At 40.2% G+C, this 72,089-nt stretch overlaps 3 protein-coding genes across 3 annotated transcripts; 1 reads left to right on the plus strand and 2 right to left on the minus strand.

Moving 5' to 3' along the window:
• Positions 1-25,015: 25,015 nt before the first annotated feature.
• LOC139777619 (uncharacterized) lies at positions 25,016-25,921 on the minus strand. Its single transcript, XM_071715173.1, has one exon. It carries the CDS (start codon positions 25,919-25,921, stop codon positions 25,016-25,018), a length of 906 nt encoding a protein of 301 aa, XP_071571274.1.
• An 8,451-nt stretch (positions 25,922-34,372) lies between these two features.
• LOC139777620 (uncharacterized) lies at positions 34,373-35,440 on the plus strand. The gene has a single exon (XM_071715174.1). The coding sequence runs from the start codon at positions 34,373-34,375 to the stop codon at positions 35,438-35,440; it is 1,068 nt and encodes a 355-aa protein (XP_071571275.1).
• Positions 35,441-69,858: 34,418 nt separating this feature from the next.
• On the minus strand, positions 69,859-70,634 carry LOC139777621 (uncharacterized). The gene is made up of 2 exons (XM_071715176.1): positions 70,531-70,634; positions 69,859-70,438 (listed from the first exon to the last, which is right to left on the minus strand). Exons 1-2 carry the CDS (start codon positions 70,632-70,634, stop codon positions 69,859-69,861), a joined length of 684 nt encoding a protein of 227 aa, XP_071571277.1.
• Positions 70,635-72,089: the final 1,455 nt, after the last annotated feature.

Below are 72,089 nucleotides of genomic sequence, written 5' to 3' on the forward strand. Positions count from 1 at the left end.
TGTTGCATTTGTTCGAAAATCAAGCGCGCTTGACAAGCAAATTCAGCTAACGTTTCACCCTTTTCAAGTTTTAAATCACGTACTTCTAAGAAAAGAACACCGTCTTCTTTTTTTACCCCCCCCCCCCCCCATTGGAAAAGGAAAGCTCGTGTGAAATCTTTCCATGTCTTCCAACGCTGTTTATTCAGTAAATACCAAGCTTTATAGGGGCCTTCCAAAATATTTGATAAGCAAGGAACGAACAAATCTCTACTTATACTGCTCGCACTCAGCTGATCTTTCAAAATAAGCAAGAATTGTTCAGGATCTTTCTCGATTTTAGAGAATGTAATTTTCCAATTACTGACTATTCGTCCGATTTTCATAATGGAGTCGAGTCCTCGCTCATGTATTACCGTGGATGAATTGAGCGTTCTTTCGCGGTACCTAGCTGTCGAGGGGAAGTCGCGTCCCATCGGCGAGTCATAACGCTCGACGTAACGCGGCGTACCATCTTCGCTATCTCTCGACTCATCACTCCGTCACGATAAAACCTCCCTTCTAGGTGATATGGAACGGTTCTCGCGCCGGTGACGATAAGCAGAATTAAAATTTTCCGAATAGGGTGACTCGTCCCTGTTCCTAGTCATTCGTTGATATTTCTCTTTAGTTAGGAAGTTTTCTTCTGTTATTAATTCGCCTTCGGGCGTTAAAGAGATTGTAGTGTATTTCGGCTAGCATATTTGAAGAGAACGATGTAAGCGAAATGGCTAGTACACTCGATACGTGAGCGTGCCGGCAAGCGAGCTGCGTGGCCCTGGCTGATCGGCCCGGACGGCAGCCGACAATATAGGTGCTCCGACTACACAGCCGACCAGACGTGTCGAATGTATTAAGTTACTAAGTTACTGAATAAACCTTCAAGTTGTTAATTTTACATTCTGTGTTCCACGGTTTATTTCTACTTCCACTGTGTCACCTCAATACACCACAACTGGCGACGAGGAGAAAACAAAAAGAACGAAGCAGTTTCCGCAGGTAAAAGGAAGTGCCGGAAAGCAAAACGTGTTCGCTGCGGGACGACGCTACTACGTAAGCGGCAGTTCGCACGCTCGGACGAGACGCGCTTAAGCTTTGACACATTCGTCAGCTATACAGTGCACGCGAATTACACTCGCATCGCCGAAAAGAGCATGCAATACAGTTTTATTGCACCGTCGTAAGGGACGTGCAGTACAGCTCTTTGTTACGAATATGTGCAGTAACAAGTGCGCGAAGTTATTCTGCCACGTCACCCGTGCGAAATAAGTTGGTCGGACTAATAACCAACGTCCTCGTATACGCGAAGCTAATTATACAAGTTAAATGGATTTGACGAGAATAACAGTGCAAAGTTTATCAAAAGTCGAACTAATCGAATTACTGTGCAACTTTGAAGTGACTGAAACAATTCCTTTACTCGGAATCGACAAACTTAGGGAAATTGTACGTAAACTACGCAGTTTACAACTAACACAGATACAAAAGGAGCAAAACGCAAAAGCTCAAAAATCGAAGGAAAATCTAACGAAAGTGCCGGATAAAAAAGATGAGAACACAGACGGGCAAGACCACTACGAAGACACAAGGTCATCAGAAGACGAGACGGCGAAAAGCGAAGATACCGGAGCAGTACTACATCAAAACAACAACACAGAATTCGATATGAACGAGAAGTTCGAATTCTACAAGAATAAAGACAGCTGGGAGGAATACATCGAACGGCTGGAACTGTTCTTCATCGCCAACAGAGCCAAAGAAAGTGGCAATACTGTTGACCAAGTGTGGTGCCGAAACATATAAATTGATTCGCGAATTGAGCGCACCGGCTAAACCAAAGGACAGAAAGTTTGACGAGTTAGTAAAAATGATGACAGAACATTTGTGCCTGAAGAAAAGTCTTGCAATAGAAAGATGCAAGTTTTAACAAACCAGGCAGCTTCACACGGAGTCAATAATTTGTCGCGAGACTCAAAGAACTGTCTATCAACTGTAATTTCACGGAGCTTAACGATGCACTTCGTGATCAGCTGGTTTGCAGAGTTACGGATCACGGTACAAGAATGGCACTATTCAGCGAAACAAACCTAACATATGAGAAGGCAGTGCAGATTGCCGCAACAAGAGAAGCAGCGTTGAAAAATGCAGCCAGTACGCAGAAGGCGAGTCCTTCGAATTCCTCAGAAGTCAAGCTGATGCAACAGCAGACAGAACCAGGGGTAACCGCAAGGTAAACAGCGTCAACCAAATAAAGGTAATCAAGCAAATTCACAAGGTACGAAGACAACGAAGGGCGCGAATAATAATAATAACTAAAATAAAACTAAAAACTGTATATGTTATTGTTGCGGAATGCGAAATAGTCATATGACTTACGATTGTAAATTTAGAGACAAAGTTTGTAACTTTTGCAAAAAACAGGATCACTTGGAAAAAGCCTGCATTTCTAAAAATGGCAAAAATATTTTTTCAAAAAATAACAAGCAAAACGAAAGTAACAAAAACAAATTTCACTTAATAAAAAGTAGCGATAATAATGATTCTTCCAATTCCGACGAGGAATCAGATAGCACATTTGATTTTTATCCTAACTTCAATGACAAATTTACAAAGCAATGTTTGAAAATCGTCGCAGAACCAATGTTTGCGGACGTACAAATCAATAAAAAAAACTTCAGATTGGAAGTTGATACAGGCTCATACGTAGCAGCAATGCCAAACGATGTTAAAGAAAAACATTTTCCAAATACACCCTTACAGAAAAGCGACGTAGACCTTACAAGTTATGGTAACATTTTATTAAGGGCCGGTTGTTCCAACCTGTTGGTAATCTAACTAATAGTTAAATCATATGTCTATCTTTGTTTAATGTAAAGGATAAACAAAGACATATATATGATTTAACTATTAGTTAGTTTACCAAAAGGTTGGAACAACCGACCCTAAATCCAATTGGGATGCTGAAAAATTTAGAAGTAAAATTCTTAGGTAAAGAAAAAATACTTGACATTTACATTATGAAAGGTCCAGGTCCTTTACTTATGGGCAGACAGTGGCTTAAGGCATTTGATTTATGGCTATTAAAATTTAATCTAAACTCTGCCGAGTATTAAATATCACAAGTAATGATGTTAAAAATCAAATGAAAAGTTTCCTACTTTGTTTTCTAATACACAAGGGTGTTACAAAGGTAGAAAAATTCACCTATATTTTAAAGACAATTCATTTAAAGCCTTATCATGCGCCATTCGCAGAGGCAAAAATATCAGCAGAAATCAAATGATTAATAAAAGCAGGAAACCTGGAACCAGTATCAGTAAGCAAATGGGCAACTCCCATTTTTCCGGTATTAAAGAAAAACGGTGAAGTAAGAAATTGTGGAAATTTCAAGTTGACAGTTAATCCACAATTAATTATTAAAAGACATCCAATTCTACTTAAAGAAAAAAAGACCCCGCAGAATTCTTATGGGAAATGGCTTTCGGCTAATTTTTCTGAAAATTTGATATGTGGTATTCTCAACACGTAGAACAAAAGTGTCAATAGCCCCAAGGTCCGATCACGGGTAGTTTTCGAGATACAGTACCTCAAAGTTGGACTTTTCGTACCTTATTGCAGCGTAGTGCGGGTGCAGTCGATGTCGATGTACGATGCTGCTTACGATTAAGGTGGGTGTACAGGTGCTTGTGTGTGTGTGTGTGTATGCGCGTGCGCGTGCGTGCGTGCGTTCGTGCGTGCGCGCGCGCGCATTATTCATCGTAATCTCAACATTCGATGATCATCTAAAGGTTCTTGGTCTGCGGCATGCAATGTGATGAGCAATGACGTGTTAAGGTATTTGATGTTCCCTTGATGTCATGTAAAACCTAGATACCATAAGACGCTGGCAACGTGTACACATGTACCTAGAGTAGGGTAGACCGGGGCACGTTGTCACACATTTTTTTCAATATTTTTTGTATTTTTTACATTCAATATTTGAGAGTATTGTGATATGCCAAAATTTCGAGTGAACCCTCAGCTTTAATTGGACACTATCGAATTTTGTGTGATTGTTACTCTACAGTTGTTACATAACAATAAATAACGACAGGTCGCTTGTGACAATGTGCCCCGTGACCGGGGCACGTTGTCACATCAAATGTAATTGCATGCAAAATGTTATCCGAACTGTATTCAACGTAAATATCAATATATTATAGTGCGCTGCAATGTAAAAAAGTAAAATTCTTCACAGAAACATTTATTTTATTTCAAAAAAGTACAAAAAGCACGAAGTTTTCGTCTTAATCTAAATACAAGAATTCCACTCGAATGCGCAACTTATTGATCGTTAACAGCAAGACGAATTACTTCTAGATCGACTACTGCGGCTCTCGCAGTTTTCCGTTTGTAGGAGCGCACCATATCCCAATTGCACCTATGACATTAAAATTCGTGACAACGTGCCCCGAGGGCATTTTTTTACTCCAAACAGCCTCATGGCCGACACGTTTGAGATATTCATAAGGTTAGGTATTGCACGCGGTAGGTAAAAGTACATACTTTAAGATAATATAAAGGTTTATTCTAAAAAAACATAAGCTTCATGTCCAGTACGTTGAATATTAGACAATAAAATTTTACTTACGGTCGCAAAAAACTTTCAAGTTGATTTTACGTCAACACGGCTGGAGCAATCTCAACACTGTAAACACACCAAAGATGGGCATACACTAACACGTTTTGGGAATGACGGGTGCTGCCCTCTGGTTATTAGTTTTTTAAATAAAGCCGATGTGACAACGTGCCCCGTGTGACAACGTGCCTCGGTCTATCCTACGACTCCAGACTGACATGTACAGTAATACCCATTAATTGGATCATTAGTATTGTCTCGTAAGTATACGGTCATCGGACCGGTCGTCGACCGGTTTGCCATACGGCGCCACGGCCCGTGGTCGGAATCTCACCGCTACGACGGCACGGCGTTTAACGGTCGAACATGAGTTTTGTGAGGTCCAGACTCGGAATCGTCTGTAGACGACTTAGGGCCTCAATAACATCGGTTTGAAAACGTATACTTACGAGTTTATATACCCGCGATTCCTTATTTCAGTATTAATACATTGTTATACTGTCAATTGTTTATCCCTTCTGCTCACAGTCAAGATATTTTTCTTGAGAAAAGAAACATTTTCTTTCTCCGTATCATACGTCACTTTTAGGTAATATCCCTACAAGTACGAAGTGGGGTCCTTATCTCTGCTGAGACACACACACACACACACACAGTAGAGAGGGTTTGGAGTCATAAAATACTGCGGGAGTGACGAACCGTGGGGTCCTTATCTCTGCTGACACACACACACACACACACACACACACACACACACACACACACACACACACACACACACACACACACACACACACACACACACACACACACACACACACACACACACACACACACACACACACACACACACACACACACACACACACACACACACACACACACACACACACACACACAAGCACCTGTACACCCACCTTAATCGTAAGCAGCATCGTACATCAACATCGACTGCACCCGCACTACGCTGCAATAAGGTATGAAAAGTCCAACTTTGGGGTGCTGTATCTCGAAAACTACCCGTGATCGGACCTTGGGGGTATTGACACTTTTGTTCTACGTGTAAGGTAACACCCTGTCCGTAGCTCAGGTTATCCCGACGACAGGGACAAGGGCGTCGATTCAGGATGGATGGTAGAGGGTGTAGAAAGGGTGAAACTCGATAAAACGCGTAACAGACTTTATTCGTAATATACACGCGGTGTACGTCCGCATGGCTCGGTCGCCAGACAACGACTCTCTCGAGTCACAGTTCGAACAGGGTGTGTCTACTGCGCGCGCCTCTCTCAGCCAATCACGGCGCGCTTACTCCAACCAATCATCGTGCGCCATTACAACCAATCACCGCTCGTGGGGTCGCTAGGCGCGAAGTGTATGTGCACGAGCGCCTCGTAGGTGAACGCGGGAAATTCAAATACGGCCTATGTCCTTAGTCGACGTGTACAGCTTCGGCCATTCCTGACAATGCGTTCGACCTCGAAGGTTTCTTACATAAATCTCAATGACTTGAAAATAAAAATTATATAATGCAAAATGATTAACGTATAAAATAAATTTGGGTACTTGGTACGAATTATAAGCGATTATCCGCAAAACTTAAATTAAAAATTGGAACAACTTAAGAAAAGAAAATTAAACGAAAAATGCTTAAGTTTGCATAAAATAGTGATAAATTGTTTAATAAGGTTTAATAATAAGTTTATTTTATGGTTTCATCTTATCTGGAATTAAAATCGAGTTGTAAGGTTTCTGTGAAACATTGAAACCTGGAATGTCCGTGATTACATATCTGTTTTTATTGGGAGTTTTATCTATTAAATATGGGCCCTTGTATAAAGGTTTAAATTTCTTTTCTTCGCCTGGTTTAACTGCTGTGTATCTAATGAGAACATAATCTCCTTGTTTAATATATAGGCCCGAGAAAAAATGATTAGATATAATCACATATGATTATATAAAATCGACATTAGATATAATTAGATATAAAAAATGGCCCGATATAATTGTATATAATTGTATATAATTATATATAACCACATATAATTATATAACCATATATGGTTATATATAATTGTATGTGATTATATGTAATTATATACAATTATATCGGGCCATTTTTTATAGATAAGAATTAGATAAGATTCTTATCTAATTATATCTAATGTCGATTTTATATATAATTATATGTGATTATATCTAACATAATAAATATTTTATATATATATAAAGGAATAAAGCATTAATAAATTAAGTGTATATTTTTTTCAAAAGCTAGAATCAAAAGTGAAATGATTTACATATAACTTGGCGCTGCTTGGCGTGAGATACTGCCGTGTCTCTTGATACCATTCTTATACCACTGTTTGTCAAATTTTAAATACGAGAAATAAATCCTATCGGATGCCATCTAACGGATAATCCGAATTTAAGTTTATATATGATTATATATAATCATATATAATCTACATGGATAAATGCTTAATTCTTATATATATACTTTATATATATAAATTATATGAACTTATATATAATCATGTCAAAATGTATGTGAAACTTTATATATATATATACATAGGGGAGACCGGGGCTAAGCCGACAACGGGGCAAACTTGACACTAGGCTTTTTGCCAATTTAAATCTATCGTAGAAACTTGCCTTTCCTACTGTAAATGCGTCTTTATGTGCCAGTATTATCAACGGAATTTGGTAACATTCTGAGTTATAGTGTAATTTTTAACGCGACATAAGCGTTTTTGATAGTGAAAAGTAATTTTTCTGATCTCTCGAAAATGTCTACTCTTTCATCGAGCTTTACTCTTGCGAATCTACCGGTAAGTGATTTTGATGGGAAATTTGATGCTCTATATGAATCCGATAATCGTTTTTGCATATTTTCAAAATTTTCATGTTTTTGAAGTGACAAAAGTGAAAAACGACGTCCGGGGCAAAGTCAACACCACGCCGTTTCGTCGGCTCCCAGTAACAAACGATGCTTGTCATGCAGCCGTATGGCTCATGACAAATGTATGCGCACGTCCGATCGCGAGTTTACCTGCATTAATTGTTTTTCAGACATGAGTTTAGATGAAGATAATTAAAAGTTCAACAATTTTTGTTCTCATTATTTTAAATTATTGTTCTAGCTACTTTATTCCGAATTTTTGTACTTTTTAAATACACAATAAACAATGTATTTTCATTTTCAGACAGTAAAAAATAAGTTCCAGATCAAATTGTGTCGATCAGACAAAGTGTTGAGTTTGCCCCGGCGGGGTGTCGAGTTTGCCCCGACATTTTTCAATTCGAAAATTTGTCTTTGCGTCACTTTTCCTTTCCTGGCGGCAAAACAAAGCGACGTACAGCAAAACTTCCTGAATCAATTTTGTACCTGAAGAAACACTCTTTAAATATGTACCATTGAATTTGCCTAAAAATTTTAATTAAATATTAAAAATTGCCTTTGAAAAAATAGTGTCGGCTTAGCCCCGGTCTCCCCTATATATTAGGGTGGCTCTTATTTCTCAAGGTTTGAATTTTCTTCGCGCTACCTCCCAGTTTGGTTCCATTTTATGAAAAAATAATCTGTGTAAAATTTCAGCTTAATCGGATAAAGGGAAAGGGTGCCCCCACTGCCCCCAGAACCTTAAAAATCATAAAATCACAGAAAAAATTAATTTTATTTGTTTATCTTGCAAAATATTAATTATATGCAAAAAGTATTATACAAAAGTTGTAGATCTATTAAAAATGCACATATTATCATCTACCACTTTTTCTCGTACGACTAACGATTTCCGAGAAAAATGTGAAAATCACTTCTTTTTACTACAAATCTTGACGCTGAGCGGCTGAGATAAAGTCTCTTTTTTATAACCTGGAAACTTTCGGCGATAATCACTTACAATCTGAAGCACATACTGTTTCTGTTGCTCATTTTTCGTAAATAATTTATTATAATCTTCCATAAGCTTGACCCCTCTCTCAGCCGAATCATTTACAACTTTCAATTTATTTACTAATTCCAGACCTTTTACAAAACTTTCATTTTTATGCCACGTCAACGGTTCTGTCTTAAGGAATTCATCATTCAAGTCAAATCTTTTGAAAAATTTTCTAGTTTCGGTGGAAACGAATTGTTCAATTCCGTTGTTAACAATTTCTGGGATTTTATCGATTTGTACTTTTATTCGCTTCTTATTTTTGTTTGATGATTCTGTTTCGCGATTCAAAGCATTGACCATTTTTATTTTCGATTCAAATGATAAATTTGTATCAAAGAAAGCTAATGCGACAACTTCAGGGCTCAAATACCATAAATGATTGCTTAGTTTTTGTAAAGCAACACGAGAGATACCACGATCAATAGCTTGATGTTCAAAAAGTTTCGAAAGAACCCTGAAATCCAGATACGGTGCTTTGATTGCAGAAGGCGCACAAAACCATGCTTCGACATACACACTGACAAGAAAGATACAAATATCACAGATCGCATTTTCTTCTTGTAGTGATAATATAAATTCACCACGAAACAGAAAGATTTTCAAGCAATAAATCGCTTTGGCCATCCACCTCGCATGATGGATGGCCCCCGGAACACGGAAAGATATTCCACGAGGTGGTGCTTCGCCAAGGAAAATTGCTGTTAATTCTAAGAATTCCCTATAATCAACTCTAGGTTGCTGTTCCCTCAAAGTATTTCTAACAAAATCAAGAATTCGAGTTATATCGCCCTGATTCAAGTGTCCCTTGACCTTTTCGTTTTCAATCCCGGATCGGAAATTATGAACATTGATTCCAGACCAAGCGTTTTGAAATTTTTTAAAGATTAATACATTCGGACCTGTAGTTTTACCCATCTTTTCCTCGAAAACGCTTCTAAGAATGATTTCATATATATGATGTCTACAAGGTAAATACAAAAGATCTTTTTCTAAAAAATTTTCTATTAAAACGCACGCACCGTTAAATCTTCCAGTATTCGTTGCTGTCGTATCGAAAACTAATGCTTTAACATAATTCTGAAGACCCCATTCAGCAAGAGTTTCACAAACAGCAGATGCCTGCTGTTTTCCAGTTCCAGATTGCAATCCGGGCACTCCAAGAAGTTGCTCAGTATCATTATTCGAAAGAATCACAGGAAGTCTGTCCACAGTCTCTTTACCTGTTAACGCTGGAAGTAATTTACCATCCCAATGCACGACAGCAGCTTGCAATTTGGCGTCCTTAAAGTGCTTCTTAATTTCAGCTGCCTTTTCTTCGCGTATTTTTTCTCTATAAATGTGAATGGATTACCTGTTGATAACAAAATCCTGAACATCATGACCCAATGCCTCGGTAGTAGCAGAGAGAAGGATGAGAGGCGCAATGACGGCGATTTTCTTGGGACGCTTTTGCTAGGCCGTACAGTAGCGTCACACATCCACTTTCAGGAATTGGAACTACGAGTCACATCCACTTTTCGATACTGTCGATGAATTTGGTTCATGTCCGTGCTATGTATACATCCACTTTTCGATATTGTCGGTCTTTGGTGGTTCGTGTCCGAACTACCCAGCTGGAGGGGATATGCTGCCGCCGCGGCGGCACGCGCCGGCTATATGCGACGTTGCCACGATATGCCACGCATTTCGGGTATCGTGTCTCGTGCCTCGCCGACTGCCAAGTCGACGATGCGCTACGTCATATTTATAAATATTTATTTAATCATATTTACAATTTTTATATTTATAACTTTTAAATATGCATATATATATATATATATATATATATATATATATTTATATATAATCTTTTTTTCCCGGGACTACATATCTCCGACCCGCTGATATTTCGCCTCTTGTGACACCCACATCTTAATTTCGTGGCACTTCGATCCTTGCGTGACGCGACCAAAATTCGGAATTAAACGATCGTAGTATTTAACGATGATGACAGACCACGGTGTTACGCGCGAACGCGATATGTATTTCTAGGTTATAACTGACTGTTATTGTATTGTATTGGCAGACATGGAAAATTATATTGTATTGGCAGACATGGATAATGTAAATATTTTATGATTCGAGCATTATAATAATTGCGTTACAATATTAATTTTTTTAGGCTTCCATTTCCATTAAATAGTTACTTTATAACTGTAAAAGTCACAACAAAATTCCTGTTTGTAATTTGACAATTTTGAAAATTAAAATATTATATAATAGGTATTGTACATTTTCAGTACTACATCCGCTCATTTATTAAACAAGAAGTTAAATTAAGCAACTAATTAAATTATTAATATTAAATATTAATACAATAAGGTATTTGTATTTACATTTATCAAAATAAAAAATAAGTTCAATTATGAAAATAAATATTAATAATTGGACTTATTAAAAATTGAATAATTTGTTCAGATATTGCGCTCGAATTCTTTTCGCGTTTTACAGCGCCCGATCGTTTCACATTAGATGGCGCGACACGCAAGTCGCCACTCTCAAAGAGCCCCCGCCTCCTTCCTCACTCGTTAGGTGTCATGGCCGCACTTGCTTGCGTTTCTTCGAACGTGTCGAGTCCGTTACCTCCTTCTTGGCGGATTGATCGTTGCGGCGCGTGTTCTGGAGACCAACCGAGCGAGAGTCGGATCACCAGGGAGAGCTCACCGCCAGGAAAGGGAGAGCTGCGGCAGCTAGCTTCCGAGAGGGAGGATCGAGGCGAGGAGTCCGGTCCAGCGAGCGGGGCCCTTAAGAGATTCTCAGTCCCAGCTAGAAATGATTGGTCGAATCGACGTCGATTCGACGTCGATGATACTGGTCGATCGACGGTCGAAATTTGTAGTCGATTCGACCTAAAAATGGGCTTAAATTTCGACTAGTCATCGACAAGTCGATTTGACGTCGATTTGATGTCGATTTGATATTAATACTTGTTATTAATTAAGGGCCACTATTTCCAACGTCTGTTAACTCTAATCGACCGTTAACTTTTCAGAATAGCCAATTGGAGTTCAGAATAGCCAACTTCGATTGCTGGCTATTCTGAAAAGTTAACGATCGGTTATTTAGAGTTAACAGACGTTGAAGTGGTTCTATTATATGCTGTTTATGCAATTTTAGCAAAGGTCTGTTAGAGGGATGAACAAGAATATCGGATTAATAGTTGTTAATTAAAGTAAACTTGAGTACAGATCGAAACTAATTAATGCTGTTTATTACTGCGAATATCACAAATTAATATATATATATACATATGAACAAAACTATATGAATATATTTCTTGCCAAATAAACGAAATAAAAGCATTTATGAGGATGGGTTCTCATTAGACTTCTTAGACTTCTTCTCTTTAGACGTCTCCTTAGACTTCTTAATATCGCGTTTCCCATAACTTCCATCCTCTTGTTTTCTATATGGAGCATTTTTTAACCATTGTCCTGCATATGTTGACAAATCCGCCACAGTTACATTAGGTCTCTTGTTATGAATTGCACCTAAAAACGAAATAATATTTTAGGTAAGATTGCTGAACACAAGCAAGAAATGTTTAAGTATCTTACTCCTGTAAAACACATATATACGAATATTCAATATGTACTCACCTATAATCACTTCCCATAATAATAATTTGCAAAAGGGTTTCTTTTGGTTGCCATCGCCTCGAAAATTATATTTACACGCAAGAGAATTAGTAATAGCTGCAGCCATAACTGCATATAATACTTCATTATCTTTTACTTTACACTCCTCTTTGGCTTTAACTTTCAGTTGTACAAAATAATGTACCTTAAAGATGAAAGAAAGACATCACTAGCTGAGTTCAGTAGAAAAGGCAGCTTAACACATTTTATGCCACGTGGGTCACCAGTGACCCTAAACTTTCGATCTTTCAGGCCGTTATGTAATTATTATAGAACAACTATAATAAACATACTGAGTGGGTCGATCACCGGTGACCCATGCGGCATAGAAGACAAATGACATAAAATTAATTCGGCATGGTGTAAATAAGAGTTTTGTGCTGTTTGGATTATATTTTTAGATTTGAATTGACTACAATTCATAGAATTAATTATTCTTGTAGAGCTAAAAATATAATCCAATCAGCACATAACTCTTATTAAATTGCTTTATCTACTAAAATCAGCTACTGTTGAAGTCAAAATTAAAACAAAAAAGCAAAACAAGATAGAAAAATACTTACTAAAATACGGAAATTTTCATTAGTCTTGAGGTATTCCTCAGAAAGTTTCATTTCTTCATCACTTTTTATAGGATATGATGGCATGTTATCAGGATGGGTATGCCTTTCTTCATTCGGAAGGAGAAAACTTGAAAGCTCACACTGAAAGGTTATAATTTTGTCTACTTTCAAATTTATTTCCTGTCTCTCTTCTGCTGCCTTCTTCTTTATTTTTTTGATTTCTTTCAATAAGAGGTGTAGAAGATCTGTAATATTTGATGAAGAAAAAGAATCTGAAGAAAAAGAAAATAGTAAATAATAAACTAAAGTGATAATTGTTGATCTGTTTGCTGTGTTGTTAGTAAAAATATGTTTGAATATTTTGTTCGATCACAAAGTGGGTTTTTTTCAAAGGGTTCTACTTAAATAATAAAGCATAAATAATTACAAATTCTAAATAGATAAAATTAAGAATAAGTTTATATCAAGTATATAAAAATTTTAATAAAATCACTAACAAGGAACATGTCACAATTGTTTGGAACAGATTTAATTCTCCTATAAATATATTAACATAAAAATTCAAAACACGTTTTTTATGTCTCTTAGATTTTTATGTTTAACTACATATTTCTAGGAAAATCAAATCAATTTTAAACAGTTGAGACATGTCTTTCCCTTGTAAAATGATGAAAAATAATATACATGTACATATCCTACAAAATAATATAAAAGCTTAAAGATTGTCTTTTTAAACCTAAGTTTAATAATGACATATAGAAAAATTTAAACAATAAGATTTAAGCAGCAAGCATATCAATCAATCGTGACCAAACATTATTAGAAATTCTTGATTGCAAAATGTTTAAATTCGCTTAATGTTTAAGTTTTACTATTTGAATAACTTTTATATGTGCCACGTTTATTATTATTTGAAAAAAAAAGGATATAGCCAAATTTTCAGGAAAAAGGAAAATATTAAAAATATTATTTATGTAACAGTAAATCTATTTACAACTAACATGTAACTATCATGTCATTATGATTTAAAGTGAAATTTATTTATTAAAGTAAAATAAAAATTAACTTATTTATTAAATTAAAATAAAATAAAAAATTTTATAACAGCACATACTAATCTAGAAAAAGTAGGAAAAACTAATTCTTAACAACTCACCATTGTCACTAGCAGATTTCGTTGGAGACAAAAATAATTCACGTCTATGAAACTTCTTGGAACTTTTATGATTGTTGAACTGTGACAATTGAGATTTAATAGATTTTGTTGAATTTGTAAGCTGATTATTAGACACTGATGATAGCTTAGAGCTACAGGACTTCATAGAACTTTCAGACTGATAGTTAGACATTGATACTTGAGAGTAAGACTTTCCAGGATTTTTCAGTTGACTGTTATTAGAAAATGATATATGAGAGCTAAAAGATTTTCCATAATTTTTCTGTGGAACTATGACAGATCCAGCATTATTATCATCTTGCCTCTCAAATGTGACAGTTTCAGAAGATTTGGATAATTGTGATTCAGCATCATTAGCTTGCCTCTCAATGACAGTTTCAGAAGATTCGGATAATTGTGATTCAGCATCATTATCTTGCCTCTCAATGACAGTTTCAGAAGATTCGGATAATTGTAATTCAGCATCATTATCTTGCCTCTCAATGACAGTTTCAGAATAAGATTTGGATAATTGTGATTCATGATCTTCATCAAGGTTTGTTGATATTTTCTTAGAATTTTTATCAGATAATTGTATTTTAGTTACAGGAGAATCTTGTTGTTTAGACTTCTTTAAGTTGAGCTTCTCTAGAGTTTTTTTATTTAAATATTCCCTCTGTTTTAAGTCCAGTGCCATCTTCGATTTAACTTTTTCCGAAAGTTTCTCATCTTCATTAGCTCTACATTTGGTTGAGTTTGATGACATCTCTGACTGAGGTGAACTGAATGGGACTAGAGGTGGAGATTCAACAGTTCTTTCCTTCAAGTTAGAAGATGAACAATCATCTTCATCTTCTGTACTTGAGTTTAGAATAGGCTGTATTTTACGATATTTCTTCTGAGATTCGTTATTAAATGAGAAATTCTCTTTTCTTTTCTTATTCCGACAACCTCTACCCAACGCACGGTCAGATTCATAGGTAGACGTTGCCTCATATCCTTTGGCTGCATTGTGGGCAGATAAAACATCACCTGTGAGATAAATATGTTTCACTAAGATATAATTTATTAACAATAATAAGACAAGAAAAAATGAAATAAAAGAAATTCAAACATACTATATAATTTCTTAACTTGCACGTGCTCTATTTTCCATAATGAATCTGGATTTTTGTCCATTTTTACAGCATTACTAACCATGGATGATTTCGGAGGCCACAATATCATTGACTTTTTATTTATATAATGATTACTGCTATCGAATCCAACTAACCATTTAGTACGTCCTACTCCATATTCAACGTCATCATTTTCATTGTCTTCATTATTCCTCGTGAAGAATTTCACAACAACAAACTAGAAATACATTATATTAGTTTTAGAGTTGTAACTGATAAGTGTAAATATTGTACAAAAACCAAGAAAAATGCAAATATAAAACAAGTTATTACAAAAGAAAGAAAAAGAACCAACTATTTATTAAATGCGTTTTAAAACTTAGATATGATTAGTTTGGCTCATAGAATGTTAAAACTAAATTAACTGCATGTCACGGAGAAATTAATCACCTAATAATACAGTATATGGATTAAATTATGACGCAGACAGCATGATATTTCTTAAGTGACAAATAAGTACTACTTATAAAAAGGAATAGTGTGCAGTAATGGTATACACAAAAAAGCTTTGTTATCCCTTTCAATTGGGATTAACCAACACTTTGCTGCAATAGACCTAATATTGATCACAGTTTTATTTTGTTCTAGTTCGGACACTTTAAATATTCCCAATTCTGATGAATTAACAGGATAAGTGTAAAAATCTTCCTTGTTGTTAAACATATTTCCCACAATGTACACTTCATTATGTCTATTAATGATATTTTTCAATAAAATTATTTGATTTCTGGTAGTTTTGACACAGTTGTTTGGGCCATTGACGGTTAAAAGAACATCATTTACTATAATGCGACGATATTGTAATCCTTCTAAAGCCTCATCTGGATCAACATGACTCTTCAAAAGTGAAATTTTATTGCTTGCAGATTGCAAATACACCGCTTTCTTTCCTTTCTGCATCTCACGCTTTGCTATTTGTTCCAAAGGTCTATAACCAGATCGCAGTGCTTTTTTGATAGATTTCAATTTATTCTCAAATTGGAAAGCACTAAAGGAATCTAAAGTACCATGAGTAGCGCATTTATCCGCAAGATGACACAGAGAGTGGACATTATATACAACAAACTTGTCTCCAAATACTGTTGCAGCATATTCAATAAATGTTCTTAGCACTTTGTTGGCAAAATTATTTATAGTCTGATGAAGAGGACTGGCTAAAATATAAATGCCACAATGGAGAAGCAAGTAATGTTTGTATAGATTGTTAGGAATTTCTTTAAACACCCATATACCATCATACATGCATAAGCGTCTGAATTCTGTAGCCTTGAAGAAGTTTAATTCTTCTAAACTTCTGGGGGGACGATTGAAATCTTGTGGACATGAACTTTTAATCTGCTTAAGAGTAGTACAAATTTTTTGGAAAACAGTTAAATGAAGTTTCCAAGGTCCTGGCCAATAAATCCAAGCTTCCAATAACCTTTTAAAAACTCCTTCGTGTACTAGGTGCATAGAATCTAATCGAAACTGGGACACAAGTCCAGCTTGTAATCTCAACAATGGTGAAACTCCTCTATGATGATATGGTTGCTCCTGATTTTTAAATGATTCATCAATGCGCAAAGGTGCATTAAGATCAAGGTAAACAGTTCTGTTATTTGCTCTAATTCCCCATACAGTACATTTTTTGCAGGATGCATAACCACAGTGTCCTATGCAACGTTTAACAAGAGACCTGGCGGGTGCATCGAAAATATAATGCCTGATGGAAAAAGGATATGTTCTATCATCCCGTAGATAACCATTATTAAGAAGTCCATCTGCTTCATTGATAAAATCAAATAAAAACTTCTCAACATCGTCTGGATCGTGTTTTCCAAAATAAATACCAATAATAAATGGCTCATTTTTAGTACCTACAAGTTTGCCAAGTATAGGCCAAAACTTCTTTTTAGACTTTCTAAATAAAGGCAAACCATCAACATTGATGTCAATTTGAATTTCATTATTTACTCTCAAATACTCATCTAGTAAATAACAGTCTAGATTTTCCTTGATACCCCTGTACCAAAAATAATTTTCATCAAAGTTATCAATAGTAACGTTGGGATTACCCAATAGAGTTTTATAACTTCTTGGCAAACTAGGAAATCCACGAGACAGCCTCTGAAGTAAATCATCTAATTTTGACATTGAAAGAACACCAGGTGCTCTTGCCCATTCTTTAAGTGTTCTAAGAATAAATTTTTCTTTTGTAACATCATTACCAAACTGTAGCGCTCTCTCATTTTCTCCACCTGTACTTTCGCTATCATTTTCATTTCCAGATTCCCTACCAAGTCTTTCATCCTCAGTTTCAAAATGAGCTTCTCCTTCACTATTACTAATGCTGTCATCCTCTATTTCAAAATGAGCTTCTCCTTCACTATCACTATTGCTGTCTACTTCGTTTAAATAAAACTGTGGAACATCCACTTGAGCAACAAGCTCATTACTGTTATTTGCTCCATTTAGTTGAGCATGTAGACTGTTCCTCAAATCAAAAGAATCATCATCCTCATCAGAGGATAGAATAGGAATATTGATATCAGCAAGTGAAGACGAGCTACTACTATTGTCATTGTTGCTATTTCTTCTTGACATAACTTTGGACATAATTTTAGATCTCATTAATTGTTCTTCTTCTTCCTGTCTAAATCTTTTGGTTATTAATCGCTCCGCTCTTCTTTTAAAATTCCGTTTACCTGACAAAGCAATCTAAACCAAACAACAAACAAAAAGAAATGTATATATATAATCATTTCATTACTACAATAATGAAATATTCATAACAAAACATGTGATAACGCAAAGAAATGTATCACAGAATTGAAATAAATCAAACATAATAAAACATAATAAAAGTAAACCACAAATCACTGTGGCTATATCAAATAATATGCCTTCATTCAGAGATAATAATAAACAGTCTGTCACAATGAAAAATCAATCAAGCATTTACGAAAAATGATCAAAATTGTATTGTACATCTCAAAAGCATCAAACTATTAAAAAACTTCAGCACTTATGATCTTTATAACGAACAAATAAACAAGTCCTTGCGTATATGGATTTCTGATCTTAACCCTCAATTAGCACACCTCAGCTCGGTTGGGCCACCTCAAATGCCACACTAGTGCGATTCGAGATTTTGACAACTTTTAACTGTCGTATCTCAGTCATTTTTAACCCTTAAATGCCACCCGGGGTCCAGCGGACCCCAGACCCTTTAGAATGATATATTTTCAAATGTTTCCGCCAAATATGGAGCTCATATTTATTTATTTATTATTTTTTATTTTTTTGATTTTGGAGCCAACATTTTAACTGTTGGCGATCTTAATTTTTTATACTATGTTGAAATTGAAATTTTAGCAATATAAGCATTTTATTCCCTTTTCTAAGCCTTGAACAACATTGAAAATAATTTTCATAACTAAATATCAAAAAATCAATAAGTAAGGAGACATTTTTCATGCTGGGGTCTTTTAGACCCCATGTGTCATTTACGAGATTCTTGAGAGGTGTGGCATTTAAGGGTTAATAAAAATTTATGTAAAATTTCCCTGGCAATCGAGTAGTGCACTTTATTTTAGGAAAAAGAAATGATTTTTATATGAAAAATTGAAATATATAAAGTACTAAACGAAAAAAAAGTGGTGCGAATTAGCACATGTATGCTAATTGAGGGTTAACGAATATATTGTAAATACAATAATATAACTACAATATAGCAATTTAAATAAGAATAATCAAAACGTTCATTATCAAAACGCAAATGAAAAAAGCTAAAAGAGAAAAATCCAACACAAACAATTAAGATTTATATATCTGAAATAAAAACCATCATATAATGAATTTCGTCTCAATTACAATATAATCATACATATGGTTATATAATCATATAGATACAGATAAAATTTATATATAACTGCTTCATATATATCATCATTTTATATAATTATAACTTATTCTTCTCGGATAAACAAACCTAACCTTTAATTTATCCATTTTATATAATAATTTTAATAGCCTTCCTATTTTACATAAATCGTAAACTTATGGAAAAATATATTTAAAATCTATGTGCGATACATGAAATAATAGAAAAAAATTTAGAATATCTTTTCAAGTATAACAATTTAGCATTTTTAACTTGAATCATATATAAACACACATTGTTAACAGTAATTAAGAATTCAGATCCATTAATTTGGATATTGCAATCAAATCTCAAAGCACATTAAAAAAAGTATTGCAATGGATGAAAGTTGAGAGAGAGAGAGGGAGGGAGGGAGAGGGAGGGAGAGGGAGAGAGAGAGAGAGAGAGAGAGAGAGAGAGAGAGAAAGAGAGAGAGAGAGAGAGAGAGAGAGAGAGAGAGAGAGAGAGAGAGAGAGGGAGGAGAGAGAGGAGAGAGGGAGAGAGAGGGAGAGAGGGAGAGAGAGAGAGAGGAGAGAGAGGAGAGAGAGAGAGAGAGAGAGAGAGAGAGAGAGAGAGAGAGAGAGAGAGAGAGAGAGAGAGAGAGAGAGAGAGAGAGAGAGAGAGAGAGAGAGAGAGAGAGAGAGAGAGAGAGAGAGAGAGAGAGAGAGAGAGAGAGAGAGAGAGAGAGAGAGAGAGAGAGAGAGAGGAGATATTTACGGATTTCTGATTACTATTCGCCATGATTATATTATATAATAATACATCTGATGTATATTAATCTTCTCCCTTCTTCAGCCCGCATAAGGGCCGGGAACGTCTCGGTCACAAAACACAAGACCTCTCAGCCCCACAAACTTCCACAAGCAGATTATTAGGGATATATGCTGAGTAAACAATAACTGGACCGTTTTCCTCCTTTATGATCCACAGAATTTTGTAATAAGTATATTGTGGAGAGTCAATTAGAGACGGAATATTGTTAACACAAACCTGTATTGCACTACACCGTTACAAGCGCGACCTTGCTTCTTCTTCCGCCATATTCTCTACTCTCCTCCTTCCGCTCGTCGCTCGCTGCGACTTTCGATATATCGATACGATACTTCTCGCTCGACTCTCTTTCGACTTACAACAATATATAGTTCCTTAATTATAATGAGTCACAAGTCTTTCGAATTAATCGAAAGACAATAGAAATTTTATAAAAATATTAGCAATTGCTCAATTAACATAAAAACAATTTTTATAATAAGGTCGAAAATGACAAAAATATCGACCAGTCATCGACATCGACCAGTCATCGATCAGTCATCGACATTATACTGCATATGACACATCCGCCACAGTTACGTACATTATATGTCTTTTATAACAATATTTGCAATTTGCAATTAACATAAAAACAATCTTTATAATAAGGTCGAAAATGACAAAAATATCGACTAGTCATCGACATCGACCATTCATCGACGCATCGACGTCGAATCGACGTCGATTCGACCAATCATTTCTGGCTGGGATTGGGACGCCATATTTGAAGACAGACATTAGTCAAAAAAGTACAAGGGCCTCCGCTAGAGTTTATATTCGTCTTGAGATCTAAGAATTACTTTCATTCTTATGGCTCTGGCTTGAAATTCTAGCCCAAGAACCGATCTTATAGACATTAATGCAGAGGCCCCCCTCTCTTTTCATTTTTCTTTCTTCTTTTTTTTCATAATCGGTATTACGTTTCAGTAAACATTCGGACTCACATTTTCAATTAGTAATCCAGACATCTTAATTTTGTCCTGTAAGATCTGGTTTTTTATTTCAGTTCATTTATTTTCTATTCTATCTTCACAGGACAGATTACTGATTTCGTTTACTTTTATTTCAACTAATGTAAAAACTTTTTAGTTACTCTCAATTTCTTTCACGTTAACATATTTTATTTTTTGTAAAGATAACTACACATAATAAAGACAAAATTGACTTCAAAGGAACTCTTTTTCTGTCGCTCACCTATCTAAGAATTCTAGATAAACCTGCCGTGTTTGCCATTACTTTTTAAACATAATTAAATTAAATAAAAAAATTAAATAATTAAAAATAAATATTAAAGACAGAAAGTAAAAAAGTTTTTATATATAGGCACCTATATACAGGCATTATACTAATTATAATTGTATTCAGCAGAAAGCTGCTTTGCAACTGCAGTTGTAAAATTCGTGAATTTGATTGGTGTATTACTCTTAGTTTCGGCGAAAATTAAAAGCATACACCAATCATATTCACAAATTTTACAACAATTGCAAAGTAGTTTTCTTTGCTAAACACAGCTTTTTATTACTTGCGTTATATGTATGAAACGCCATTTGCTGCGCGTGCGCAAACAACCCGCCAACCGAGCAACGACTTGAATATTTCGTTGAGCACCGACGGCGCCAAACAGCAGTGCTGCAATTGGATATAAGTCCGTGATCGGAACTTCGGAAGGCTGTTAATAGACTAAAATAAGGTAGAGAACAACGTAAGTCGCGAAAGGCTATATATTTTACAGTCTTTTACGTCTTACGTTTTTCTATGTATGCTTTACTTTATGTCCACGCTACGACAGACGTCTCGTTCTTAGCCGAACGCTGCCCTTGCGGCAACCCAACGCAAAATATTAACCATAATTATGGTAATATTTAATTGCAGATTGTACTGTAGTAAAGCCTCTTATTTAGTCAAATACATTGAGGAAACCGTTCCTCAATTTCCAAGAGATATTCTCCCATTTTTAAATAATCCCCCTCATCAATTCATCCGTCTTCTCCTCGCAACTTGCAAGTCTATGGATCTCCCCCCCTTAGAAAGAGCCGAAGAGTTTAATCGGATGATCATGTTAATCGGAGACGGTGAATCGGCCCATATCTGCAGTGAGGAAATAATAATCAATATCGAGTCGAAATCGATTTATTCTGAGTCGAAAAGTCATCGAAAGTTGTGCCATAAATCAATCGAAATCGATGAATATTTCAATTACTTTTCGATATACGTTTTCGACGTCAATTAGATTCGTCAATTCGATGGGTCATTTCTCGCTGGGATATTGGGCTCAAGTAGTTATAGTAGGCCGATTCCACCCCGGGAGCTCCGAGGGGGGTGAGGGAGAGGGGGTATCGGAATGCGCGGGGGGGTAAGCGGGGGAAGGGGGCGGGGGAGGGGTATCGGGTTACACAAGGATATCAGATTACAAGGAGATAACGCGGGAGTGAGCGGGGGGGAATGGCGGGGTATCGGATTACAAGGATATCGGATTACAAGGATATCGGATTTCAAGGATATCGGATTTCAAGGATATCGGATTTCAAGGATATCGGATTTCAAGGATATCGGATTTCAAAGATATCGGATTTCAAGGATATCGGATTTCAAGGATATCGGATTACGCGGTGAAGGGGGGCGGGCGGGATGACTTACGTCCGGTATGACTCACCGGGATAACTCACCTGCGCAAAATATGGTGCGGGGGGTCCGCGTTCGCGTTCGCGGTCGCGCCGCGGGTCCGCGTGTGGGTCCGCGTGGGGGTGCGCGTCGCGCCGCGAGGTCCGCGTGGGGGTCCGCGTGGAAGTCCGCGGGGTCGGCGGTCGCGCCGCGGGGTACGTTCGCAACGACGCCGCTAGGCGGCGCATAATAGTAAGACTAACTCGATAGCGCACTGCGTAGGAGCGTGTTTTGTCGATGACGCATCGAACCTGTCGGGACATGTTTCGCGGGCGCCGTAAACAAATTTTTTCTAGGAAAAGGGAGTGGTTATCGCGTAGACTAAACAATCTATCTACGCAGTACGCGAGACAAAGGAAGAAATGACGTCATCGGGACGATGATCGACCCGATAACGTATCGAACCTGTCGGAACATGTTCGTCGTAAACAACATTTTTCTAGGAAAAGGGGGTGTTATCGCGTAGACAAAACAATTTCGCACTTTTTTTTACGACGCAGTACGCTAAACAAAGGAAAAAATGACGGATCGACGATGATCGACCGCATCGAAGCGATGATAAAATTTAGGTAGAGATGGGTATGCACGCAAAGAAATTACATCGTTCATTTAGTTGTAAAAAAGCCTGTTTATTTAACTCTTTTTTTACATAATATATCTTACGTACTAAAAAACTAAAGCTGTGAGCTCACAATCAATAAGCTGATTTGTATTGAACGCATCGCTAGCGTATATTACATTCGACGCTTCCTTAGGATCCGTTACAGTGGACGCGATATCGGAGAACTGCGCAAACTTTGCATCGACTGCCACAAGTATTCTGATCAATCGATCGAATCTTGCAACGATGCACCAATCGAGATCGAACATACGGTGTAACGTCGATTCGGTCATCATCAAGCGTACGTTTACAGATTTGAGACGTATGAGTTTGACGTTATTAACCGACGTACAAACTCTCACCGTTAGCGGTCCAACGTTTATAAAACTATGGATATCTTTGTAGTCATTGCAAAAGAAATTCTGAATGTTTCGTCGTTGCTCATAGAGTGCCTTCCACGTTTCGAGAGATCACAGCAGTTCTTTTCCTCGATGATCTCCCACGGCGATCTCCACGTAACTCGGTGGGCCCACGTTGATACCAATTTCGAGGAATTTGTATCCCGTAGCTGTCAACGCGTATCGTCTGCCGAGTATACGAACCGCGAGACGCTCCAATGAAATGCTGTATAAAAGAAATGAAATTAGTTTTTTTTTTTCGTAAGTATTACAATTTGCAAAAATATAAAAACTGGGGGAGGCTCTATATGTTTTTTTTCTTAAAAGAAACTTACCTATTACATCTGTTTTCACACGACTGAGTTTCAACATTGTGAATCGGCACGTAATAATTCACGGCATTCACGCGTTTTCCACCATTGTTGCTGTTGCTGCTGCTGCTGCATCCTTCAAAGGAGAACATTTTTCCTCTTGGCTCTGAGAAGTTGACCGTCAGTACAAGCGATCGCGACAAGACTGATCATATAAAATTAATCGAGTATACGCGACAATTCCAAAAGTAATAATGTGGTGGGGGAAAAAAGAGGGGATTAATGTTTATAGAACTGCGCAGTGGATTTTTTTAGAAGAGGGGGAAGTAAAGCCTACTCTAACGGTGATGATGGGGGAGGGGTGGGGGAGTAAGAAATAAAACATTATAAAAAGTTATATATAATTTATTTTTTAATTCTGGCGATCATCATTATACGTTAACAATGTATTTCATTGGAAATGGACGTTGGCGTCGCGCGCGACCACCAGTTAAATAGTTTTATTACATTTTGTAATGCGCAATTCTTGACATGATTTCCGCATCGCATAGTATTGGTGTCATCCAGTTTATTCAAAGATTCGATATTTTCGTAATGCGCATCCAGAGTCTCGACGATTAGGTTTTTTCTCGCATAATTCTCCAGCAGATCCACCAGCCATTCTCGTTTCTGACATCCCTTGACGTACACGAAAGTCGGCATCTCGTCGTCATCATCTTCTTCTTCATTATCTTCTTCTTCTACACCAAGCACGGCCGATGTAATCAGGTGTTTCACCGTGCTATACAGCACGTTTCCGTCTTCCCATCGTAATCCATGGTGATTCGCAATCAACCAGGTAGCGCAGGATTTTGTGAGGAGATTCCACGGCATGGGGTACGTAAAGATGTGATGCGTCAGAACGCAGCCTTTTCTCAGCACCGCCACCTCCTTCACGACAAATTTCATCCCGACGAGGAATCCTTGCAGGTCCACGAACGTTGGTACGGGCATGACGAGATTTCTTTATCTCTCTCTCTCGTCGATGCGTCAATTGAGAGGAATGACGCGCAACTCTGCAAACCGTCTCGCGACACTCTGATTTATACTTCCCCCTCCTTCCCTTGCCCCTCTAAATAATTGTATCGGAGAGTGATGGAAAGAGAGAGAAAAAAATATTCACGTCGACGTTGCCGCGAACACTCAGACTATTTTGCGCACCACGTTCGTCAACGGGTTGTACTCAATCACGCGGTCGTGTATGATGAGACAGTACGCGGAGGTATTCGGCGGTACGTTCTCCATGCAATCGAATTCTATTCTGACATCCACGGTGGCGTTTTTTACGGATTCGTTTTGTCGAGAGCAATCGATGATCACAAACGGGCCGTTACGTAGAAAAATCGAAACGGTGAGACTCGGCTCGAGATATTCATATCCGTAGTAGCCCTTGCAGAAACGCGCGTACATATCGTACAGAATCGCCCATCTGTGTTTATCAAAGTCCAAATTCAAATCGTTGTACGGATAAACTTCCGAGTTGAGGTAGAGTTTTACGTTGGTCAAGTTGCTGTCGTCGAATCGGCTTGTGTCGGCGGACATAACGTTCTTCCGACCCGTCTGCAGAGCGAAGACGTATCGCGGTTTTTCGAGCTGAGTCGCGGTCTTAATGGCCCACGAGTGCTTGGTCGTGTTCTGCAACAGGGGATACTCGTACAGATCCCACGAACGGAAACCCATACTTAGATATCGTCCGTTTTCCAGCATCGACAGCTTGTTGATCTTGTTCAATACCACGTGAGGCATTCGCCATTGTATCTTGAGTATTTTGATAGTAGGCTCCAACGCGAGACTTCCCACCAGGGAATTGTTGTCGTTGCGCGATCGTATCAAGATCAATTCGTGACGAGCATTGATCACCACGCGTTTGTAATACTCGCAAAATCCCAGTAACAAGTTGAGCGGTACGCAAAAATTGAAATATCCGTTCGCGTTATTCTGTGGATCCCAGTCAGCGTTTCTCAGGATCACGCTTCTGTCGGACGATACCGTAACGTAGTTCTTGAGCGTGCTGGATATTCCTACGTTTCTGCAGCAATCAATCTCCATACCGTCAAGCTCGTATCGAATCTAATCGAACATGAACGCGACGCAATTAGTCCCCAGTACCACGTTATCGACTTGGCCGGCTGCTCTGGTCACCGTCAATGTTATTTCGACGTAGAGAAAACTTTCGCACGGCAACGTATACAGATATTGCTGTTGTATGGGTATTCGTATCTCGTCGTCAAACGTTGTGTTGGCGTGCGGGTTGTACGTGTGAGTCTCGATCTTGACGATGCGATCGTCAAAGACCGGCTCGCCTCCGATGTTGAGAATTTCAGTCATCGTTCAGATGTTTCGCACAGCGAATCCCAGAGATTATAAAAATTTAACGTTGGACGCGTTGAGCCTCTTTCTCGTCTCTTGTTTAACGCCACCGAATGTCGACTTGACGATATCGTCGATCGGTACAGCCGTAAAGATATTACTGTTATCTGTCGCGTGCTCCGAGTCGTTCAACACTAGCATCTCATATGTCGCGCGTACACTCACGCACACGGCTGCCGCGTTATCGCTCTCGCCGTCGTACGTGCAATCTGACGATGATCTCTTCTCCGCAAAAATCGAGCAATCGTCCGTCTTGATCAGCGACGCGTATCGTTAGATTCGTAACGCTCCGCGCGATGATCGGCAGGTAAATGATCTGCGCTGGCGTTTCCAATATCTTATATCCCGGTGGTTCGGTGAAAATTCGTGTACCGTATGAACGCGTTTGCCGTTGCTGTACGCACCCGCGGTTACGTTACACTCCACGCGGATAATTTTTACGTTGATAATATTAATCGGTGCGTCCGATTCGTTACCACTGTCCCGGCTGTAATATACGCGTCGACGAGAATCCCAGCAGCGATCCGACGTTGTTCGGTTGGTTAAAGTTCACTCTGAAAGCGCACTTGATCTCGCTCTTCATCGTATTGTAATTTGCGCGGAGCACTATCGGGTATTCCGCGGGCTCGTCTTCATAGCCGTTCGCGCGAACGGTCTCCTCTCGCGCGATATCCGCGACCGACGTACGATAGTCGTTGGAACGAACCACGCGTCGCGGACGTTTCCGTGAAATTTCACGTTTCAAAAACTCGTATATGGCCCGTATCTCGTACGATCCCTCGGAAATCGTAATTTCCGTGTCATCCTCGTCGAAATAAAATTTATTATTTGAAGAATTCATGTTTTGAATTGTATGATAAGTCTCAAATCACGTTAGACCGAGCTCGTAGTCACCGTCGCTCAGATCCACGGCAGGGAAAATAGTGCTCCGCGAGGATGCTGCTCTTCCCGGTCAGCGTGAACGTTATAGACATGTCAACGGAAGCTGTTCGACGAACACTGAGTTTCCACACGGTGCGTCGTCAGGTTTTAAATTAGCGCCTATCGTTGTCGATCGTCCGGAGAAATTGCAAGCACAATTGTCCACAGATGCTCTGATCGTATCGCTGATAAGACGTGCGATTGTACTCAATCTTCGTCACGCTCTATCCGAAATATCGCACCAGTTCTTTCGGTGGTCGAAGATGCCGAAACTGTCGAAATATACGACTTGATCTCCCCTCTTGGCGTACGCTACCCAATGAGTACCGGGGCCCGCTGCATCGTCCAAATTCACGATACCGCTCTCGTTTCGACGTACGCCTTCGAAGATCGGTAACGAATTACGCATGAAAACACCTCTGAAGAACGGTACGCGCATTCGCCTTGCCAGTCGACTCAATTGTACGTTAGTCGTAATACCCGTGGGCATATTTAACGACTTCTTTGATGTTTTTTTTTAATCTTTAACGCTACTCCTCGCCCGCGTTTGTGCGGGCCGAGATACAATCCTTGTCCATATTTGTACGGAGCGAGATAAAGTCCGCGACCTTCCATGGCGCGATTGTGACGTTGCGTCTCTTCCAGCTGACGTCGCGCGGCTTTGCTAGCGTTCACCGCCGTTGTAATTCCGGCCGCTCCGCCGGCCAGAGAACCGAGAACTCCCAATAACGGTAGAATCGGCATTACGCCACCTCGTTTCGCTGTCGGAAGTATTCATTTCTTTGTCGACCTTTTCCTCGTTCGTGTTTTCGTGTTCTGATAAGTTTGCTGGAAAGTCCGCACGGTGTACGTTTCGAGAACGTGTACGTGTACTCGAAATCGCTGCAACAGCTGAAATATCGATATTTGGAGAATTTGTTGACATCGATCGACGAAATCGGCTACTTTACGTTCTCCAATAACAGTGACGTCATTCCACCGAGCGACGCGTGTCCAAACTCGATCTTCGTCTTCGACGACGTGGCGTGCGATAAGCAAGACACTGCCCACAAAACATTAAGATATACTCAGTATATACATTGTATATACATCCATGTATATTACATGTATCATGTATATACTTTTGTGATGCACTGTACATATCTGGGATGTGTACTGCATGTGCAAATGTTTCCACTATGATGTACATTAAAGGTCCTTTGTATATACACATGTACATCAAACGTATATGATTTACACTACCTATGTATGTACCCATAAAACATTAGGATATATGTTATGTACATACACTGTACGTACATCCATGTATATACTTTTGTACTGCAATATACATACAGAGGATGTGAAATGAATATGCAAATGTTACCGAAATTATGTGCATTAAGGGTTCTTTGCATATACACGTGTATATAAAATGTACGTGATTTACACTATCTATGTATATATTTGGGGATTTATTCGTATATCACATGTATATACATACGATATACACTGTATATACATATGTATATACAGGGTATATCGTATACCCTGTATATGAAATTCGAAATTTTCGACCGTATCTGCCTCTTCTGTACATGTAATAAAGCAATGTATGCATAATTAAATATGTTATGCGATGTAAATATTACTATAGAACTTTTTTATAATGTAATATAATCTTTTTCAATTATCTTTTAATATGTTCAATAAACACGGGCTATTAATTTTTGCAAATAATACACGTAAATGTAATATTATATGATTACCATATTCTTTACTTACTATTCCTTAATTGAGGATATATTGAATCATCTGATGAAGATTTTTCAGCTTCAGAAGACAATTCATATTCACTTTCATATTCAACTCTTTTACGGCCTTTCTTTTTATTTTTCTTATTACTACTACGTTTCTGTTTTAAATTTTCGTTGTTGGAAGAAAGATTATCTGTGTTCTTCTTTATAGCTTTCCTTTGTGCTTCTTTATAATCGTCTGTAAAAATATAAGTCATATAAATAATTTATAATACAATTTATAATACATGTATAATTTATAATACAATTAAAGTAACATTATATTAAAATAAAATAAATTTATATATTATATATTAATTATAAATTCTACTCCATTTGAAGACCTAACTGAGCAATGCAAATAAGAGTTCTTTTACATTGTAACACAAGTAAAAATATGGGGTCCTCCGTAGCCCTAGGCGGGGGAACAGGTGGATAAATGGTAGGAGAGTGAAAGGAGATGAAGGGAGAGATTGAGAGGTGAGGAAGGTGTTGATTGAAGGGGGTAGATAGGGGAGTGCGAAAGGAAGACGGGAGAATGGAGGCGAAGCGGAAGGTGGTCTGAAGGAGACGGGAATCGTTGGTGAAGTGGCACGTGGAAAGTGAGGTTAGGGAGAAGGGCGGGAGTGAAGGAATGGAGGTAGCAGCCCAGGTTACACGACGAGGGAGTTGAGCGAGTTGGCAGCAGGGAGTATCGATCGGGCGATCGATCGATCTGTCGCGAGACAGAGGGATTGTCGATGGTGGCGCGGCAGGTATGGAACGGAGCAGGGAGGTGTCGCGACAGATCGATGGATCGAATGACCGAAGAGGCCGGACAGATAGACAGGTGATGGAAAGAGAAGGAGGGAAAGCGACGGAGTGGTAGAACGAGGAAGGAGAAGAGGTGACGAGCGTGCGTGAGCTGGACTTTGGAGGCAAGGAGAAAGGAGCTAGGGGAGTAGATTAAGGGGGAAAATGGACGAGGTTAAAGCGGTGGAGGAGAGGTATGGATACGGGCGAGGACGAGGGACATAGGAAGAAAGGTGAGTAAGAGGTAGGCGGGAGGAGCGGGGACGGATCAGGGGGGAGGGAAGGCGGCGAGCGGGGGGAGGGGGAGAGAATGAGGGAGGGGAGGAGAGCAGTGGCAGAAGGGAGGGAAGCGGAGAAAGGACAGAAGCAAAGGAGGCGGAGGGAGATGGTTGAAGTAAAGAGGAGGGGAGGGGAAAGGAAGTGGGTTTTTTGTTTCAGAGCGAAGACAGAATAGGAAGGAGGGAAGGTGGCGAGCGGGAGGAGAGAGAGAGAGAGAGAGGGAAGGAGGGGGAGAGAGCAGTGGCAGAAAGGAGGGGAGCGGAGAAATGGCTGAAGCAAGGAAGGCGGAAGGAAGGAGATGGAGGAATGAAGGACGAAGGGAGGGGAAATAATACATACAAGGTTGGCACCGCTTGTCGTTGGGAAATAGGCGGGATCAATGGAGCGATAGATCGATAGTCGAAGGAGAGAGGGAAATGCGAGACGAAGGCACGTGGCAGGTAGTAAGATAGCAGTGCAAGCGAAGGTAAGTGAGAGGAGACGGAAAAGGAATCTGCAGCCAAGAAAAAGAAGCGAAAAAAGAGAAAGAGGGGAAGGAAGGGAGAGAAGGAATTAGTGAGGAAAAGAGGAGAGAAGTAAGTAAGTAAGGGTGGAATTAGGCAGGTACACGTAAGGGGGGTAGAAGGAAAGAGAGAGAATAAGAGGGGGAGTCAAGAGATAGAAGTAAGGTAGTGAGAGTAAGAAAGGGTGTATAGGAGAATTGGTTACAGATCACCCAGGATTACCCAGGATGGAGGAAGAGGGGAAAATAATAGCGGAGGCGGTGGGAAGGATTGTGGAGGAGAAATCAAAGAAGATGGCGAAGGAAAAGAAGGAGGTGGAGAGAAGGAAGGAGGAGAGGATAGAGGAGTTGGAGGAGAAGGTAAGGAAGATGGTGAAGGAGAAGAAAGAGGTGGATAAAAAGAAGGAAGAGAGGTAAGAGGGGCTTGAGGAGAAGGTAAGGAGAATGGAGAGAATGATAGAGAGAATGGAACAAAATGGAGGCAAAAGGAAGAGGGAGGACATCGAAGAAAGTGTGGGGGTGAAGAAGAAATGGTGGGCGGGGGTGGGCGAGAGAAACGAGGATGAACTGAGGAAAGAGAACGTAATCTTAAGGGTGGAGAAGGAGGTATGGGGAGATAAGGGCTCGCACTGGGAGAAGGTGAAAGAGGTATTTACGGAAGGATTAAAGATAAGGGTGACGGTAAGGGATGTGTTTGTGGTAGGACAGAGAGGAGCTTGGTTAACGCTATTGGTGAAGCTGAAAGACGAAGAGGAGAAATGGCGGGTGATAGAGGTGAGGAGAAAGGCGGGAAATAGGGTAGGAGTGAAGATCGTTGAGGACAAGTCGGTGGAAAGGAGAGATAGAGAAAGAGAGGAGAGAGAGAGGAGAAAATGGAAGGGAGAATAAGCAGGAGTACAGGGAGATCTGAGGAGGATGAAATCTCCAAAGGTATGGAGGAGAAACTGCTAATGGAGTCGGACGATGATGGGGAGGCCGGAGGGAAGAGGGACTGGGCCAATCGAGGGTAGGCTGAGTTGGGAAGAGAGGGGGACAAAGGATGGGGCCGGTACAAGAGCGGAGGAGAAGGAAGAGGAAGAGGAACACGAGGAAGAGATACTTATGATTCGAGTTTTGACTTTAAGGTTGTTGTTTGTAAGAGGCTTGACGCGGGTGTTGAGATTGAATTGTATTCGTTTTGTCTTTAATGTCTGTGTAAGAGGTTTGGGAACGTTCCTCATATAAAAATAAAACGCCTTGTAAACCCTGTGGGGAAACACAATAAATACACATACATACAAGTACAAATATATTTGTAAAATGTAAAATATGCTCAATATACTCTTGTATTGTAGACATTTTATTAATATAACTTAATAATGTGCAAATTATATTATAATTTATAATAACATATTTTCATACTTATAAGATATGTACTTTACCATAACAGCCCAATATAATAGCTCCATAGAGTATCCAATTTGCTTGAGGAGATCGGTTCTTTTTAATTAAATCTTTTATGACATTCTTTGCAGTATCTTCTGGTGGCCAATAACATTGTGACTTGTCTTTAACATACCACGTGTTTGGTACAGCTTCCACTGTATCTTCAGGATCAAACTTCACAACGAGCCAATAAGGCATCTTCAATATTCTATAATTAAAAAATATATATATATTTAAATATGCATACAAAATATTTAAAATTAACAATTACAAATTGGATACATTCAGAAGTATGACCGCTCATTGAGCGGCCAAGTAGCAATTGAATATAAATTGGTTGGATTCAAAGGTAAGAACCAATCACATTCTACATTCTATTGCTACTTAGCCGCTCAGTGAGCGGTTGTGCTACTGGATACACCCATTTACATATGTAGACATGGAAATGAAACGAGTATATCTTTGTGAGGTAGCACTACCAATTTTCTTTTGATGAAATCAATATTCCATGCTTCAAGTGAATTATTCTCCTTTTTTATAAATTGAATATCAAATAAGGGCGACGAGCATGGTTTTAAATAAAAGTCATCTTGCTTGCTATACCTGTATCCTATTATACATACAGAGTTTTCACAAGAAGCGATATTCTTAATTTCAATAATAAAATTATGTTTTAATTCTACAAATCTGTCGCCTATTTTTGAAATATCTAAGCAATAATGATTTGTCTGCGCTTGCCTATATTGTGGAGATGTGCAATTATTAATTAAAGGCCCATCGAAATGTTCTATTCGTAATTTCACAGAATCATTGCTTGTAATATTAATACATTCAGTATTATTGCCTTCTTTAATCACGCGACGTATAACTTGTTGTAAAGGCTGAGCAGATTTGCGAATTTTTTTTTTAAATATTGCATGAAATTTTCAAAAGAAAAGGCACTGAAATTATCAAGCGAACCGTATAATTTTACACACTCACTTAAATGCACCAAGTTATGTACATTATGTGATACAAAATCTGGACCGTAAATTTTAATGGATTGGCAAACAAAATGTTTCATCAAATCATGAGCATACAATACATAATTTTCTAATTTTGAGTAATATTGACTTATCATTATGGAACTTGCAAGGCTTAATGTAATAAAATTGTTATAGATTTTACGCGGCAGAACATCTTTTAAAACTATAGGACCAATATATAGCAAAAATAATCTAAATTCTGTAGCTTTATATCTTTTGCATTCAAGTATAGAACGCGTTTTTCTAGAAAACTCACGAGGAATATTGTTGCGAATCGAATAAATGAATATTCGCGAAGTTAATATTCTTCGTGAAAGCGAACATTCTTCGAGATCGCTCAAATGGCTCCAAACCGCGACGGTTTACTTCCCCCCTTTTTTTTGGTGTTTTCGAGCAACCGGCTCACAAGTGTTTCTCGCGTGATCGCAAGCACCGCGACCAATCAGCGTTTCTCACGTCACCAAATTCCTCGCGGCCTAACGCGAAGCTCCGGCCGCGATCCCTTGCCTGCTCCGGCCGGGACGGACAGTGAGCCATCACAACTCGTACGCGATACTTGTATTTATCGCCGTCGAGAAAACGGAGTAGAATTCAGTATCGAAATAGCGAGTGCGAAATTGAAACGCGCATATGGCAGACAGTGTAACCCGCTTTAAATAAAGTGACTCTTGTCTCGTTTTACACGAGAAACTTGACTCTTATTTTCTTGTGCTTTCCTCGGCGCGCTTCGCGAAAACTTCGAGCGGTCCACTAACATTTAATGGTCCTTCGAGCCGGATTAGTGATTAAAAAACCGGCATAAACAGTTCGACCGCCTCAAGAGCCTCGCGTCGTGCTACTCCGAGATCGACAGACCGTCGCGACCGCCTACACGACTCGCTCGAAAACGGAGTTCGCCGTTCGAACCGTCGCACGTCCCACGTGCTCGAACAGTCATCGGTTCATCGGGTTCTCCTCGATACGTGCTCGATAAGTGGCTCATTCTGGGCATTAAGTGCTCTGCTGTGCGACGTGCTGTACGTCCCTGCCTCCCGCGAGTACCGCCCTGCTACTCGCCGCGGAGTCGCACGCCGAGACGTGTCAGACGTCCTTGCCTCCCGCGAGTATCGCCCTGCTACTCGCCGCGGAGTCGCACACCGAGACGTGTCAGACGTCCCTGCCTCCCGCGAGTATCGCCCTGCTACTCGCCGCGGAGTCGCACACCGAGACGTGCTAGACGTCCCTGCCTCCCGCGAGTATCGCCCTGCTACTCGCCGCGGAGTCGCACACCGAGACGTGCCAGACGTCCCTGCCTCCCGCGAGTATCGCCCTGCTACTCGCCGCGGAGTCGCACACGAGCGTCTTCGCTCGACAAGAAGATTGACACGCAAGTGTCTGAAAGATTTCTACGCGATCCAGACATCCGCTTAACATGTCTTCGGATCTCGAAAATCTACTCATTGCTCAAGGCAATGCGATTGACCAGCTCCGACGGTCGCTGATTAACTTCAAGAAGCTTCCCAAGGCTCAGGTCACTCTCCCTAAGACGAAGGGGAGACTGACGAATTTGGAGGGTTTCTGGGAGAAAGTACAAGCCCTCCATGTCCAGCTGCTGCAGACGGCTACGGCGGAGGAGAAGAAGTCGACCCACTACTTCAAAGACGAAGAATTTCTTGCCGCCGAGGACGCCTACCTTGACGCGGCGGACCATCTCCACGAGGTCATCGGTAAATTAAGTAACGACGCCCCGAGCGCGCCGTATCGAGGTAACGAATCGTCATATCGCGACGCGCACTCCGGCATGTCATTGCATCTGCCTCGTATCTCGCTTCCGAACTTTTCGGGTGTCTTCCCGGAATGGGAAAATTTTCGTGGAATTTTCGAGTCCCTCGTAGACAAGAATGAATCCCTCACGAAAACTCAAAAGTTGCATTACTTGAAAGCAAGCCTCTCCGGCGAGGCTGCGCTGTTAATTAATAATATTCAAATTTCTGACGCGAACTACGAGGCAGCGTGGCGACTTTTTCTCGACGAGTACGATGACCGTAACGCGATTATTCACGCGCACAATCATTCTTTCGCCGACTTACCGAAGATAAAAAGCGAGAACGGCGTCGAACTGAAAAAACTTCGCGATAATGTGTCCGCGTCTCTCGCCGCTTTAGCGAATCTTGATCGTCCGGTCGATATGTGGGACGACCTCCTTGTTTACATTATATCGCAAAAGTTTAGTCCGCGAACGCGTAATGAATGGAATCTAAAACGAGGCGATACGGATGCGTACCCTACGTATAAAGAGATTCATGACTTCATGACTCTTCGCATTCGCGGTCTCGCGGATTACCCTTCGCAATCCGAATCTGCGTCAAATAGTGCGCGCGGTAATAAAGCTCGTACTTCGGTGAATACTGTTTCGCCCGTCAAATGCGTCCGTTGTTCCGGAAACCATGGTCTGGCAAAGTGTAATAAATTTTTAAGTCTGCCGGTCGAGCAGCGTTGACTCGCCGCGCCACAGCATAAATGTTGCTTTAATTGTTTGCGAACCGAGCATTTTTTAAACAATTGTCCGAGTAAAGGACGGTGCAATCAATGCCACCAAGCTCACCATTCGCTGCTTCACCGCGAGAGTACGGAAGTTGGTACCAAATGCGAGCCTTCTTCGATTAACTCGCTGTCCTCAGTGCAGTCTGCTGCGTCAGTAGCCGCTGCTTCCGAGCCACCGGCCGCGCCCTCCGCGTTCGTTCAAAACGTGCATGCTACTCGAGATTTTGTAAAACAACCGCCTCATGTACTTCTCGCCACTGCGTATGTTAGTTTAAGTACAATCGAGGGCCGCACATTTAAAGTACGTGCACTACTAGATCAAGGCTCGACGTATAGTTTCATATCAGAATCTCTTTGTCAGACAATGCGAACCAGGCGTCATCGTGCCGCGTTGAAAATACATTGTTTTGGAGAAAAATTTAATGGAGTCGCGCGGTCACAAGTTAATCTTACTCTCGCGCCCTACGACAAACAGGGACCGATATTCCCCTTCTCGGGCTACGTATATCAAAGAATCACTTCGTATACAGCCTCTCAAACGAAGCCTGCCGCAATGTGGCCGCATCCACGCGATTTACACTTAGCAGATCCTGATCCCTCCTGTAATCACCCGATTCATGTCCTTATTGGAGCGGATTTATACGGGTCCCTGCTACGCGACGGCCTACGTCCAAGCCCGGTCGGCACACCGACGGGCCAGCTTACGATTTTCGGATGGATCCTCTCCGGTCCCGTCGGCCCTGCGCGCCCGGCCGGAGAGTCCGCTTCTGTCCTGAATTGCGTATCCTGCGAGGATACGAATTCCTTAATTCAAAGTTTTTGGGAGGACGAAAGTATCCCCTCTCGAACTCCTCTCACCGAAGAGGACGAACGTTGCGAGAGGCATTTTGCGACGACTCATTCTCGCGATTCACAAGGACGCTACATTGTGCGTTTGCCGTTCAAAAACGGCCCCCCTCGCATCGGCGACACATTTCGAAAGGCTTCCTTTCTGTACTCCAATATGGAGCGCCGACTCTCGCGGAAACCAGAAATCGCCGCGCAGTATCACGATTTTCTAAGGGAATGCGAATCGATGGGGCACATGGAGGCGGTGCGGGCGGACGAGCGCCCCCCTTATTCCCCGATATACATCCCACATCATTTTGTTTTACGCAAATCGAGTACAACGACCAAGTTACGCGTTGTGTTTAACGCCTCAAGCGCATCGACCGACAAAACCTCGCTCAATGATTTCCTAATGGCGAAACCTAAACTTCAACAAGACATCGCCGCGATAATCCTGCGCTGGCGACTCTTTCGGTACGTGTACATGGCTGACATTGCTAAAATGTTCCGACAAATACTCGTGCATCGGGATGACGCGGACTATCAACGAATTCTTTGGCGCCCTCCCGACAGTCTGTTGATTCGGCTTTACCGCTTACTCACCGTGACCTACGGGCAAAAACCTTCGCCTTTTCTCGCACAGCGCTCCCTTCTCCAATTAGCTCGCGACGAAGGTAAAGACTTCCCCGACGCGGTCACTATAATCGAAGAGTCGACCTACGTCGATGATGTTCTTTTCGGAGCAGACGACCTTCTGTCTCTGCTCGAAAAGCGCAAGCAACTCGTGGGCATAATGAATCGCGGATGTTTCCCCCTTCGAAAATGGGCCGCGAATTCAGCCGAACTTTTGACGGATATTCCAGAGGACCAACGGGAATCCTCGGACTATCCGATCAATCGCGATGACACGCTCAAGGTCCTCGGCCTGTCTTGGTCTCCGCGCGATGACTCGTTTCGTTTCGTAATTTCGCCATACGCCGTGACAGTTCATACTAAGCGCTCCGTTTTATCATTTATTGCAAAGCTGTATGACCCCCTCGGCTGGGCGTCACCGATAGTCATCGCGGCCAAGATGTTGATGCAAGAGCTCTGGCTCCGTAAAATTGATTGGGATGCTCCCATCCCCGATGATCTTCTGCATCATTGGATCAATTACGTTTCAGACTTGCCTAATATTAGCAAAATACGCATTCCTCGATGGACAGGGATGCGTCAAGATAAACTCGATGTTGAATTGCACGGTTTTGCGGACGCCTCCACTCGCGCTTACGCCGCGGTCGTTTTCCTCCGAATTATGCATTCTCCCTCTAACATTCAAGTCATCCTCCTCGCGGCCAAAACGAAAGTCGCGCCATTGAAAACCGTTAGCGTTCCACGATTGGAACTTAACGCCGTCGTTCTATTAATTCGATTGATAGAATGGGTAAGAAACACCACGCGCTTGATGCGAGCTCTCTTATTTGGATGGACTAATTCCCAAATCGTATTAGCTTGGCTTCAACAACATCCATCCCGATGGAATTCCTATGTCGCGAACCGCGTCTCCGAGGTGCAGACGCGCCTTCCGACCGTACGTTGGCAACACGTTCGCTCCCAGGAAAATCCTGCCGACTGCGCTTCGCGCGGTTTTACTGCCGCCGATCTCGTCAATCATGAATTATGGTGGTCTGGGCCCCGGTGGCTTAGCACATCCCCGGCCTCGTGGCCAATCCCCCCGACTCCTATCGAAAAGGACATTTTACAAACGGTATCTTCCGAAGCGCGTAAAGCTACCGTTTATCTCGTCGATTCAACTCCTGAGTGGGATCTGCCCACCTCCTGCTCGAGCTGGATCCGACTTCTTCGTATTACCGCGTACATTCGACGTTTCGTTCAAAACTTAAAAAATAAAGTCGCCTCTTCGGTGATCGTCAAGTCTCCCTTGACCGCAGAGGAGATCCACGAAGCTTCCGTCTTTTGGCTTCGATCGGTACAAGCGACTTGTTTTTCGGATGACTTGAAAGCTTTAAACGCTCATGTCGCTGTATCGCGATCAAGTTCCTTACGCTCTCTTCACCCCTTTATCGGAAAAGATCAATTAATCCGGCTTGGCGGGCGGCTCGAGAACTCCGCGCTGAGTTACAATGAGCGACACCCCGTCATACTCCCCAGACATCATATTGCCGAACTTTTGATCGATCAAGCACACCGACGCTCCCTCTATGGAGGGACTCAACTCACGCTTAGATGTCTCCGTCAAAATTATTGGTTAATTTCAGCGCGAAGCATGATCAAATCTCACATTCATAAATGTGTTACATGCGTTCGATATTCCGCGAAAACTCCGACGCAACTAATGGGTGATCTCCCGAGTCCCCGAGTAAATCCTGCTCCTCCGTTCTCTCACACGGGCATAGATTACGCCGGACCTATGAAAATTACCCCCGTTGTCGGTCGCGGTCAAAAGGGGAGCAAACACTACGTCGCGGTATTCGTTTGTCTCGCCACTAAGGCGATCCACCTCGAAAGTGTAGAGGATTACTCCACCGATGGATTCCTCGCGGCATTTCAACGGTTTGTCAGTCGCCGCGGACTGCCATCGGACATGTACAGCGATAATGGCACGAATTTTGTGGGTGCTGACCGCGAGCTCCAACGCAGCTTCCGCGCGCTTGTGAACAACTCCTCCCTCAAGGAAATTCTCGCTAACAACGGTGTACGGTGGCATTTCGTGCCCCCTGCGGCACCACATTTCGGCGGGCTTTGGGAGGCTGGAGTGAAGAGCTTTAAGCACCATCTCAAGCGAGTGACTGGTGCTCGCACTCTGTCTCGCTCTGAATTCGTTACGCTTTTATGTAAGATAGAGGTTTGCTTGAACTCGCGACCGATCTCTCCACTTAGCGACGATCCGTCCGATTATACCGCTTTGACGCCTGGTCATTTCCTTATCGGCCGACCGCTCACAAGCGTACCAGAGGAATCCGTACTCGAAATCAATGCGAATCGTTTGTCGCGATGGCAACACGTACAATTAATGCTCGAACAAATCTGGCGTTCTTGGTCGTCGAACTATTTACATTCATTGCAACAGCGCGTTAAATGGACCGAATCTCACGATAATCCGAAGGTTGACGAGTTAGTTTTACTTAAGAATAACCTACTCCCTCCTTCAAAGTGGGAACTCGCAAGGATTCAGCAAGTCCATCCCGGACTTGACGGTCGCGTTCGCGTCGTCACATTGCGCACCGCCAATTCCGAGCTTAAACGACCAATAACGCAGATCTGTCGGTTGCCTGCATCTATCCGTCCACCGGGACCCGTAGAATCTCTTTAAATTTAAGCCAGCGTTTTTCTTCTCTCATTAGATTTAAGGACATTGTGTTAACTCTAACAAGTGTATATAATGTATATAAAGTTGAATAATAAGACGTCCACACGCTCCTCTATGCGACCTTGTCCATCCCCGTTTGTTTCGCATTCCGTCGAATACGAGGCGGGCGGCATGTTGCGAATCGAATAAATGAATATTCGCGAAGTGAATATTCTTCGTGAAAGCGAACATTCTTCGAGATCGCTCGAATGGCTCCAAACCGCGACGGTTTATTTCTCCCCTTTTTTTTGGTGTTTTCGAGCAACCGGCTCACAGGTGTTTCTCGCGTGATCGCAAGCACCGCGACCAATCAGCGTTTCTCACGTCACCGAATTCCTCGCGGCCTAACGCGAAGCTCCGGCCGCGATCCCTTGCCTGCTCCGGCCGGGACGGACAGTGAGCCATCACAACTCGTACGCGATACTTGTATTTATCGCCGTCGAGAAAACGGAGTAGAATTCAGTATCGAAATAGCGAGTGCGAAATTGAAACGCGCATATGGCAGACAGTGTAACCCGCTTTAAATAAAGTGACTCTTGTCTCGTTTTACACGAGAAACTTGACTCTTATTTTCTTGTGTTTTCCTCGGCGCGCTTCGCGAAAACTTCGAGCGGTCCACTAACAAATATATCGCTTTAATCTTATAAGATTTTCGGCAATGTTATTAATATCACGGGCTCGTAATTTGTGAGGTGGTTTACCATGAATCCAACCATATCGGCTGTGACAAATAATTCTTTTCACAATACCTAGTAAAAGATTATGCATGTAATCTATTGGTACGTTGTCTATCATATTAAAATTTGGTATATCTAATAGCATGCTTCTATCAGTATGATGCTCTGGTTGAGCCGTAGTTCTGAATGAACTATCGGTTCTCTTGCGTAAATTTTCAGTCTCAGTATAGCACAATACATTATTTAAAAAATCACCCTCTTGATTACATTTTGTGCATGAAAAATATCCTGTATGACTTTTGATACCTAAAGCAAATGATTTTGCAGGTGAATCACAAATTAACAAAAAAATTCGAAAAGTATATCTACAAGAATTTATTAATATTCCGTTGGTCGATAAATGGATACATTCATTAACAAAATCCTTAAAAAACTCATTAGTAGGCTTTCCTGAACCATGATACAAAGCAATTAAAAACACATGTTTTATAAGTATTTCTATCGATTTTACTGAGCACAAAATAGGCCAAAATAAACTATTAGTACTCTTACTCAAGGGTAAGCCATCAATATTAATAGCTAATAAAAACTCTTCATTTGGCTGTATGTTGATTTTATAATTTATACAAAATAAATTTAAAGTTTTCTCTATGCCAAAATAATAATATGCTCCGTCAGCTAAAGGTGTTATAACTATGTTACTAGGTGTTTTTAGAAGCGTTCTCGGATCTTTTGGTACATTGTCACATCCAGGTATTTCACGTATAATGGGGAGTAGATTTCTCAATGCTGACAAATTTATATTATCCTTTACAGCCCATTTGGCTATTTTCGAGGTTATATACACACATAGCGATACTTCGTTTATAGGATTCTCAACATGCCTAATATTACTACATGATATGTTATTAATATCATAGTCCGTATTATTAAATAATTCACTGTTACATGAAATATTAATATCTACATCATCGTCGCTATCTACATCATTGTCGCATGAACTTTTTTGCAACATTGCGTTATCGTTACTTTTATTATCATTTGCGATATCTTGAATAATACTATTATCATCTATATTAATGTTATGAGAATCGAGAGATGACTCGGGCTCGTTGTAAATCATTGCTAAAAATTTATTTATTTTTTTAAGCTTTTTAGAGAACTTCATTTTATGCCTTGATTGATTAAGCTTGTCCATGGCTAAAGAGGTTATGAGAAGGTTATAAGAAGAAAAAGCAAATTATACAGAGGCCAAAAGAATAAAAAACACGATATAGAAGTGTATACTATGTATTACAAAAAACGGCCAATTTCGAGCACTTCAAGATGTTAAAAATGTATTAAATAATTTTAAAGTATACAGTCAGTCGACGTTTCGGCCTAACTTAGCCTTCTTCAGGACATTAAAAATCCAAACCGTTAACGCATTACAAAAATTCTTCTTCCCTTACAATAACTGAATCAAATCACAAACGCTACTATTTACAATATTTAGATCTCGCCGAAGTATGTGGAGAATTGGTCATAATGAAGTCAGAAGTAATGATCGAGTATTCGTCAAGTTATCCGCCGATTCACTTTGTCGCCAGACCGTCTTAGTGGCAACTAAACCGAAAGTTGAAATTTGAAATAACCACTAGATTTATTAATTAAGTCTCAACTCACGACAATCAAACTCACATAAGCGGTCAACCAACAACGACGCGGGTGAACTCCTTCCATCACATCTCAAAAGCGTGTGTTCGTCGCAAACAATAACAGACGACTGAGGCAATACACGCATCGCAAGGGCACAATAACCCATAGTTAATGTTGTTAGAAGAACATTTATGATAACCGATACAAAATATCGAAATAAGCATCGTTCAATAGTTCCGTGTCCTTGTTTAAATTTATACCATTTTTCTGCTCTTTAATATGAATCATTTCAGCAGTCAATCTCTTTTTATAATTATGTTCGATTTCTAAGATGCGTGCATTATCCCAGTCAAAAGAATGATTGAATTTTGTGGAATGCTCTGAGACAACCGAATGTTTAGACGCGTCCAATCTGATATTATTTTTATGTGATATTCTTTTAATCTGGTTTGTAATTGCCTCTTGGTCTGACCGACGTAAGAGGCATCACAGTTCTTGCAGCAGATTTTGTAAATTACGTCATTGTTAGAAAAATGGGCATTCTTATCCTTCTGGACCTTAATAATATTACTGAGATTATTTGGAATACGATATCCCAACGAATTCTCTGATTTATTAACCACTGAGGCAATAACTTCGGAAGTAGATTTTAAATAAGGTATAACAATGAAACTTTTCTTTTGTTGCGTACATTCCAAATAATTCGTGTTACTCCTCTGTATCGATTGAAGTTTCTTCAGCCTTCTGTTAATATGTAAGAATATCAGGTCGATGGGATACCCATTCTCAAGCAACACGTTGATGACAAGGATTAAATTTTTATTGTAAAAGCTGGGATAAGACAACATAATTGCTCTATCTACCAAGCTGTAAATTGTTCCTATTTTGTGTTGAATAGGATGATTCGAAAAGAAGGACAATAGCCTGCCAGAAAAAGTTTCTTTATGGAACCAATCAGTTGTAATCGTGTCCCCCCTTACAATCAACATCAAATCTAAAAAACTAAGGCAGCCATTGTCCGCGTGCTCTATTGTAAATTTGAGTCTGTCATGATAATTATTAAAGTGATCCAACACATCCTGAATGCTATTCATAGGAATGTTCATAACGATGTCATCAACATAGCGCCTGTAAAACAATAGGTGGATATCCAATGCGCCCAGAACCCTTTCCTCCAGATCCTCCATAACAATGTCGGCCAGTGTCGGAGATAAAGGGGAGCCCATTGGAGATCCAAAGGTCTGTTTGTAAGTAACGCCGTTGAATGTGAAAAAGGTAGAGGTCAGAACAAATTTAACAGCAGTGATAAACTCGGCACGCGATAAACTTGTTTTAGTTTTTATAAACTTCCACCTCTTTTTTAAGCCCTCAACAACCAATTCAGATAGAACGTTCGTAAACAGGGACACCGCGTCCAATGAGATCAGCGTCTCCGATTTCTGCATTTTTATTTTCGATAGGTCAGTACACAATTCAAAACTGTTGTTGACGTGGCTTTTAGGTTTAGGTAAACTATCAGCCAGAATTTTTTGTAAGAATGATGCTAGATTGTATAGAGCCGTGTTGACAGAGGAGACGACAATTCTAAAGGGAACGTTCTTTTTATGTATCTTTGGCAGACCATAAGCCTTTGGAAGTATAGAATTGAAATATTTGAGTTACATAGATGTTTGGATGACCTGAGGAAGAAACTGTGTTTTAGTTCCCGTTTTCTTTACGACTGCTTACCTGTAAATATTTGGCAACCGATCATCACACATCATACGAGAACGTTTGATAACTTCAAATATAAATTAACATCGTTACAAAAAAAGAAATTCGATTGGTTGTTAGAATCCGAGAAAATTAATCTCTTCGAAAAAATTAAACCCATAGAGTTTTCGTGTAACGGTACAGAACTTGGAGGGGAGAAAATTAATAATATTAGATTCAAACATTCTGATTCTGGTTCTGATATCAATATTTCTATTGAGCCATTTCAATTTTTGAATAATACAAACACTAATCCGCTTAATTTCACTAACAAAAAATGGTTCATGAATTTTTCCAACGTTAATATTCCAACCGAAGTTTCATCTTTGCTACAGCTCGGAAATAAATTTAGTTTACCGTTTTCTATTAACAAGAAAGAAGCCATTCATAAGTTTATTAAAGATTTGGAAAGCAATGGTAGTAAATACACAATAGACAATCAAATCAGAATACGGAATGTAGCGATCCCTCAATTTTCCAAGTTCTTGAAAAAAAGACCACCCACCACATCGATTGAACGCAGTCTCATCGCGAGTTATAATTCCGCGATTCGATTTCAAAGAAACAATCCGGAGGTTATCTTTACGAGAGCCGATAAGGATAACGTCACGGTAGCGTTGGACAAAAGTGAATACACTCGAAAAATGGAGATGTTACTCAGTGACAAAGATACATATGAAGTGGTTAAAAGGAATCCATCTGCCAAAATTGAAAGGGAATTAAATACTCTTATTAAGAATTGGCTACAAAAGGAATATATTTCGAAGAAACAATACTTCTTTCTACATTCTAGCGATTCTATACTTCCAAAGGCTTATGCCAAAAATACATAAAAAGAACGTTCCCTTTAGAATTGTCGTCTCCTCTGTCAACACGGCTCTATACAATCTAGCATCATTCTTACAAAAAATTCTGGCTGATAGTTTACCTAAACCTAAAAGCCACGTCAACAACAGTTTTGAATTGTGTACTGACCTATCGAAAATAAAAATGCAGAAATCGGAGACGCTGATCTCATTGGACGCGGTGTCCCTGTTTACGAACGTTCTATCTGAATTGGTTGTTGAGGGCTTAAAAAAGAGGTGGAAGTTTATAAAAACTAAAACAAGTTTATCGCGTGCCGAGTTTATCACTGCTGTTAAATTTGTTCTGACCTCTACCTTTTTCACATTCAACGGCGTTACTTACAAACAGACCTTTGGATCTCCAATGGGCTCCCCTTTATCTCCGACACTGGCCGACATTGTTATGGAGGATCTGGAGGAAAGGGTTCTGGGCGCATTGGATATCCACCTATTGTTTTACAGGCGCTATGTTGATGACATCGTTATGAACATTCCTATGAATAGCATTCAGGATGTGTTGGATCACTTTAATAATTATCATGACAGACTCAAATTTACAATAGAGCACGCGGACAATGGCTGCCTTAGTTTTTTAGATTTGATGTTGATTGTAAGGGGGGACACGATTACAACTGATTGGTTCCATAAAGAAACTTTTTCTGGCAGGCTATTGTCCTTCTTTTCGAATCATCCTATTCAACACAAAATAGGAACAATTTACAGCTTGGTAGATAGAGCAATTATGTTGTCTTATCCCAGCTTTTACAATAAAAATTTAATCCTTGTCATCAACGTGTTGCTTGAGAATGGGTATCCCATCGACCTGATATTCTTACATATTAACAGAAGACTGAAGAAACTTCAATCGATACAGAGGAGTAACACGAATTATTTGGAATGTACGCAACAAAAGAAAAGTTTCATTGTTATACCTTATTTAAAATCTACTTCCGAAGTTATTGCCTCAGTGGTTAATAAATCAGAGAATTCGTTGGGATATCGTATTCTAAATAATCTCAGTAATATTATTAAGGTCCAGAAGGATAAGAATGCCCATTTTTCTAACAATGACGTAATTTACAAAATCTGCTGCAAGAACTGTGATGCCTCTTACGTCGGTCAGACCAAGAGGCAATTACAAACCAGATTAAAAGAATATCACATAAAAATAATATCAGATTGGACGCGTCTAAACATTCGGTTGTCTCAGAGCATTCCACAAAATTCAATCATTCTTTTGACTGGGATAATGCACGCATCTTAGAAATCGAACATAATTATAAAAAGAGATTGACTGCTGAAATGATTCATATTAAAGAGCAGAAAAATGGTATAAATTTAAACAAGGACACGGAACTATTGAACGATGCTTATTTCGATATTTTGTATCGGTTATCATAAATGTTCTTCTAACAACATTAACTATGGGTTATTGTGCCCTTGCGATGCGTGTATTGCCTCAGTCGTCTGTTATTGTTTGCGACGAACACACGCTTTTGAGATGTGATGGAAGGAGTTCACCCGCGTCGTTGTTGGTTGACCGCTTATGTGAGTTTGATTGTCGTGAGTTGAGACTTAATTAATAAATCTAGTGGTTATTTCAAATTTCAACTTTCGGTTTAGTTGCCACTAAGACGGTCTGGCGACAAAGTGAATCGGCGGATAACTTGACGAATACTCGATCATTACTTCTGACTTCATTATGACCAATTCTCCACATACTTCGGCGAGATCTAAATATTGTAAATAGTAGCGTTTGTGATTTGATTCAGTTATTGTAAGGGAAGAAGAATTTTTGTAATGCGTTAACGGTTTGGATTTTTAATGTCCTGAAGAAGGCCAAGTTAGGCCGAAACGTCGACTGACTGTATACTTTGAAATTATTTAATACATTTTTAGCATCTTGAAGTGCTCGAAATTGGCCGTTTTTGTATTTATATTGCTGTTGTTTTATCGAGCGAAATCTCATCGTTATTTTTATACTATGTATGTTATAATATATACTTATCTTCAAAAAATCTCAATAGAAATTTTGCCGGTAGAAGTAGGAAGTTGGCGGACACTGCAAACGCGAACGTGCGCGCGGACCAGAGAGACTTCTAGAAGCGCTAGAGAATCGATCTCTACTGCAGACAGTAAGCGCGGGAGAATAACGATCGAACAATAGAATATCGACCCTAACGACTCCATATATGGCAATTCATTGCATCGTTTAAGGCATCTGTTTATACGTCGCTATAATATATATTGCTTTTTAATGATAAATTGCCACTAGTGATAATTCCCCTTTTTTTTACTTAACATTACATCTAAATATATAATAATATTATTATTATTATACTTAACTTTAATATTTATTACATATATACTTACGTGATTTTACTGAGCCAGCGGTTATTAGCCGATGTCACACTGTATACAACGCAAAACGTGACTCGCGCACGAAAGCAGGAACTCGAATGGCGACGGTTGCCTGGTCGCAAGCTCGAGCCTGCACATCTCCACTCTCGCGCTTTCTATCACGCCGCTCTCGCGTGATCTAGAAACTCATGCGCAGTCCGGGGCGCGTGGTGAGCGCTACATAATAGTTGCTAACTATTTAATGCGATATATCATGCTTACCGACTTAACGAGTATTTTAAACACACACAGACATGACTTTTTGCTCGCACTAGGCTTCTTATTTAAAAAATGCCATAAAAATGTTTAAAGATATCTAAGAAATACCTAATATATGCTAACTTCTTATCAAATATAATATTAGTAAGCAGATCGACATATCTTTAAACACCGACAAACACCGGCTGTACGCGAAAGACTTGGCAAGAAAAATACGGCCGTCAATACGCGTTATGATGCGTATAGTCGCGGACAGAAAGGTTGTCCGAAAGGTTGTCCGACTTTGAGCCGTATTCATAGTATGAATACGGGTGTATAAGTCGGACAACCTTTCTGTCCACGAGTGTACGCAAAACATGCACATTCAGTATTGTGCGCTGTATATACATACATACGAAATACATTAATGTATATACATATTATGTACCATAATGTATATTCAAATCACGTATATGAAATGTATATACATTTAATATTGTGTGCTGTATGTACATACGAAATACATTGATGAATATACATATTATGTAACATAATGTATATTCAAATCACGTATATGAAATGTATATACATTTAATATTGTGCGCTGTATATACATACGAAATACATTAATGGATATACATATTATGTACCATAATGTATATTCAAATCATGTATATGAAATGGATATACATATTATGTACCATAATGTATATTCAAATCATGAAATGTATATACACTGTATATACAGGATATTATTTTCACATTATGGAAAAGAAATGCATATACATAGAATGTCCGATGTTATGTGGGTGTGAGGGAATATTTCTCGATGGGCAGGCACTCGAGCGTCGACTGCTTTTATCTCTGTCAGACGTACGCGAGAATACCTAAACATCTTATACGCGACAACGCGAATCTGCTGATCCTATTCAAACAGGATGGCACTAATTTGAAACACGTGTACAACGATCACGTAAATACCCACATGTCGTACGATGAATTTTGCTCGTTGTGCCACGATTGTTGGCAATGCAAGTACGGATTCGTAGTGATAGACAAGGACAACGCGCTTTCGAACGGCCGATACAGAAAAGGATTTAACGTGTTCGCGATACCGCAAAAGCGGTCAGTCGTCGCCGATACGTCGTCGAAGGTGAAACGTTAGCGTTATAGAGAGATCGACACTCTGCTTTGTTTTCCCCGCGATGGCTGCGATCGACGAGAGCGAGAATATTCGCGAACGCGAAAAGATCGTGAAAGATATTGCGAAAACGAGTGATTCGATTCGCAAGAAACTTCGCGCTTTAAAGACCGGTAAGATCGAGAAGGACATTGAGTTGTACACGCACTTTAGACCTCTTATCGAGCCGCTGAAAAAGATCGTTGACAACTCGAGCTTGATCGCGGTGAAGAAAGAGGAGCCGACGGAGAGCGTCGTTGACGCAAAAATCGAAACGCAATCCGTTCAACAGCACGGAGAGGAGAAGGAGAAGGAGGAGGAGGAAGAGGATGCTACACCGAATAGAAAGAGGAAACGATTAGACTCCTGGTTGGATCTGTCATCAACACCGCGTAAATCTAATCAATCGAAATGATCGATAGTACTACCGATAACCTCTACACCGTTCGCGGCGACGCGAACCGTGCAACGTACAAGTCCCGAATTACTCGAAAACGTGGATGTTTTCGAAACCACGGACGACTCGATCGGGACGACCGTTCGAAAGCAGTTGCAAACGTCGGAAGGTCGAGAATTGTTTATAGAAACGTTGCAAAGTCACTTGGGTCCACTGAGCCGATTGTACATCGCAGACCTTTTGGACGCCAATGCACTGATAGACACCGTGTACGGCGTTTATCTCGGCAAGAATGAAATGATGCTCGGTAACAAACGTTTTGACGTGGACACTGCGGATAACATTTATATCGGCGGTGTACGATACGCCGGCACACCCGGTATTTACGAGTTGATCTTCAAGAGAATACCCGATAACAAGCTCTACACGGAGGACGATAAGCAAAAGTACAGGAGCATGCTGTTGGCAACGAGTGCTCATAAATTCAAGCACGATCCTCGCGAGCGAGTAATGGGCAACAAGGGATACAAGTATCAATGTGTAATCTTACCGTTGATATCGACCAAATCCAAGAAGAAAAAATCCGGAAAGGGATTATTCGCGCCTCGCGCGATGACGCTAACCGACAATAAGATCGACTACGTGCACTGGGACGACCCCAACGAGCTGGTGGATCGTCTGCGATTGCTCGACGCTTCGCGTCAAGCTGGAAACAATGCCCACGACAACGAGATCATGTCGATCATCAAGGAACTTCGCGAGGCTGGGCTTATTATAAATTAAACTGCGCAACAGCGATCCGTTCAATCAGCGTCGAAATGCCGATCAATAAATTTGGATTGTTCGAGCAGAGCGAAGACGCGACGAATGCCATTTCGTATCATCGGTGGAGCGGATTAGTGAGAAATTTCGTGCGCGACAACGCTCTGTGTCGCACCACCACGGACTTTGACACAAGGTCGCGAAAGATTCATCGCGTAGCGCAACCTGAGACTGACGGTGACGCGGTTAACAAACTATACGTGGATCAGTGCGTTAAAAGTTTGAGAGATCAACGAAAAGAGTCAGACGAGAAACTTACCGCGTTCGAGAAGGACGTGCGAGCGTTACAATTAGAAACGGCTAACGAACGGTTAAGAAACGGCTTAGAAACGACTCGCGAACGACGATGAGTGACAAGAAACGGTTAATTGACGACGACGATGAACGACAACGAACGGTTCGAGAACGGTTGTCGGACGGCTGTCGAACGGTTCAAGAACGGCTCAGAAACAATTACGAGCGGTTCAGAAACAGCTACGAACGACGCAGAAACAGAAACGGCTACGAATGGCTAAAAAACGACGACGAACAGCCAACGAAACGCTAACGAAACATGAGACCGTTAAAATCCGATGTGGATAAAAATATCGAAAAGCGACGGTTGGTGGACGAATTGCACGCACCGGCGAGAAGAAATTTTCCCCGCAGACATGTCATAGTGCGAGGGTACGACGACTTGTGGCAAGCTGACATCGTCGAGATGCGCCCGTACTCGCGTTTCAACGGAGGCTACCACTACATACTCACAGTCATCGATGTGTTGAGCAAGTACGCGTGGACCGTGCCGCTCAAGGGTAAAGGCGGCAGCGAGACAACCGACGCTGTCGCTGAGATAATTCGAGATAGCGGGAGGTGCCCTAGTAACCTACAAACCGACATGAGGAAGGAATTTTACAACACCGACGTGCAACGTCTTGTGAGAAAACACGGCATCAATCATTATTCCACGTATTCGGTGATGAAGGCATCGGTCGTCGAGCGATTCAATCGCACGTTAAAAAGCAACATGTGGAAGATGTTTACGCTCAATGGAAATTACAAGTGGGTCGACGCCTTGCCGCGACTCGTGTCGGATTACAACGCGCACAAGCATCGAACAATCGGCATGCGACCCGTTGACGTTACCCCCGCGATCGCCGAAAGACTCTTGGCTACGGTGTACAGCGCGATAAAGATCGCGGGCCCGGCAAAGTTCAAAACGGGCGACTCGGTACGCGTCAGCAAATACAAGACAATTTTCGAGAAGGGTTACACGCCGAATTGGACCACCGAGGTGTTTAAGATCGTTAGAGTGCAGCATACCAATCCCGTAACCTATCTACTCGAGGACTATCGTGGAAAATCCGTCGCTGGAGCGTTCTACTTCTCCGCCATCTCACTATATAAGTTCGGTGATGGAGTCGCTTTGTTTTGCAGCGAGTCATCGGAATCGGAATCGGACGCATACATATTTATTTTATTCATTATTTCTTCCATTGTCCCCGTTTACAATGTGAAGTGAAAAAAAATCAAAAGTTTCACGTATATATAGTATTGTCACAATCTTAAAGATTCTTTTGCAGCAGTTAGATCACACTACATTACGTTATACTACATACATTTTTTTTTGACCCGGGGAAATCCTCCTAGGATACCCCCAGCCTCCGGAGAGAGGCCGGGCGGTTATGTCGGACTTTTACCGACTAAAACCCCGGGGGGTGTCGTCACAGCACTCTGGGAGGGGGCCCTGGGAAACGCACTGTTCCTTCCGGGACCACGTTATACAACATACATACATACATACATACATACATACATACATACAGACATACATACATACATACATACATACATACATACATACATACATACATACATACATACATACATACATACATACATACATACATACATACATACATACATACATACATACATACATACATACATACATACATACATACATACATACATACATACATACATACATACATACATACATACATACATACATACATACATACATACATACATACATACATACAGAGTACATACAGAGTACATACAGAGTACATACATTGCATACATTATATTACATACATTACATACGTTATACATTACGTTATATTCGGTAATGTCCCCACGGCAACGTATCGGTCGAATCCGGCACGATATATCGCTTATCGTCGTACGGACTCAGAGCGATTTTCGTCTCGCGAATAGTGTACACTTCGTGCATTTTCGATCTTATGCACGACTGCGGTCGAGTCATTTCGATCTCATCGTTCAGACACCACGTGTAGTCGTCGAACGTGATGGTACGCGCGATGACGTTGCTTTTGACACCTTTCGCTTTTTTACAGTCTTTTTTGCCATCGACTCGCAAGGCGTACATTTTCGCCCTAAGTCCAACGAATTCGGTCATGATCGCACCGTTGTTTTCGTCCTTCATCAGGCCCGGCACTTTTTTATTGACGAGTGGCATACCATAAGCGTTATCTACCGCGTAATCACTCGTGTCGAACCTAACTATATCATGTTTCATGTTCTCGTACGCGTCGTCGCACTCGATATGATAAATCAGACTGTCCGTGTCGGTATACATGATTCTACACGAGTCGCGGTACAGGGGAGACAGGTACTCGTGGTGAAATTCGTATAGGCACACCTTCGACAGGTCGAGGATGCACATGCCGACGTAGATCGGTTTGTCGAATTTCACCTCGAGTTTGCGCAGTTCGACGGCTACCAGATTTTCCGAAAACACGCTCCTGCTGTGGAAATTCGGTCGCGCGATCATTGCCTCCGCGCCGTATCGTCAGTTCCACTTTGTCAATAATTTTACATCGACGTGATTGCGTACATTTTCCATTGTTTTCCCGAAAACCGCGTTATTCATTAATTTATATAAATTTTTTTCGAACTCATTTTTGGCCAATGTTCTAAATTTTGTATTGAGTTCGATGTAAGCACGGAGCCACGCAGATTGAGCAAATTGCAATACGCGATGTATTTTTGTGACGCGAAGGCCGTGGCGCGTGCACTGCTGCAGATTGCGATAATGGATGACATAACGCTCCTTATCGTGCAGCGTGGCGAGATGTTTGTCCTGCCGTTTGCCGGGCGGTTTATCGCGCATCGGACAGAACGGTAGGTCAGTGTGCGCGTCGTGTTTATCCTGCGGATACTCTAGATCGACCTCGAGAATATAACCCGTGGGCGAATCCAAAGCGATCGCGCTAAAGTCGAAATTCGAAACGTCTTCGACCCATCGAAACTCCACGTAGGGCAGTGGCTGACACATCGCCCAGCCGTACAGGTTATTTACATCAGAGTACATTAGGTACGACGACGGTTTCGATGGATCGTACGACCTCATGTACTTGTTGTTGGCCTGCGCGTATCTGTTTGAACACTGACTCAGGCCGCCGCGAATACCACGTTCGATAAACATGACCATGTCAATGTCGGTCAGCAGTTCGAAATTGACACACGTATGTTTCAACATGGCGTCCCACGTAAAGCCTGGTAAAGTGTAGTAGTACGCGGGATCAAGTCTGTTACTCGCAATAGAGCTGTCGCGGAAATTTTCAAACACGTCGGCCAACAGCAAGACATCGGTTTTGAAGTATAGATCGCTGTATTCGCCCAGGGTTCGAACGGAGAATCGCTGCGGCCATACGTTCGCGGCGTGCGCGTAATCGCTCTCGGATACGGTGTCACCGGTCAAGGAACTGTAAAATGATTTGACGAAAGACACCTTTTCGCGTCAATAATTCGAAATCGTCGTCGGATAACGCGGAAAATTTGGAACGTATAATTTTCAACTTATCCTTATCGAGGAAGGATGCCAATTTTGCGAGACTCGTGCTCAGAAATTTGTACGAGTCGATGAATCTTAATTTTATATCACTTCGCGAATCTGATCTTTCGGCGGTATCTTTTACGTGTTTAGTGAATGAGATGTACTTTTCCTTTGTTATAGGTAGTACATCGATTGAGTCTTCGAACGCGGCAGCTATCTCCGTGATAATAAAATGCGCGTCATAGCCCGATAGATTGTGGAATATTACTGGGATGAAGTGAGAATTCTTATAATTTAGATTGCATGTCGAATGTGCTGGACCTCTATAACGCCCGGTCAGGTGGCAATGATCGCGTACACGATTATCATTTGGCGCGAACGGTTTTTCGCAAATGTGACATTGCGCCGCGCTGTGAAATGTCTCCCACTCGTCTTGCGTTAGGTCTACCATGCATACATTGTCGGACAAGATGTTCTTTACGCGATGCGCCAATCCTTTGAGTTCCTCGGCGAACCACGCGACGCAGTCTTTATCGCGACGAAATCGATACGCTGATAACGTTTCATCATACGAGCACTGTACGTAGTATCCTACATACCCGATGATGTTGATAGGCGTATGACGCGTGTTCCGTCTCCGGTTGTGTCTTCTTTAGCACGCACTCCAGATCGGCATACACCACGAAGGGAAGTCGCTCTTTCCTGCTGTGGTTCTTGAAGCTCAGCCACTTGTTGTCCTCGCTCGGTAGTCTGATGGCGCAGTTGTTTACCTCTCGGCAGTCTGCCGTGTGAGACTGCAACTTGTCGCTCGAACTAAAGTAGTGAAGACATCTGCAAAAAAGAAACACAAATATTATAAATTTTTTTATACACAAAATATAAAATATTCTATATATTATTAAAAGAAGTATAGGTACTTACCGATCACAAATGTACTTTGTGTACCCATGTTTATTAATTTGCGAGCTCACGAGGCGGGATAGATGCTTAATCCACGCAAAATGCCCTACATTGTTGTCTCGTGGGTCCTGCACGTACAGCAGATTCACGTGTTTATCACTCGTGCGGTCGGTAAGCCGTATTGGAAGAACGTTTGACGTCTTCTGTCCCTCAATGATATACACGTTGATCGACACGTCGTTGAGTCGTTCGAACTGTTTAATTTGACTCAACGTCGTTGGGAACTCAATGTCTCGTAAATTCAGTACCGTTGAATAATGCGGGTATGATGATTCCCGTTCTGAATGTTTTTCGGCTGAATGCAGAGCAGCCGTCACTGCCCACGCAAAACACGCATGGTCCATAGACAGCACGTTGATCACCGCGTTCTTCAATTTAATGTCTTGAGGCAATATCAGGTGACACCCCGCGCGCAAAGGATTGTACCTGTTGACGTTTACCGTCAAATTGAGGATTCGCGACCACGCCCACCCACTGTTGCGTTCCTGGAACTCCTCGAGGGACGCTAATATGGGCTCGATAACGTGCCGCTCGTACCACTCGCGCAAGATCGATGTACGACAGAGTTCTTTGTTTTTTGTGTTTAGACTTATTGGCACGTTTATCACCGGCCACAAACTCCCCGTTGAACGCGGTGTTCACCTTGACACAGTTATGTGTTTTTATAATGTCTCGCACTCGCTTGAACACTACGCTGCAGGCGTCTTCCAAAAACTGTCGCGGTTCTATATGGTCTGTATTAATTACCGCGCCGGTCATTATCCGCGTTTCGAACGCGACATCGATTTCTCGCCATACGAGTTCTGCCGCGCGCGTGTCACCACTGTTACCGGCGTCCGTATAATCACCACCGCTATGGATAAAATGTCTTTCCAATCGCGACTTCGCACCCTCGATTCGCGATATTCTGGCAACCAACGATTGCCTCTGCCCGATCGAGAGCCGCGGACATTTGGCACTACTGCGTGTCTCAAGCTGCTCGACGAATTCCGCGCATTGCAGCGCCCATGTGAAAAATTCACCCAAGGTAGCGACTTGGTCGGACAGCTCCAATAGATCGCGTTCGGTTTGCTCCGCATGTTCCATGTTTGATCTATTTCGCACTATTCTTTTATTATATCGCTTCACAGAGTCTCTCTTACAGAGCAACGTGAACGTGATAATGTTCGATCATAAATTAACGAAGAAACCTCGATACTTTTCGACCGATGTATCGCTCTCAAATCTTACTACTGCGGCTCGACGCGCTTCATTCCTCGTTATATACCCTTTGCCCTCTCTCTCGCTCCAATTGAATCTTGAAAGATCTTTTCCTTTGTTTAGCGTACTGCGTCGTAAAAAATAGTGCGAACTTGTTTAGTCTACGCGATAACACCCCCTTTTTCTAGAAAAATGTTGTTTACGACAAACATGTTCCGTCAGGTTCGATGCGTTATCGGATCGATCATCGTCCCGATGACGTCGTTTCTTCCTTTTTCTCGCGTACTGCGTAGATAGATTGTTTAGTCTACGCGATAACCACCCCTTTTTCCTAGAAAAAATTTGTTTACGGCGCCCGCGAAACATGTCCCGACAGGTTCGATGCTTCATCGACAAAACACGCTCCTACGCAACGCGCTATCGAGTTAGTCTTACTATTATGCGCCGCCTAGCGGCGTCGTTGCAAACGTACCCCGCGGCGCGACCGCGGACCCCCACGCGGACCCCGCGGATCTCCACGCGGACCCCGCGGATCTCCACGCGGACCCCGCGGATCTCTACGCGGACCCCCACGCGGACCCCGCGGCGCGACGCGCACCCCCACGCCGACCCCCACGCGGACCCGCGGCGCGACCGCGAACGCGAACGCGGACCCCCTGCGCCCTACTTGCGCAGGTGAGTCATCCCGGTGAGTCATACCGGACATGAGTCATCCCGCCCGCCCCCCTTCACCGCGTAATCCGATATCCTTGAAATCCGATATCCTTGTAATCCGATACCCCGCCATCCCTCCCCGCTCACCCCCACGTTATTTCCTTGTAATCTGATATCCTTGTGTAACTCGATACCCCGCCCCCTCCCTCTTTCCCCGCTTACCCCCCCCCGCGCATTCCGATACCCCCCCTCCCTCACCCCCTCGGAGCTCCCGGGGTGGAATCGGCCTACTATAACTACTGGCTCAATACAGGCCCTGGATCCAAAATCCAATAAGATCGTCTATTGGTCCCTTTCGAACCTTTCAACTTTTATCTGGAACACTTTTTCAATAAACCAATACCTACTGAGATAATTAGTGGAAATAATTGGCACACGAAATAAAACTATATTAGTTTGGAGAACATTGGGAGCTGATAACAGGTACTCACATTATTTCATACCGGTATAAGAACTTTTGCCGACAGCGCACAAAAAGTGAACACAATTCTGTGAATGGTACGTACAACAAGTACAAGATTATGACTATTTTCCATATTTTATATTTTTGCTATAACTTTCTAATAAAACATTTTGAGCCCTATGTTTAGATATCATTTTTTTCTTATTTCTGTTTATAGAACATACTACTAAAGGTTGTTCGGAAAAACTTGGAACACCCTGTATAATACAGAATGTTTCTTTTAATTGGGCATCTTATATATTGCTGTTTAAGACTTCTTGCATTGCTCTTTTTAAAAAAATATTTAAAAACAATCATTAGAATTAAACCGAAAAGTACATTTTTATTCCACCAACAAATAATAAATAATTAAAATTCTTTGAATCGACTGCAATTGGCTAACATCGTCATGACAATTTAACCATTAGTTTTGGTCAGATTAATCGTCAAGACATTTCGACCATGGGTTTTGGTCTTTCTAAATTGATGTAATTTTGAAACTTATATATAAGCATCGTATTTAAATAATTTAATTTATTGCGAAAAATATTACTTGAGCCAGGGTTCGAACCTGGAACCTCCCTCATTCCGTGTAGGGGGTCGTACCAATTCGACCACTGAGGCATGTGATAATATTTATCGCAATAACACACTAAACAATAATAAGATGGAGACACCTATATTTAAGTCGAGGTGTATAATTAAACCGAAAAGTACATTTTTATACCGCCAACAAATAATAAACAATTAAAACTCTTTGAATCGATTGCAATTGGCTAACATCGTCATGACAGTTCGACCATTGGTTTTGGTCAGATTAATCGTCAAGACATTTCAATAAATATTACCACATGCTTCAGTGGTGGAATTGGTACGACACCCTACACGGAATGAGGGAGATTCCAAGTTCGAACCTTGGCTGAGGTAATATTTTTCGCAATAAATTAAATTATTTAAATACGGTGCTTATACGTATAGTTTCAAAATTACATCAATTTAGAAAGACCAAAACCCATGGTCGAAATGTCTTGACGATTAATCTGACCAAAACCAATGGTCGAATTGTTATGACGATGTTAGCCAATTGCAGTCGATTCAAAGAATTTTAATTGTTTATTAGAATTAAGTTATCGAATATCATATATTAGGAAATTTATCTCTTTAATTTATTTAATAGGTACAACAACTTGTGGAAGCTGGAATGGGTCTACTTTTCGTGATACCTCCCCCTTTCGATATTTCTAAATCATACACTGATTCAAATTGCTTGATGCCTCTCATATTTATTTTATCCACTGGATCTGACCCTATGGATGCATTAATCAAATTCGCGGAAAGCATGAATTATCTTGAGCGTTTTGAGTCGATCTCCTTAGGCCAGGGTCAAGGTCCTATAGCGCAAAAAATGATCGAGCAGGCTCAAGTTGATGGCTTCTGGATTTGTCTGCAAAATTGTCATTTAGCGACTTCGTGGATGTCTAATTTGGAGAAAATCTGCGAGAATCTCGATCATACAAATACTACATCCAGTTTTCGTCTGTGGTTGACTAGCTATCCATCGGATTTATTTCCTGTTAGTGTCTTACAAAATAGTATTAAAATGACGAAGGAATCACCAATAGGTCTGCAGAATAACATCATGAGGTAATTCTTTTGGATTATAATTAAATTACCAACAATATACAAGATATTTATTGCAACTATCAGCTTCTCCCAAAACGCACCAAAGTTGTACGGTCGGATTTGCGTGTCGTAATTGTACGAATTTAAACGTATAAATCATTATAAGAAAAATTATCACAGCAAATCTGTAATTTTTTTTTCAAGTTTAGGATACTAAGAGGCACAAAAATTTTAGCCGATATTGTTGTCATCTTGCATCATTTTTTCCAAGGTTTAAATAACAAGAAGAAAAATTGCAAATTTTTATTCTCTTATTTTATATTCACCTCTTTGTAACATGTCCATGAATTTTAAAAAATTCAGTCATTATATCATACTATAGACCAAAAATTCTGCTTTAAGAATCCATTTTTGGAATTGCTGTGCAATGATTTTTAACGGAGTTATAAACAATCAAAGTCAAAATCACTTTTTCTTCAATTCTCAATAACTTGATGAGAAAGAATCAAATTCAAAATGTAAAAAGAGGGTTTTGCAGGGAAAATTTCAGGCTTTAACATAAAAAATTTTTTCAGATCTTTCTTATACGAGGTGTGGACAAAAAGTTCGTGCACTGAATTTTTTCCGACGTAACACTGTAGGCTTCTATGGTGATTTGGCGTCTAGGGGGAAGCTTTACGAGTCATCAGTGGGTGCTTTTCAGCAAGAGACACAGAAGACACAGTGTAACATTGTGTTTAACACGGGATGTTCCAACAGTGACACAGTGTTACACAGCTCGACACAGCAAAAATCTAAGTTTCAGCGTGTAAAGCACATCAGTGTTAGCATTTCAAAAAATTGTTAACATTTGGTAGCCATGCTTATTCTTAAATATGAGCTACTACAATACGAAAATTAAAAAAAAATATTTTTATTAAAAGTACAATTTATCTTATATAATTTACTTACGGATTTACTTACAAGACGCTGACAGAAGTAAAAATTATTATGAAAAACTTGGGGAGTTGTAAGAAGTAAATTAATAGGAGTATAATTTTTTGTTATATATGCTATTAAGGGGAGATCGGGGCGAAGTCGTCACCGGGGCGGAGTCGTCATTGCAATTCGAAATCTGTATGTTGTGTAAACTCGCCATTAATACTGCAAACGCGGCTTTGGTGCCTACGTGACCAACGGAGTTTAGTGAGGTTATGTGCCATGTTGTGATTCTTATCGAGGCAAACGTGTTTTCGGAGGTCGAAAGTAAAATTTTTTGCGCGTCGAAAATTTGTAATATCTTAAATATTATTGTGTCTCCGAATCTCAAAGTAAGTGATTCTAAAGAGTAATGCATGCTGCGAACACGAATCCAGTGAAGTTTTTTTTATTTTCATTGATTTCTAATATTTTATGAGCGACCAAACTTGAAACTTGTGTCCGGGGCGAAGTCGTCACCAAGCCATATCATGGAGGCTTCGGGCGAAAATCAAAGTCAAAGAAGCAGTAGTCGGATTCCGGCGAGAACTTGGATAATATGTGCTGCGTGTGCTCAGAGATGACAGAATAGAGCTGACGAGAAACAGTGCATTTTGTGCGAGCGTAGGGCACATAAGTGTGTGCGCTTTTCTTGTAATTATTTTCCGCCATCGTGTTTTTAATTAATGTTCTCATTTTTCTATTAAAAAATAATTAATAAAATGTATCCTATCATTTTTCATGATCGGAATTATGAATTTTCATTTTAAATTCAGTCCGAGAATAGAGTGACGACTCCGCCCCGCAATTTTGATATTTCAATTTTTGCACCTTTGTCGTGTTCACTCTATACCAGTTGAACAAAGCGACGTAGACCAAAAATGTCCGTATAAATTGTGTAGCCAAGGGTTCACTCTTTACAACGTTATACCACATTTTACTAAAATTATTTGTTTTGTTGTTAAAAATTGGCACCGAAAAAATAGTGACGACTTCGCCCCTACATTTAATAATATCTTAATATAAAACAATTATACTTTTAGTGACTATTACTATCAGTGTTTTTTAGAATAGCATTTTTTAAAACTGTAACCACGAGAACGTTATACAATCAACTTTACATTTGACACAAATGTTTGTCATAATTATCTGCATTGGTTCACAGAGACTTTTCGCAGATTTTAATAAATAACTATTATTTATTTATTTATTTTACAAGCACGAATTTTTCAGTAAAGAGATTAAATTTAACTTTATATTACTCTCATTTTGCAAAATATTGTTTTTTTTTTCTTCAAAATCCACTCCGTGAACCGATAATTATAAACCTAATGAATAAAAAAATTCATCATACTGATTTCAGATCACTTATAAGGCTAGGATAGTTACTGTTGAAGTGTGATTCTTTTGTAGAACAGGGGGTTTGATTGTGTATCTTGAAACGAGGTGAAAATATTTCGCTCACAAAGCTCCTCTTATGAGGAAACTTGTATTTTATTCGATGCATAATTATTAATATTTATTAGTTTAGCTTCCTCATAAAAGAAGCTTTATGAGCGAAATAAAATAAGAGCAATGATAGCGATCTTTATGATGAGGAAGCAATGTGCAAGTTTCTAATTTGCATATTTTTTTTAAATTTAATCTTTTTATGAATTGATAGAGGATTAGGTTAGTAGCACAGTGGGGTTTTACAATCGACGCAATGTCAAATCGATGTTGACTTTGGGGTTCAGGCTACATGGTCCATATGTGGACTTCGCATATGGACCTTAATCGCGTATAAAGCTAAATCTAATCAACCAAATCTTAAAGAATTATATATAAAATAGGGGTAGAAAAGACTGAAGAATATAATAGAATTATAAATAGCCCGATATCTCAAAATTGGCGGAAGTTAGAGCAGCCACGGACATTTCTAAAAAAATTTAAAATTTTATAAAGAAAGAACCCTTTTACCGATTATCGCCAAATTCAATACCTTCTTTAAATGATATTCTATCTATCAAATAACTTACACATTTTTTAAGCAGGAATCGGTAATTCCTTCACTGATCCTCGCCAAATTCAATAACAATCTTCCTGTAATGATACTCTATCCATCAAATAACTTAGGGTAGACCGAGGCAAATCGGATCAATATAAGTTTTAAGACAGTTTTGTTAGTGTTTTGTTTCAAAAACGAGCTGTTTTATCGTGCTAATTACTAATTACCAATTAGCACGAAACAGCTCGTTTGAAACAAAATACTAACAAAAACTATCTTAAAACTTATATTGATCTAATTCGCCCTATGATCCGATTCGCCTCGGTCTACCCTATACATTTTTTAGGCAAAAATCGGTAACCTTTTCACCGATTCTCGCCAAATTCAAAACAACCTTCCTTTAATGATACTCTATCTATAAAAAAAAATTAAGCTCAATATCTAAAAATTTGCGGAAATTAGAGTAATCATGTAGATTTTTTTAGATAGAAATTGGTAACCCCTTTATTATTAGCAATTTTTCTAATTTTATTATATTTTTCAGTTTTTTCTGCCCCTATTTCATTATAATTCTTTAAGATTTGGTTAATCAGTTCTTGAGTTATAGAAATTTCGGTAAAGGACCTCGCACAAAAAGGCTGCGAAATGGCTCCCAGTCGATTTGGCTGAAATTTGAATATGATGTAGTTAATGTTGTCCCGATCAAATGTCTCATAGGGCTGGAAGACCAATAATGGCTAGTTTTTGAGATATTCGACACCAAACATTGAGAAAATAGATGTTTTAGCGTATGTATATAGCTTTAATATATACGAATTGCATGTGTATTCGTGTGCGCTCGCGCGCATGCAGGTGTGTGCGTATGTGTGTGGGTCGGTGGTTTTGTGTGTGTGTGTGTGTGTGTGTGTGTGTGTGTGTGTGTGTGTGTGTGTGTGTGTGTGTGTATGTGTGTGCCCTGCTCTCGGCGTAACCCAGGATCAACGACGTGGACGTAGCAGGAAGCTGATCCCTTCGGGGTGTTGGTTTAAAGTGAGTAATCCCCTAGCCTCTCACGTGTGTGTGTGTGTGTGTGTGTGTGTGTGTGTGTGTGTGTGTGTGTGTATGGGTGTGTGTGTGTGTGCGTATGCGCGCCCGCGCGGGCGCGCGTGTGGAACGTCTAATTAAGGCACGTGTCTATTCCTTGGAAGTGGTCGGTTGCCTGCATCAGCGACGGTTTGAATTAGTGTAGTTGACGGATATTTTATGTGCTCTTCGTTTCTAGCATAACCCAAATACCACAAAACGCTACATATGTGAGCACAAGTACCCAGTGTACGAGTACCAGACTTGCAGGTACAATAATATCCTAATATTGGTGACAGCTCCTCGTCTATGTTTTCGTCCATACCATCGTCTATCTCATTATCATCGATGGATTTATATGAAATCCAAAGTTGATATTTCGTCGCATTACGAAACCTAGAATAAACTCTCACTCTCAGTAATCCTGGCTGTGGAAGACGGTTTGCATCACGTAACATGTCGATTTGGAATTGCTCATCGTTGTTTCGTTGTACGTTGTCCTGAATGTATGAGGGTGCTAGTTTTATTTGATAAACACCAACCGTTAAATTCTTAAGGTATTCAATGTCTAGCATTGGAAAGTCTATTAACTGCCCCTCATTTATTGGTACCCATCGTTGAGCGTTTTTGGTTCTCAGATTTTGAACCTCAACAAGAGCTTGTACAACGTTCGGTTCTCTCGCTTTTTCGAGCATACGATTAGCTCTTTCTACGTCAGCTCCTTCCATATGGATAGTGGGATGATATCTATTTATGATAGCACCTGCTATTTTACAAAAATCACCAATATTAGGAACATGATGCATCGGTACTGTTTGCTGTAGGAATTTGAATATTAGCTTTAAGTGTCCGTTTCTGGCTTCTACAATCCACCTTTGTTTTGTGACAAGACGGGAGTCATTTGCATCTTCTGTCGTGAGTTGGGCTTCATTTCGTGGAAGAAGTGCTGGCATCTTCCATGTGATGCCCAAACGCCTCAGAAGTTCAATTGCATCCCTATAACCTCTATCAAGTATGACAATATCATCTTCTTGGAACCATCTTAACATCCTTTCGGCGTCTCTATCAAATTCATTTTGCAGTATCGCAGCGTCATTATTGCGACTGTCAGAGAAGTACGGCCCCTGTATATCTAAAATATAACCATCAGGAGCAACTATCAATACTGGTTTGATTAAGTGTCGACCTTTGTGAACGCAATATGACTGTCGAAGAGCTCTGAAATAACTACTTTTCTGTATATATATGTACGTACCATCAATGCATGTAATTACTCTAGGAGTTTGTGGTTCCGAATTATACAACTGATTGGCAAAATCGGTTACATGTCTATCGATATAATCTTGTCTCGTTATAGCGTCAAATCCTATATTCTGTGGTACAAAACGAATCATTAAAGATTTTTGCACTGTCTCAACAGCCATACTTGTTGCCTGCCTACTCGAGTAATGAAACATAACTTTGAGAAACTCATCTGACAAACCATGACGAATTTTACATAAGAACATAAGAAGGTCCTTTTTATATACATATCTATTACCACCAGGACAAGGAACTGCATCACAAAACGTGAACAATTCTTGGAATTGTTGTTTGTTTATAGGATACAGACATTGAAATTCATTATCCGAAAGATTATCTTCATCCAATATTTTTGTTTGATTTGCCACGCCACGAAGTTCTTGCAAAAAAGCTTGAAGATAATAACCTCTGATTACATAGGGCCTGTTGATGAAATGTAAACCTTGTACAAGCGGCCCGAGAAGCACACCATCGTCGTTCAAATGATGTTGACAAGATCTTACGTTTTCTGGGATAAAAATATTGTGTGAAATGAAAACATCTACTTTACATTTAACTGATAATCTATTCAAATTATCAGTTCTATCACATATAATACAAGTGCTACTTCGTGTCTGTGTTAACACATTTAATCTTAAACAGGCAGGATCTTCCTCCATAGCAACAATCTCGTCACAAATCGATTGATTGCAGTTGGTACATATTTTTGTCATACAAGTTACTTCTAACGCTGGTCTTTGGAAACCATCTCGTCGAATGATAGCAATTTCTCTTTTGGCAGCATTATTATCTCCATCAATTCGAGTCATCATACGGGGCACGAATCTTCCATCGCAAACGTAACAACGTAGAAGATTTCTAAATGCCATTATTGTAAAAGATGTACAATATTACAGTAGGATACGAGTTTTACGAAGCTGTTATGTGTTTCACAATGTACACACTGAAGACTGACAAGAAAATATGCAGAATAAAAGTTTTAAAGACTTAATGTTACATACGTATTAATGTACTTACCAAAATAAACTATATAATAAGACAGAAAGCCAATATTGATTCCAGTCTGAATTTTGCCGTCGTTTAGTATCTTTTATAGTGCTATTCCGCTTCGAGAAACTGTAAAACACGAGACCTAAAAGAAAATCTGGGAGAGCGAATTCGCATCCTTCAAAATGACATACGCGATATAAAAAACATACAGCTGAGCCGCGTTCATCATCATTGGTTTATAAGCTCCGGATTTGAAAATAATTAAGCAGCATGAAAGTCGAACCGAAACACTCGAAGTGTGAAGAAGTTCCACTTACTTCAAGTAGCCCAGAGAGCGCTAGTACTTGAAGTAAGTAGTACTTACACACATACACACATACGGACATTTTTCAAAATTGCAATTTTCCGACGTTTTAGAACATTCTGAACACATTGGAATCGAAAACTAAAAGAACAATTTTTTCTTCGGTCTTTTCTACGCCTATTTCATATATAATTCTTTAAAATTTAGTTGATTAGACGTACCTTTATATGCGATCAAAGGTCCATATACGAGGTTTATGAAAACAAAGCTTCCTCTATGAGGAAGCAATATAAAACTGAACAGATTTACTAGATTTTGACAAATAAAATCGTAGATACTCTAGTGAATTTTCTCACTTTTGTAATTTTCACCTCGTTTCAAGATACGCAATCGAGCCCCAGAATTGACATGGACAAAATGATGCTAATATTTTTCATAAAATCTAAAATTTTATACAAAAATATTTGGTAAATATTTACTTTTACACAGCCCCCGCCAATGACCTTTACCTTGACATATGTTGTCAAGGTCACCCTCCTGAGTAATCTTCAGAAGGTTTTAGCCGTCGCTTGTTTTTTATTAAAAAGTTATTTACAAAAAAAGTTTGGAAAATATAGCAGTTAACGGGATAGAAGTACACATGTAAGCGGGAGAGCAAAATATCCATTTGCATATCACTTAGCTTTAATGATGAATATATCCTATATGATATATCAAAGTACTGCAAAGCCGTTTCTTGCAATATGGTTCAATAATAATGCGGAAAATCACGTGAATTTTAATGAAAAATAATTATTTCGGTGTAAAACAAACGTTATCCGACCTGTGCGCAATATTGGATAACTTTGCGCGTCAATAAAAAAATCAGCGTTCGTCGTACAAAAAAAATACAAGGGTTCTTTTTTGTTGCAAATTTTGTCCACAACAAGATGCATACGATAAAATTCGTTTTAAATAAATTCTAAGGCCTGAAAACAGCGAAAAACTAAGACTATTCCAAAAAATCAAAATTTTTTGCTTACATAGCTACAAACTAAAGAAAAAGGGTCTAAAAAATCGGTTGCAATATGAAAAGTATTCTTTGTAGTTCTCAGATGATGTGTGATTTTTTGGGGATTTTTAATTCCATTTTAAATGACGGAAAAAAATCACCGGCGCAACATAAAAAAAACGATGAAATCGAGGGTGTTCGGGATCCGAGTCTCGGACTTTGACGGCGCGTGCAAGCTAAACGACTGACTTGACGATAAATGTTGTTCAGATCATTATTGTATATAATTTTACGCTCTACCAAAAAGGTACGTATAGTTAGTTACCATATTTTGCTTAGTTTTCGAGATATTTGAGAAAAAATAAAAAAATCGCGTTTTTTGTTGATAATATTGTTAATAACTATTTATTGCGCGTTAATTTTACGAAGCAAAATAAATCCCACTTCTAGCACCTCAAATCAAAGCGATTCATAGTAATTGCAGCCTGGGAAGATTAATTGGAAGGTTCGATGTCTAATATGACTGGCCTACTTCTGAAGGTTACTCAGGAGGGTGACCTTGACAACATATGTCAAGGTCAAAGTTATTGGCGGGGGCTGTGTAAAGGTAAATATTTACAAAATATTTTTTTAAATGTACGTAACATACAAAACAAGTAGACATATGTAACAAAACGATCATACTCCTATTAATTTATAACTTTTTACAACTTCCTAACTAATTTCCTAATTTTTACTTCTGTCAGGGTACTGCAACCCGTTAAATTGTTGAAACCTATCACAAAACCGTTACTCCTTGAGAGACTTGGGCCCTGCATGCAATAGCGCACATTTTATGAATAAGAACAAATATTAAATATTAGGAATCGGAATTAGAAATAATAATTAATTAAACATAATAGCACAATGGAAAAGAATAAAATATAACATATTCCTACATTGACATATTCGAATATTTAATATTTATTACAGGAATATTTTTACATTTATATATCCTAATATTTAATATATACTCTTATTCCTAATATGTGTTCTATTGTGCACAGGACCTTATAATTTAATTATTTAAAATTATAAGTCTATTATAAGGGACATTCAGGAGCGTAACCGCTCACTAAGTGGCTAGGTAGCAATCGAATGTGATTGGTTCTTACCTTTAGATCCAACCAATCACATTAAATTGCTACTTAGCCACTCAGTGAGCGCTCCTGAATGCACCCATAGATACGATAAATAATCGTAAAAATATAAATGGAAAACTATAATGCACTCTGGTGTTACACTAAAAAACTAAACTGCGTTTCAACAAGTATTTTACACGGTGTAGCACAATGTAACACAGTGTGTCCTTGCTGAAAAGTACCCAGTGCAAGTTTGACCACAATCGAGTGCATACGTATTTTTCTGTGCCAGTATTTGTGAACGCAGTTTTGCTGTGCGGTCGAAATGGAGCGAGATGTTTTAACCGAGCAAAGAGTCAACATCAAATTTTTCGTGAAACTCGATAAAAGCATTCGCCGGATTTAGCTCCCTGCGACTTTTTTTGTTCCCTAAAGTTAAAATAATTATGCGGGGTGAACATTTTGGGGATGTGGAGAGCATTAAACATCTCGCTCCATTTTGACCGCGCAAAAAACTCCTTCACAAATCACAAATACTGGCACAGAAATACGTATGCACTCATTGTGACCAAACTTGCACTGATGACTCGTAAAGCTTCCCCCTAGGCGCCAAACCACCATAGAAGCCTACAATGTTGCCACGTCGGCAGAAAAAAATTCAATGCACGAACTTTTTGTCCACACCTCGTACAAGTGACACGAGTAGGGTGATATTGAGACTTCTATATCGGGTGCTCCGAGGGGGGAGCGGGGCAGGGGGGACTCGAGGGCGAGGGGGTCCTAGGGAAGGGGGGATCAGGGTTTCGGCGTGCGCTCCGAGGGGAAGCGGGGGGGGGGGACTCGAGGGCGAAGGGTCCTAGGAAAGGGGGGGGATCAGGGTTTCGGCGAGCGCGTCGGGACATGTTCTATAAACAAATGTCATCTCGCGTCGATGTTCGACCGATAGTATTTATAAACAGATATCATTTCACACTTTAGATGCGAGCGAGCGCCTATAACAGGCGGCTATAATTTATGACCCTCAACTAGCATGACGCCGGTGTCCTTTTCATTTTTCTTTGTAGGAAGAGTTATCAAGCGCGGAGGGGGGGGGGCATTAGGGTATCGACGAACGTCGATGACAGAATTTATAAAACGAATATCATCTCGCACTGTAGATGCGAGCATCGATGGTCGACGTAGATACTCGACCAAAAATTTTAGGCGACTTAACCCTAGATGTACGTTAAAAAAAACTCCGAGATATAGGGTAATAAAAAGAGAAATAATGAAACGCCGAAAAAGAAAGTTCGCCTGGGAGTCTCTCGGAGACCCCCGCTGTGCATGTCTAGGGTTAACCGTCGCGATGTCCTCTTTACGCATGTTGTTTAGGACAATTTATCGGTTTTTTAGTGAACATGTGGGTCACAGGTTCACTGGGTCACGTTTTGTAGCACCAATCGGTTGACGTCGCGCGTTATTTCTTTCTTTCCTTCTTTTCTTTCTCTTCCTCTCGAAAAGAACCGTCTTCTCGTTCGCGTTCTCTCTCTCCCTCGCGCGCGGTTTCTCTCGCTCCCGGCCCTCGTTCGCGTTATCTCTCTCCCTCGCGCGCGGTCTCTCGCTCCCGGCCCCCGTTCGCGTTCTCGCTCACGATCGCGTATCTTTTCTTCGCCAACGATATTTAATCGTTTAGATCTTCGCGATATTTAATTTTTAATATTACATTTAAGTAAACTATATACGAAGACAGCTCAATTCTAATGACAGGGAATGGGATAAACGGTAAATGAAAAAGAAAAAATTGTTTAAATTTTGTACCATATTATATACTTAATATTTATTTATCATGTGGCATGTATATAATGTTTTCTTAAAAGCGCAACCTTAAATGAGGAAGTAATAGAATAATGGGAGTTCAAGGCAACTTCTTTGAACACACAAATGAAACACACAAATGTAACAAGATGATTAATATAAAGCAATGTTTATTCAATATTTTGTATTGGAAAAACGAGTAACTTACCAGTGTTCTTCTTCTTCTTCTTCTTCTTCAAAGTCCTCCGTATCGAATAAACGACGTAATCCAAAAATATTGATGTCCCCGGAAGTTTGCCATAATACGTCCCGCAGTTCTCTATTTGCCCACCTCTCATCCCGCACCCACCGCATGTATGAAATATTTATAAATCCTGGGATATGGTAGTCTATACGCAGCTGTAAGATAAACATAAAAAATATTATTTTTTTAAACACGCGCACGCACGCACAAAGGAAAAAATAATACTTACGTAATCTCGAGGGATGCGGATCTGCACCCACCACTCATCCATGTGCACCTCGATCCTGACCAATCGCTGCACCCTTCGCGGCCGCATCCACTAAACAAAAGATAAACATATTAAAAAAACTCTATATTATATGTCACTATACCTTGTCACACTTCCGTACCATGATGTCCCTTGGAAACATTACTTCAATGTAGTCCATAGCTGCAGGGAAGGCTTTCGTGGAGACGTCACAAAAAAAACTTGTTCAAAAAGAAATCACTAAAAACTTCAGAACACGCGTTTTCTCGTTCGCGGACTCGACGAGACTAAATTTAACGACGGTTGCAGAACGAAGCGGGGTAAAATTTCGCCAGAGAAAAAAATATGGTAACAGTTTAAAAACGGACTGTCCCTTCCAACGAAAAGAAATTAAGATGAAATATGCCTCGCACTACAATGGCGGGCAAAAGTTTGACGGAGCATCGGCACTTGTGAACGCGTTCTCTGTCCACTTCTCGCTCTCATTCCACTTCGCATTTCTTTCCTTTTATAATAAATAATTGGGAGAAATGAAAGATAATCATTTTTATCATATAAACATTAATTTATTTATTATGTATCGCATCGTATACAATATTGTCTAAAGCATAAGCTAATAATTCGCAATCAATAATCAAATTTTTATCAAAAACGTCGCGCAAGATTCTAGCTGCATCACATTTATCGGTTATACAATTTCTTCGTAAAATGGTTACAAATTGATTAAATTTCACATTTACTTCATTTGTATTTTGATACAGCTTGAAATATTCATGTTCGACGCAGTGCTCGAGTTTGAATAAGAAAAGTACGGTCGATGATTTCATATACATGCAATTATTATGTAACGTAAGTTTTACAACATTCGCATCACGTATTTTTACGAGTTCTATAACTAGATCTCGAATCGACATTGATGAAGGTGCGGGTGACTGCAGGAGTCGTTCGATATCCGCACGTCTTTCAATTAGCGCTGTCCACGTCGTATAAGCCAACACCATCTGATTTCCTCGGTTATCACCGAGAAGTAGTTCCACAAAGGACACAGGTCCCACGCTGATTCCAATATCCAAATATTTATAAGCTGTTGATGTCAATGCGTATCGTCTGCCTAGTATACGAACCGCGCGACGCTCCAACGAAATGCTGTAGAAAAAAATAATGAGATTACTTTCAAAATAATACAATTCGCAAAAAGATATAAAAATATATAGCTCTATAAATTAAACAAAACTTACTTGTTTTCACACGTTGGAGTTTCAACATCGGGAATCGGTACGTAATAATTCATACGTCTACTACTGCCACTGTTGTCGCCGTTGCTTCCTTCAACGGAATACATTCTTTCTCTCGGTTATGAGAAGCGGACCGTTCGCACAAGCAGCCGATACGAGACTAATCGTATAAAATTAATCGAGTATACGCGGCAACTTCCAAAACTATGATGAAGAAGGGGGAAATTAATGTTTCTGGAACGCGCAATCAGAGCTCTGGAATTTAGGAGAGGGAGTTAAGGTAGGATTTTTTTCTGTATTAAGACGTATATTCCCCCCCCCCCCTCCGCATGACATCAACCGCGAAACATGTTCAGACATGTTCGCTGAAACTTGATACCCCTCTCGAAGCTCTCGAGTTAGAATTCGTCACGTATACCTATTTATTCTTTAATTTTGTACACTATCGACTAAAGGGAAAAGGAAATTAAACATTGTAAAATTTATATTTTTTTATTTTAAAAAAATTACATCTCTCTCTGGCGTCGCGACCACCAGTTAAATATTTTTAATACATTTTGCAATGCGCAATTCTTAACATGTTTTCCACATCGCACAGTATTGGTAACATCTAGATTATAATTATTTAAAGATTCGACATCTTCGTAATCCGCATCCAAAGTCTCGATGGTTAAGTTTTTTCTCGCGTAATTCTCGAGCAGATCCACCAGCCATTCTCGTTTCTGGCATCCCTTGACGTACACGAGAGTCGGCATCTCGTCGTCGTCGTCGTCCTCTTGCTCACCGAGCACGGCCGATGTAATTAAACGTTTCACCATGCCGTACGGCACGTTTCCGTCTTCCCATCGTAATCCATGGTGATTGCGAATCAACCAGGAAGCACATGACTTGTCGAATTTTGTAAGGAGACTCCACGGCATGGGGCATGTAAAGATGTAATGCGCCAGAACGGTCCCGTTTCTCAGCACCGCTACCTCCTTTACGACAAATTTCATCCCGACGATGAATCCTTGCAGATCAACGAACGTTGGCGCGATCATGATGCCACGAAGGAACGATCCGTACTGTATCACATCGCAATACATCTGTCTCTCTTATATCGAAATTTTTACCGACATTACAATTTACGTGAGTGTGCGCACTACGTTTGACAACGGACAGTATTCGATTACGCGGTCATGCAAGATGAGACAATAGGCGGTAGTATTTGCAGGCACGTTCTCTTTACAGTCAAATTCTATTCGCACATCCACGGTGGCGCTCTTGACGGACTCGTTTTGTCGGGAGCAATCGATGATGACGAAAGGTCCAAGCGTCAGGAATGTAGTCAAATTGAGAAACGTATCGTAGCGATCGTATCCGTAATAAGCTTTACGAAAACGCGCATACATATCATAAAGAAGAGCGTATCGATTTTTTTCAAAATCTGGATTTAAGTCATCGTATGGATAAGATTCAGAGTTTAGATAAAGCTTGATATTGGTCAAGTTACAGTGATTGAAATAGCCAATATTTTGAGCCATGATATTTTTGCGACCGGTCTGCAGCGCAAAGATAACGTA

Source organism: Temnothorax nylanderi, unplaced genomic scaffold, assembly GCF_030848795.1.
Source record: "Temnothorax nylanderi isolate EJ_2023f unplaced genomic scaffold, tnyl_v1.0 TNYL_tig0155_pilon, whole genome shotgun sequence".
Lineage (NCBI taxonomy): Eukaryota > Metazoa > Arthropoda > Insecta > Hymenoptera > Formicidae > Temnothorax > Temnothorax nylanderi.

Excerpts from the sequence above, each read along its gene's own strand:
- LOC139777619 (XM_071715173.1), bottom strand. The coding sequence starts at position 25,921 with ATGGAGATTGATTGCTGCAGAAACGTAGGAATATCCAGCACGCTCAAG.
- LOC139777620 (XM_071715174.1), top strand. The coding sequence starts at position 34,373 with ATGTCTTCGGATCTCGAAAATCTACTCATTGCTCAAGGCAATGCGATT.
- LOC139777621 (XM_071715176.1), bottom strand. The coding sequence starts at position 70,634 with ATGTATTCCGTTGAAGGAAGCAACGGCGACAACAGTGGCAGTAGTAGA. Across the intron at positions 70,439-70,530 it reads ACTCCAACGTGTGAAAACAA|CATTTCGTTGGAGCGTCGCG; the intron begins GTAAGTTTTGTT and ends TTTTTTCTACAG.